This window comes from Lampris incognitus, chromosome 1 (genome assembly GCF_029633865.1).
Source record: "Lampris incognitus isolate fLamInc1 chromosome 1, fLamInc1.hap2, whole genome shotgun sequence".
Lineage (NCBI taxonomy): Eukaryota > Metazoa > Chordata > Actinopteri > Lampriformes > Lampridae > Lampris > Lampris incognitus.
In genome coordinates this window covers 53,069,140-53,141,228 of record NC_079211.1, presented here as the reverse complement: position 1 = coordinate 53,141,228, position 72,089 = coordinate 53,069,140, and the positions used below count along the sequence as shown (strand labels likewise).

Below are 72,089 nucleotides of genomic sequence, written 5' to 3'. Positions count from 1 at the left end.
AGGACCTTCCAGCTGTTCCATCGATAATGAAAATGCACCAAGCAGTAACACTAGGCCCTGGAGAGATGACCTACAGGGATGTCAGCTGCTTGTGCACAGTTAAACAGAACTTGAGGTGTGAGTCCTTAAATCCCAAACATTTCACATTCCTGCGGAAGGCGTCCACAGCTGCAGACCCCCATCAGAAACCTAAGAGGGCTTCCACAGCTGCAGAACACCATGAGAAGAGGGCGTCCACAGCTGCAGACCACCATGAGAAGAGGGCGTCCACATTGCAGACCACCATGAGAAGATGGCGTCCACAGCTGCAGAACACCATGAGAAGATGGCGTCCACAGCTGCAGACCACCATGAGAAGAGGGCGTCCACATTGCAGACCACCATGAGAAGATGGCGTCCACATTGCAGACCACCATGAGAAGATGGCGTCCACAGTTGCAGACCACCATGAGAGAAGAGGGCGTCCACAGCTGCAGACCACCATGAGAAGAGGGCGTCCACAGCTGCAGACCACCATGAGAAGATGGCGTTCACAGCTGCAGACTACCATGAGAAGAGGGCGTCCACAGCTGAAGACCACCCTCACAAGGCACATCAGGAGGCTCCCATAACCATGAAACACCTTCCACAGGCACTTCAATGGCAGAGTCAAGAGATGGTGGGAAAATGGTATGTGCTCAAGTATGAGAGTCAACTCTACCCTGGGATCATAATAGGCACATCTAGCACACATCTCCAGGTTAAATGTATGAAACCCATAGGAGCCAACAGATTCGTCTGGCCAGCCCGGGAGGCTATCCTGCCATACCTCTTCCAAGATGTCCTGTGCATAAACCCACCAGCGAGGCAGGTCATAAGCCGTTACATGGCAATCGACAAAGATGTTTGGGCCAAACTACAATCTGATTCTTAAAAAAGACAGGTAGAGTCATGATCATTAATTCATTGTAGTTATGTAAAAGGCATTTTATGCAAAATACCTGTTAAACACGATATATGCTCAGCTTGTATCTGTTGTCTTTCTTGTTTTTGCTTTTGCAGAAGATGCAGAGCCAATAGGATCAAGACACACATACAGAGTTAGAGGAGTGGGACATGAGCGCAGCGAGATGAGTGGGACACACACACGCACACGCACACGCACATGCACATGCACACACAAACGACTGAAGGAAGGGGACATTTTCGGTTCCATGTTTGGACAATGTTGACACTTCTAACACCTATTCAGTTACTTTTCTTCATTCTGTTCTGTCATAGTCAGCCATTGAGCACTTCTTAACAATTCTTTTTTACTTACATTTGATTGAGGGAGGTTCTGAGACATCCAGTTGTTCACATGGACGTAGACACTCAATCCTGTTACTCAGCTTTCATTCCTGTTACTCTGCGTTCATTCCTGTTACTCACTTGTTTTACTTGAAAAAATAAAGATTAAACATGTATTTTTTCAATTTGTCTTTGTCCATCATTTAAACACTTGTTGGATAGATCACATAAGCATTTTTTGATCAAATTCAGGTTGAGGTCTCCCCAAAAAAATAAATAACTGGCTTTGTATTTTGAAAATAAATGCATTTTACCTGCAAACTTCTGACTTTTTACCCAAAGCTATATATGTTTTGAATATTTATCAAATTATTTCATATACACACACAATTCCTTGAGGGAAAAAAAATTGATATATTTATAGTAAAAAAGAGTATTGGTAACAGAACTGAAAATATGTGGTTATCTTCCATTTCGATTACATATTTTGAATAGTTAAACATGTATGTTTTCAGATGCGATCCTGAAAAAAATTGAAAACTGAAGTTTTAATTTAGAAAAATCTCAACATGCAAAATCCACCGATTCGTAGGAATGGCCCAATGTATCAAACATGATTAATGCAACATCTGTCCATAGCTCAGAGGAATAAGGACAATTAAAGAATACATATAAACAGTTTCTTCCTCTGTGTTACAGACAGAATGAAAACTGCTGCTGACCATGCCGGAATACTGCTACTGACCATGCCAGAATACTGTTACTGACCATGCCAGGATACTGTTACTGACCATGCAAGAATATTGCTACTGAACATGCCAGAATACTGCTACTGACCATGACAGGATACTGCTACTGACCATGACAGGATACTGTTACTGATCATGCCAGAATACTGGCATGGTGACCATGCCAGAATACTGTTACTGACCATGACAGAATACTGCTACTGACCATGCCAGAATACTGCTACTGACCATGACAGAATACTGCTACTGACCATGCCAGAATACTGTTACTGACCGTGATAGAATACTGCTACTGACCATGACAGAATACTGCTACTGACCATGACAGAATACTGCTACTGACCATGACAGAATACTGTTACTGACCATGACAGAAAACTGTTACTGACCATACCAGAATACTGTTACTGACCATGACAGAATACTGTTACTGACCATGCCAGAATACTGTTGCTGACCACGACAGAATACTGTTACTGGCCATGCCAGAATACTGCTACTGACCATGACAGAATACTGCTACTGACCATGCCAGAATACTGTTACTGACATGACAGAATACTGTTACTGACCGTGATAGAATACTGCTACTGACCATGACAGAATACTGCTACTGACCATGACAGAATACTGCTACTGACCATGACAGAATACTGTTACTGACCATGACAGAAAACTGTTACTGACCATGCCAGAATACTGTTACTGACCATGACATAATACTGCTACTGACCATGCCAGGATACTGTTACTGACCATGCCAGAATACTGTTGCTGACCACGACAGAATACTGTTACTGGCCATGCCAGAATACTGTTACTGACCATGCCGGGATACTGTTGCTGACCATGCCAGAATACTGTTACTGACCATGACAGAATACTGTTACTGACCATGCCAGAATACTGTTACTGACCATGACAGAATACTGCTACTGACCATGCCAGAATACTGCTACTGACCATGACAGAATACTGTTACTGACCATGCCAGGATACTGTTACTGACCATGCCAGAATACTGTTACTGACCATGCCAGAATACTGTTACTGACCATGACAGAATACTGCTACTGACCATGACAGAATACTGTTACTGACCATGCCAGAATACTGTTACTGACAATGCCAGAATACTGTTACTGACCATGACAGAATTTTGAAAAATCTCAACATGCAAAATCCACCGATTCGTAGGAATGGCCCAATGTATCAAACATGATTAATGCAACATCTGTCCATAGCTCAGAGGAATAAGGACAATTAAAGAATACATACACTACCGTTCAAAAGTTTGGGATCACCCAAACAATTTCGTGTTTTCCATGAAAAGTCACACTTATTCACCACCATATGTTGTGAAATGAATAGAAAATGGAGTCAAGACATTGACAAGGTTAGAAATAATGATTTGTATTTGAAATAAGATTTTTTTTACATCAAACTTTGCTTTCGTCAAAGAATCCTCCATTTGCAGCAATTACAGCATTGCAGACCTTTGGCATTCTAGCTGTTAATTTGTTGAGGTAATCTGGAGAAATTGCACCCCACGCTTCCAGAAGCAGCTCCCACAAGTTGGATTGGTTGGATGGGCACTTCTTTGAGCAGATTGAGTTTCTGGAGCATCACATTTGTGGGGTCAATTAAACGCTCAAAATGGCCAGAAAAAGAGAACTTTCATCTGAAACTCGACAGTCTATTCTTGTTCTTAGAAATGAAGGCTATTCCATGCGAGAAATTGCTAAGAAATTGAAGATTTCCTACACCGGTGTGTACTACTCCCTTCAGAGGACAGCACAAACAGGCTCTAACAGGTACTATTTAATGAAGATGCCAGTTGGGGACCTGTGAGGCGTCTGTTTCTCAAACTAGAGACTCTAATGTACTTATCTTCTTGCTCAGTTGTGCAACGCGGCCTCCCACTTCTTTTTCTACTCTGGTTAGAGCCAGACTTTTTCTGGCCATTTTGAGCGTTTAATTGACCCCACAAATGTGATGCTCCAGAAACTCAATCTGCTCAAAGAAGTGCCCATCCAACCAATCCAACTTGTGGGAGCTGCTTCTGGAAGCGTGGGGTGCAATTTCTCCAGATTACCTCAACAAATTAACAGCTAGAATGCCAAAGGTCTGCAATGCTGTAATTGCTGCAAATGGAGGATTCTTTGACGAAAGCAAAGTTTGATGTAAAAAAAATCTTATTTCAAATACAAATCATTATTTCTAACCTTGTCAATGTATTGACTCTATTTTCTATTCATTTCACACAACATATGGTGGTGAATAAGTGTGACTTTTCATGGAAAACACAAAATTGTTTGGGTGATCCCAAACTTTTGAACGGTAGTGTATAAATACATATAAACAGTTTCTTCCTCTGTGTTACAGACACAATGAAAACTGCTACTGACCATGCCAGAATACTGCTACTGACCATGCCAGAATACTGTTACTGACCATGCCAGAATACTGTTACTGACCATGACAGAATACTGTTACTGACCATGCCAGAATACTGTTACTACTGACCATGCCAGAATACTGTTGCTGACCATGACAGAATACTGTTACTGACTGTGCCAGAATACTGTTACTGACCGTGCCAGAATACTGTTACTGACCATGCCAGAATACTGCTACTATTCTGGCATGGTCAGTAGCAGTATTATGTCATGGTCAGTAACAGTATTCTGTCATGGTCAGTAACAGTCATGTCAAACAGTAAACAGTTTCTTCCTCTGTGTTACAGACAGAATGACAGAATACTGTTACTGACCATGACAGAATACTGCTACTGACCATGCCAGAATACTGTTACTGACCATGCCAGAATACTGTTACTGACCATGCCAGAATACTGTTACTGACCATGCCAGAATACTGTTACTGACCATGACAGAATACTGTTACTGACCATGCCAGAATACTGTTACTACTGACCATGCCAGAATACTGTTGCTGACCATGACAGAATACTGTTACTGACTGTGCCAGAATACTGTTACTGACCGTGCCAGAATACTGTTACTGACCATGCCAGAATACTGCTACTATTCTGGCATGGTCAGTAGCAGTATTATGTCATGGTCAGTAACAGTATTCTGTCATGGTCAGTAACAGTCATGTCAAACAGTAAACAGTTTCTTCCTCTGTGTTACAGACAGAATGACAGAATACTGTTACTGACCATGACAGAATACTGCTACTGACCATGCCAGAATACTGTTACTGACCATGCCAGAATACTGTTACTGACCATGCCAGAATACTGTTACTGACCATGACAGAATACTGTTACTGACCATGACAGAATACTGTTACTGACCATGCCAGAATACTGCTACTGACCATGCCAGAATACTGCTACTGACCATGACAGAATACTGTTACTGACCATGCCAGAATACTGTTACTGACCATGACAGAATACTACTACTGACCATGACAGAATACTGTTGCTGAATACTGCTACTGAACATGACAGAATACTGTTACTGATCATGCCAGAATACTACTACTGACCATGACAGAATACTGTTACTGGCCATGCCAGAATACTGTTACTGACCATGCCAGAATACTGTTACTGACCATGACAGAATACTACTACTGACCATGACAGAATACTGTTGCTGAATACTGCTACTGAACATGACAGAATACTGTTGCTGACCATGACAGAATACTGTTACTGACCATGACATAATACTGCTACTGACCATGCCAGAATACTGTTACTGACCATGACAGAATACTGCTACTGACCATGCCAGAATACTGCTACTGACCATGCCAGAATACTGTTACTGACCATGACAGAATACTGTTACTGACCATGCCAGAATACTGTTACTGACCATGACAGAATACTGCTACTGACCATGACAGAATACTGTTGCTGAATACTGCTACTGAACATGACAGAATACTGTTGCTGACCACGACAGAATACTGTTACTGACCATGACAGAATACTGCTACTGACAATGCCAGAATACTGTTACTGACCATGACAGAATACTGCTACTGACCATGCCAGAATACTGCTACTGACCATGACAGAATACTGCTACTGACCATGACACGATACTGCTACTGACCATGACAGAATACTGCTACTAACCATGACAGGATACTGCTACTGACCATGACAGAATACTGCTACTAACCATGACAGGATACTGCTACTGACCATGACAGAATACTGCTACCGACCATGACAGAATACTGCTACTGACCATGCCAGAATACTGCTACTGACCATGACAGAATACTGCTACTGACCATGACATGATACTGCTACTGACCATGACAGAATACTGCTACTAACCATGACAGGATACTGCTACTGACCATGACAGAATACTGCTACTGATCATGACAGGATACTGCTACTGACCATGACACGATACTGCTACTGACCATGACACGATACTGCTACTGAGCACGGGCTGCCGTCTGAGGGCCCAAGAGGAGTAATGTATTTGGCGGGGGGAGTCGTGTCGAGCTCATGGGATGTTGTCGTTGGGGCGGAAGTGGCGTCGGAGTCGGAGAGTGAACTTGGATGAGGACACAAGAGCGATTCTAGTCAGTCTGGGGACGTAAGGTGTCTCGCTGGATGAGAGCTGAGACAAGAGATGACGGGATTTTCAAGGACCCATGGCAGGTCGGGACGTTCGTAGGGAGAAAACGTGGAGATGGACGATCGGTCAGGATAACTAGAAGTGGGGTGGTTCTCACTGATTGGACATTAATGCGTCAGCGATAGAGCCCTTAGGAGTAGGGTCTAGCAGGCATCTGCCTGTGACTTGCTTCCCACTCGGATTGAAAGCAAAGAAGAAGTGAGGGGTGAGTGGCGTGCCACTGTCAGGACAGGCCGAGTCGTTTCGGGATGTTGCAGGTGTGTGTGAAGCCAGAAGAATGACTAGATTCCGAGAAGGAGGACAGTAAATCTGTGTGTTTGACCTTTGAATGGGAGTTGCCAGAAAGAGTGTACCTTGATTATGTGAGGTACAGGGTGAGGCCACATGAGAGGGCCTCTCGGGCGGTTTTGCTGATGGACGTGTTGCAGCAGTATGTAAAGGAATCAGAAGATGTGGGCGATGTGGGGGAGGACAACTGCAGTGTGGAAGATTGTATAGTGGAGAAAGTGCAAGCGCTTGCACTTTCTCCACTTTCACTTTCACTGCAAGGGAAATCCTGATACGGGGCCAGCAGACTCCGAATAGAATTAAGGAAGAGGAAGTGAATAAGACCAGAGCAGAAAAGGGGTTGTTGTATCCTGAAGCTGCTGAAAGAGTGGAGAGAAACAAGGAGAATACGTGAGACAAGAACCTAAGGAGGACAAGTCAGTCAGGAGGCATGCTGAGTTTTGCTTTTGGCAGGACCAGGTGAAGGTTTTCGGCCATTAACTGTACTGCTGGAGCAGGAAGACAATCTGAGAGCGTTTACATAAGCGTGGCTGCAGCAAGGCAGTTTGTCGGTGTTGTGGGAGATGCTGGAGAGGTTGTGCTGCAGCTCCTGAGAGAGACTTTCAGTCCCTCAGAAACCTGAGGAATAACGAGTTTGGTTGAGAAGACTTTTTTTTAAGTAAATAGACATTCGGATCCAGTCGCCATTCCAGTTGGTGGCGGTAATGCACCAAATCGTTGTTTGCCAACCACCAGTAAAAGAAAAATAAAAAAGTGGAAGAACTGCCACCTGTGCATGCTTCTTCAAGTATAAATCACATCACCAAGTCCACAGAACAAATCTTTACATTTTAGACAGACCCCCTGACAAGTTCACGCCACTGACCAGGGAGTGAGACCAAAACACACAGACTGGCTCAGCTCTTCCCAAAACTGGGATTTTTTTAATACTATTTTCTTTCTCCATATTTTGGGGTGGTGTGTGTGTGTGTGTGTGTGTGTGTGTGTGTGTGTGTGTGTGTGTGTGTGTGTGTGTGTGTGTGTGTGTGTGTGTGTATGTGTGTGTGTATGTGTGTGTGTTGACATGCTGCACTCTGTCCTTGCAAAAGGAAAATGGTATTCTACGTGAATAAAAATATTATTCCACATGGCTGAGAGACAACACTAGAGAAGAAGAGACATGCATGCTAAGGTTAATACTCCTGCCTGTGCCCCTGAGCAAGGCAATGGAAAGAAGAAATGGAGTTGGTCCCTGGGCGCTGCAGCTGCAAACTGCTCCCATACAATAGGACGGTTACGTGCAGAGAATACACTCACTGTAACCAAAACACATGTACAATGCCAAGAATAAGACGGCTCTCTGTCTGGGGTAGTGTGTGTGTGTGTGGGGTATTGTGTGTGTGTGTGGGGTAGTGTGTGTGTGTGGGGTACTGTGTGTGTGGGGTAGTGTGTGTGTGGGGTAGTGTGTGTGTGGAGTAGTGTGTGTGTGTGGGGTAGTGTCTGTCTGTGTGGGGTAGTGTGTGTGTGGGGTAGTGTGTGTGTGTGTGGGGTACTGTGTGTGTGGGGTAGTGTGTGTGGGGTAGTGTGTGTGTGGGGTAGTGTGTGTGTGTGTGGGGTACTGTGTGTGGGGTAGTGTGTGTGTGGGGTAGTGTGTGTGTGTGTGTGGGTAGTGTGTGTGTGGGGTAGTGTGTGTGTGTGTGGGGTACTGTGTGTGTGGGGTACTGTGTGTGTGTGTGTGTGTGGGGTAGTGGTGAGTCCAGCATGTGTGTGAGTGGGCGGTGTGGCGGCCGTGTGTCTTAGGCGAGTGTGGGACAGCATCACACGGTCCCACAGTGGGAGTGTGTGTGCAGGACGGCCTCTGATAGGAGCCATGTGGAAGAGACGTTCTCCTGGCAGTGCTGCGCTGAGAGGAGGCCGGTAATCACACAGCAGCACTGGGCCACTGTCGTCATTCGTGTGAGTGTTTTCAGTGTCAACATTACTAATAATAACAATAATAATAATACTTATACTACTAATAATAATAATTATGATAATAATAATCTGATGTTTTGCATAACGGTGTTGTATGGAGCTGCTACTCTGACATGCTGAGGTCTTCTTTCCTTCTTCACCTGCACTACTCCGTCTCTGTGTGCAGTTTATACCCCTCTGTGTGCAGTTTATACCCCTCTGTGTGCAGTTTATACCCCTCTCTGTGCAGTTTATACCCCTCTGTATGCAGTTTATACCCCTCTGTGTGCAGATTATACCCCTCTGTGTGCAGTTTATACCCCTTTGTGTGCAGTTTATACCCCTCTCTGTGCAGTTTATACCCCTCTGTGTGCAGATTATACCCCTCTGTGTGCAGTTTATACCCCTCTGTGTGCAGTTTATACCCGTCTGTGTGCAGTTTATACCCCTCTGTGTGCAGTTTATACCCCTCTGTGTGCAGTTTATACCCCTCTGTGTGCAGATTATACCCCTCTGTGTGCAGTTTATACCCCTCTGTGTGCAGTTTATATCCCTCTGTGTGCAGTTTATACCCCTCTTTGCAATAAATTCAGTATTTGCATGAGAAGAGCATGCATGCTAAACTCTTAGAATCACATCAGACCCCGTTTAAGCAGGGTAACTGTTAAATGCACTAGTGTCCTGTAGGGAACGACTACACACAGCAGCAAAGCTTAAAAGTCAACATGAAGCTGCTTGTCTGGATGTACATGTTGATAAGATAACGAATAAAGAAATAAAGACTCGTCCATCTGGGTTCATCATGATCTTGATCTTTGTTTAGACAAGTTAGATGTGCAGCCGCTTAAATGTTGTGTATCTTGCTAACATCACCAACATGGTGGAAAATAGTGTCACTGCTTTGGTTCTGTTCATGTCTTCATTCCCAAAATAATCCTGGTTACCACACTCAGCCGTACACACCGCCGGAAACCGAGAGCAACCCAACACAACTGCCGTTTGTGTTCTTAGTCTGTGTCACTCCCTGTTACCATTTTATCAGCACCCAAGCTTTGGGTGACGTGCTAGCTGGTCAAACAAAACCAGTACAGGAAAATAAGTCAAATAAAACCAGGACAGAAATAAGACCAGCACAGAAAAAAAAGATGAAAAAAAAAGTTTTAAAATCTTACTGTGAATTTGTGCTTAAAAGTTAAATCCCGGATGTGTTACAGCCTTATCATACCTAAGCAGTTAAACAAACAGTGGAAAGTTGACTTACAGGCTATGGAGCAAGGCAGTCAAAGCACTGAGACATGAATTCAACTTTCATCTCAGACCAACACGTCCTCCACTCTGAGGATCAGCCCCCTGCAGACAGTACAGGGTTCCCCTCAGCAGACGGTAGAGGGTTCCCCTCAGCAAACAGTACAGGGTTCCCCTCAGCAGAAAGTACAGGGTTCCTCTCAGCAGACGGTACAGGGTTCCCCTCAGCAGAAAGTACAAGGTTCCCCTCAGCAGAAAGTACAAGGTTCCTCTCAGCAGATGGTACAGGGTTCCCTCAGCAGACAGTACAGGGTTCCCCTCAGCAGAAAGTACAAGGTTCCCCTCAGCAGACAGTACAGGGTTCCTCTCAGCAGACGGTACAGGGTTCCCCTCAGCAGACAGTACAGGGTTCCCCTCAGCAGAAAGTACAAGGTTCCCCTCAGCAGACAGTACAGGGTTCCCCTCAGCAGAAAGTACAGGGTTCCCTTAGCAGACGGTACAGGGTTCCCCTCAGCAGAAAGTACAAGGTTCCCCTCAGCAGACAGTACAGAGTTACCCTCAGCAGAAAGTACAGGGTTCCCTTAGCAGACGGTACAGGGTTCCCCTCAGCAGAAAGTACAAGGTTCCCCTCAGCAGACGGTACAGGGTTCCCCTCAGCAGGCACCACCGCCTCTAACACTCCTTTGTGCTCTGTCCATTAAAGCCTCAACACCTAGGCTGAGATGTGTGTGTGTGTGTGTGTGTGTGTGTGTGGTAGCCGTGCTTCTTCTTGTTGACCACTGTTACATGTTGTAGTATGTGTGTGTTTTTATTCGGATGTAGATGGAAATGTGCAGTTGATAGATGGATGTATTTGTTGTTGTGTTTTTACTGTGGTTTTGCGGTGCTTTCCTACAGCACACTGTGATGTCCGAGGCAAATTTCCCAGTGGGGTAATAAAGTCAGTCTTCATCTTAACTTTGTGACTGAGGCCGTAGAGAAAAGCCACTGATCCATAGTGACAGGTGGAGTCGGAGGAGGGCAGTATGATCTCGGCAGCATCCTGATGGTAAAATTATAGTTTACGAAGTAATAAAACGTAGTAGGAGTATATGAATAACAATAAAGTCCACTTACTTACTTACCCACTTCGCTGTTTTCCTCTCATGTGCACCAGCTGAGTGGAAAAGAAAAGCAAACCTTGCGGTGGCTGATGTGATGTCTTTTTACACATGATGCCATCATACAGCCGTCCACACGTGTGAGCCCGCGAGGCTCAACATGTTGTTAGTCCCCTCTTTCTCATCCATCCATCATCCAAACCACTTATCCTGCTCTCAGGGAGGCGGGGATGCTGGAGCCTATCCCTGCAGTCACTGGGCAGCAGGCGGGGAGACACCCTGGACAGGCCGCCAGGCCATCACAGGGCCCAAGCCATCACAGGACCCAGGCCATCACAGGGCCCAGGCCATTACAGGGCCCAGGCCATCACAGGCCGCCAGGCCATCACAGGACCCAGGCCATCATAGGGCCCAGGCCATCACAGGCCGCCAGGCCATCACAGGGCCCAGGCCATCACAGGCCGCCAGGCCATCAAAGGGCCCAGGCCATCACAGGCCGCCAGGCCATCACAGGGCCCAGGCCAACACAGGGCCCAGACCATCACAGGCCGCCAGGCCATCACAGGGCCCAGACCATCACAGGCCGCCAGGCCATCACAGGGCCCAGGCCATCACAAGGCCCAGGCCATCACAGGCTGCCAGGTCATCACAGGGCCCAGGCCATCACAGGGCCCAGGCCGTAACAATCAAAAATACATCTTGTCATACAGAATTAAAACAAACCCACTGAACAAGCAATAACAATAGACACAATTGGGGACAAGCAGTAAATCAGGAATCAAAGTACACATATATACGGATACTGGGCTTTTTTTTATTTTTCACATTTTATTTACATATTTTTTGTTTAATATTATCTCTTTTGGAAATGCAGGCTATATGGGAATAGCATTTAAAAAAGCGACATTTGAGTATGAAAGATCTTTCCAAAATAATTATTCTGCCCAAACTGATTTCCTCCATTTGGAGACCAGTCTTCATATGTTCACATGTTACAACTGGAACAGGCAGGTCGTTGTAGCAGTCAGAAAAGCTTCAGAAGGTGCTGCAGCTGCAACAGGAGGTGATGTGCAGCTCTGCAGGAGGTGATGTGCAGTGCTGCGGGAGGTGATGTGCAGCTCTGCAGGAAGCGATGTGCAGCTGCAACAGGAGGCAATGTGCAGCTGCAACAGGAGGTGATGTGCAGCGCTGCAGGAAGCTTTTCTGCTCCTGCACTTCCCCACACAGCACTACGTCTCCCTAAAATACGATCCATAACCAGAACTAATACAAAAGCAGGACAATATGTACCAAGTGCTAAAAAGAAATACTTTATATGATATTTTATGTATTTTGATCTACTATATTGTGCCCCACACTTATCAACACTGCCAATCAGTAATCACACTGTCAAGATTAGGCGTTATTTATTGAAACTGCTTGCATACAAAATAGAATGCACGAGTTCAATCAGAACATCTTCTTAGCAAAAAAAAAGAAAAGAAAAAAGAAAAACGTATGTACAAAGGGAAAAATGCTTAAAAGTGCAGTTGCATTCATCACATTTTTTTTCTTTACCTTTTTTTGACAGCCTGACTATAAAATCTACATAACCTCATCTTGTCTTTTGTGACTCTTTTTGTGACTCTTTGCTCTTGAAATGAATGACCAAAGAAATGTCATCCGGGACTGGCGTGCAGCAACAGAGAGTAATAGTTTGAGTTGTGTTGTTTCTTGTGTCAGTACGTAACATGTTGCATGCAAAGTTCATGAGCGAGGGATACAAAGTGCCGAGGTGAAAGTTGCAGGAGCGAGGCAGCAGCTGGAGCAGTGCCTGCCAGGTGTCGTCCATGCGGGACAGGCTGAGCTGCAGGACTGTGCAGGATGAGTCCTCAAACTGTTGAAGCTCTACTGCGTTCTTCATTCAACCTGTTCTCAACCATTTCTCACACTTTGTGATATCAGGAACCAGCAAAGGGAGCTGCACGTCAGCCAAAGGACAAATCCTGTCAGAGACAGCGACACACCACGGGTTTTAAAGAGGACAGAAGTCGGTGACTCCAGCTGCGGGTTACTGATGCATTGGTTCCTCTATAGTCGACAGACGAGGGGTAAAACGTGTGTAACTTTCGTGCAGCGTCCTCCTCAACATGACTTCCACCCTGACACAGTAAAATCTGTGTGACAGACTCAGGAATATCCAACAACAATACTGCCTGCAAGTCAACTCAGACTTCATCTACTTCTGCTGTAGTTTGTTGTAAAATGCTTTCTGAAAAACTGGAATAGCAGATCCTGACTGTCAGCAGAATTTGTATAAAACAAAAGGGAAACTTTTCATGATAAAAAGAGCACGCTATTCAACAACTCCTTCTTTCTGGTGAATCGGCACTGGAGATTTTTCCAACTGCTAATTGTCAAGCTCGGAGCTACAATTCCCGTATTTCTCCCTGCCATCTGAGAAGTCTGCAGACGATGCATGTGCTGCAGAAAATAGCCTGCCAGTCATGCCATGTACTGCAGAAAACAGCCTGCCAGTCATGCCATATGCTGCAGAAAACAGCCTGCCAGTCGTGCCATGTGCTGCAGAAAACAGCCTGCCAGTCGTGCCATGTGCTGCAGAAAACAGCCTGCCAGTCGTGCCATGTGCTGCAGAAAACAGCCTGCCAGTCATGCCATATGCTGCAGAAAACAGCCTGCCAGTCGTGCCATGTGCTGCAGAAAACAGCCTGCCAGTCATGCCATGTGCTGCAGAAAACAGCCTGCCAGTCGTGGCATGTGCTGCAGAAAACAGCCTGCCAGTCATGCCATGTGCTGCAGAAAACAGTCTGCCAGTCATGCCATGTGCTGCAGAAATCAGCCTGCCAGTCATGCCATGTGCTGCAGAAAACAGCCTGCCAGTCGTGGCATGTGCTGCAGAAAACAGCTTGCCAGTCATGCCATGTGCTGCAGAAAACAGCCTGCCAGTTGTGCCATGGCCAGCTGAGCAAGCGGAGGCCCTGATCTATCTCTGTTAACAAACAGACTATTAACAAGGCTCGAGTCAAATCTCTGAGTTAATGATTTGTGAATTTTTAATAAAATCCTCAAAATTAATAGTGTGATGTGGTCTGAGGTTATAATGTGGCTTAATATTGCAAAGAAACAAAGGGCCAAAACGGGTCTTTTCTTAAATGGGGACATTCTTAAATTTGGGGGGTGTCATGACCAGGATTTCTAGTTTCAAACTCGAAGATGTCCACTTCAGCTGAGGGCGTCCACCTAAACACCAAGTCTCTGCCTCTCATTCCACAGCCTGTCAGCAGATTCCATACTAAAAGCTTTACATTTAGATCAGTTCAGCCCCCCCCGCAGCAAAAGGAAAACATCCAAAGCAACGAACAGCCAAACACATTCAGTTCAGCTCCACATTTAGTTTTCGTACCAGCAGCAGAATGGACGACTAGTTCGGCTGAATGTGAAGTGCAACCAGAGTCTGGCTCTCAGGAGGCAGGATACAACACACCATCAGTCATGCTGGGGTAATACGTGACACGGGTTTTGTTGCAATCTGTTTTCTATAAGAGAAACTGGTTTCAGATATTCGACATAGTTCATCACATTGTCCTGCTGGGAAGCCCAAGGTCCACGGCACCGATGGTGTCAGCGGTGGACTGGCTAACCTGAAAAATAAACGCGTTGACCTGCAAGCAAGATTTGTTCTACGTGGCTCCACCGGGTACGACGCAGACCTGTGCCCTACTCCCATTTAGAAAATGACCATGTACAACCACCACCCTGTCGCGTACCTCTTATTCACTGCCAGTAAATCAGCTCCGAGATGTCTCTAAATGTAGACGTCTCCCATTTCCTTATGAAGGGGAATCGTTTGTGCTCAAAAAGATTTAACCCCCCCCCCCAACTATATCTGACTATAGGAAAGACATATTTCTGTTTTGGGGTGTTTTTTTCACCACTCTGTAACGTTTAGTTGTCCCAAACTGTTTTTATCACTTACAACCAGCACGTGCAACTTAAACCTACACAAGGGAAGCTTCATTAACACGCCATAAGTTTATTATCAAGAGCTCTAGCATTTAAACATATTAAACACAGAAAGAAAATATAAGGATAAGTGCACATTTGAAACAATAGTACAAATCTTTTCTTCTTAGACAATTAATGACATCATTATATACAGTATGCAACCCAACCCCCGCTTCTTTTTTCTATCGTTTAATGTGACCCCATCTTCTTTATACAATTACTGGAATGAGATGGACGGCTTCCACGTGATGCCACAATTCCTGCTGCGGCCGCAGCAGGAATTGTGGCATCACCTGGAAGCACGTGTTCCAACAAACTAGTGACAGAGACATTGATCCCACCGACAGTTTTGAAATAAAAATGTAAAGGGAGTTTCCAGGAACCCTCTCCATTATGACCTACATAACCATCCCTGTGCCATTTGCTTAAATCAACCAAACATGGAAAGACAAATTCATCGTCTACGTAGGTGGGCAAATTTACCACATTTTTTTATATCAGTTTTATTAGTTTTCCCGTCCCCATTTTTTTTTTTAGGAAAGTCTGATGATTTTCACACTGGTTTTATCCTACACGCCAATTCCCATCTTGGCTAGAAGGCCTGTAGAACCTGATAATGTAATAAATTCCCAATAATGGAATAACCCCGATAATGTAATAAAAATCTGCTCGAGTCCAATGAAAATGCAATAAAACCTGATAATGTAATAACTTCCTGATAATGTAATAAAGTGCATTGCCCAATAATGTAATAAACTTTTTACCAATAATGTAATAATGTGTTACATTAATGGGACGTTATTACATTATCAGGTTAGCCTTAATTTCCCTGGTCCTGATAATGTAATAATTCCCCAATATTGTAATAATTTAACAGCAGACCACCCATAAATGGATTCAAGTGGTGATGCTGTTTAAGCAACGCAAGCTCAAGAGGTCTAGCGCCACCGACAGGTCAAAGTTGGACGCGCATGAATGCTCTACTCTTCCTCAAAGCTACCTCCAAGCTACTTCCACACGTTTTTTTGCACTTTATTACATTATCAGGAAGTTATTACATTATCAGGTTTTATTGCATTTTCAATGGCCTCAAGTGCATTTTTTTATTACATTATCGGGGATTTATTACATTATCAGGTTCTACAAGGCCATACTGCCCACGCCATCCTCTCAAAGAGGTTGCCCACGTATTGTTGACTTAAACTAAAGGCCGGCGGTTTCTTACACTGAGAGGAAAACCATCAGTTGGTAACTGAACCATCCCAGCCGAACTCAGGTCTACAAAACTAACAAAGCAACTCAAAGAAAACATCCGCCGTGAACCTGTCGTCTCAACTCGGCGCCCAGGCCGACTGGATGTCTGGGCCAACCATAAGGATGGACACACAGCACAAGGTGAGAAGGACACACTGATCTCTGGCCGAGAAAAAGACCTGGCTCAAGCAAGTGCTGAAATTGTTTCCACTTCCTTTTTGTGTTTTGTTTGTTTTTAATCACACCAGCCGCTTCTCTGGAAGACAAAATCATCGTTTGGGATCGAGCTAAAGTGTATTTTGGAATCACAACATTCTGCAGCTCCAAAATCAATGGAACCGAGTGCCTGTGGAAACCAAATGGATGTGATTTGAAGGTGGCCCTATTAAAAGCGAGGGCTCATGTTCACCTGTTTACGACTCTGGCTCAGAACTAAATGGAGTCCACATGAGACAAGTTCAGTCCATCTCCCAGAAAACTAAGTGAATCCATTTCACACACAAATTGAACCAAGTCAGATGCGTGCATGTGCATGTGTGTTGACTGTACAATGAGAATAATTGATGGTCGTGACTTCTATCAGGTGCCTAAAGATGGCAGGGGCCTGGTGTGGGGAGATGACCCCTCCCGCACAACACAAATGGTTGACATCTTATCAGTTGCTTCAGGGGGTTAGAAACACAGGGCGTGGAAGCTGGGCGATGGGCCGGAGGAACTGACGGATGTCAACCTGGGAGGCAGCCATCTTTAGTCACCTGGCACCCTGTCGTCATCTCTTCTTCCCTGATTTAGACATCTAGTGATACAAGCCACGCGCTTAAAAAGGCACAAGTCACATAGACGTATGGATGGGTTTCTCTGGTCATTTGTAGCCGAATGAGTACTTTTACAAGATGCTGTCCAGCTTTGTGAGGAAACTGTTCATGTTCACCCTTTTTCGGGTCACAGGACTTGACAAGTAATTATTTTTAGCTTCAACATGCTCACAAAGCCGCTAGTTTGTTGAAAAGGGATGACTGTGGTCAGTTTTACTATCCCACTACCTGGCTTCGTGAATCCAGTGTATTAATGTGAACAACTGGAATGCATAAAAAATTCATTTAATTCAGAGGAAATCCTGTATTTATGCCCCCCTCCAAAAAAAATAAATCACAGAGGGTTATAGTCATTAGTGATTGTTTTGCATAAATACAAAATTTGGGGCTACAAACACTTGGAGAAACCCTGCCAAAGAGTTCTTTACACCACTGAACCTAAATCTGAACAGTCTCATATGTTTTAGTTCATCTGAATTCTCTATTTCAGCTGTCAATCAGTAAACACTCAACATTTTACATCAATTTATTTGAAATACTGCAATTTGTAACAAGTCGCTTTAAGACAGCTGACGATTTGAGACGGCCATGGACACGTCAGTAACGGCCCGTCCATGGATTTCGGGGTGGCCTTTTACTTTATCTTGGGGTGACGGTTAAGAGGTGTTTCTACAAAGAATATGTAAGAGGTCCTCACCTCGTTCAGCTGACTTGAGACCAACACTACGGAACACCCCGTCCTCTGGGCGAGAACTTGCACTCGCGTGTTGTCTCCATTAAGTCGACGTCCGATAAATAGCCGCAATAAAAAAGGACTCCTGTTCTGTATGCTGGTCAGATGAAAAAGAGAACTACTCGTGGATGTGATCGTCCAGTCCTCTTTTTCCTGGGTCTTGGCGTGCCTTAAGGGATGGAGTTCAAGTCAGAGAAGAATAGAGCAAGCCCTAAAGAGTGGCCCTCAGAGGAAAACATTTCCAAGACTGGTTTGTCATTCTCACTCGACTTTCCTTCCAAAAACCAACCAAACCAAATGTGGTGAGGGCAACAGGACACTCCCAAAAATATGATGCAGACAGGAGCTGAAATATTAGGTTCGATGACAGACGGGACCCTGTTTTTCACCTCACCTATATAGGTTGCAAACATCTGACAGAAGAGCTTGGCTCCAGAGAAAAGTGATCTTTCAGTCTGTGTGTACTTAAAAACAAAACAGGACATAACGTGTAGGAAAGAACTACGGAAATGGTAAATGTAAACTGCTAAATCCAGTCCAACGCATGTCGCGCACATACTCAAAAGTGTGCACTGTCTAGACAGTGGAAAGAAACGAGCACTGTTGGCTTCGGAGAGCCACCAGAAATTCCCTGGGGGGGGGGGGGTATCAAAAGATGGACACTGACAAATTCGGCTTAGAAGGACCGTGGTGTACACCGCTCTTGTCGGCAAAATCAAATTGGGGGGAAAAAAAGTGCGTCCAGGGTTCAAGCTATAACCAAACCGTCCAAACTGCCCCTCCAGTGACATCATCACCCCATTCAAATTTCCCCAAGAAAATGTCAACAGCAGTGACGTGTCCGGTCCTCGCCATCAATCCCGACTCCTGTCCAAACGGGATTTAAAAAGGGTTGTGGGGCAGCCAGGGAAGAGGCTACACAGCAGCGGCTCTTACAATCACCTGTAACTGGATAAAAATCGCTGTTAGGGGAACCGATTATCTGCTTGTTAGGCTTGAGATGGTTGAACTGTGACCTTGTGTGTTTTTCTTCTTACCACAGCATGCCTGCACAGGACAATGCAATGTAAAAAATAAAAAAAAATAAAATAAAATAAAATAAAAAGTGTCCATTTTGTATCAAAGAAAGAAATGAGTGCTAAGCTGCTGATACACAGGTCCTGCAGAACTAACTGACTGGTGAGGTAACTGCACGGGGGGGGGGGCAGTGGGGGTCTGAAGCCTTCAACAGCTCCGCTCCGTTCCATCCGACTTCTCCAGTAGCTTTTATCTAAAACATGTCGTTTCCTTCACTGGATGACTCCAGAGCAGAACAGCAGTTACCAAATGAGTGGAGAACGGACCGGGCCTGTACATACCTGACCGTCTTTGGCCAACAGTCACTATGGTAAAAAAAACCTCGACTGGCAGCAATGTGAGTGTATGCATGTCTAAGAGAAAGACAGAGAAAAGAAGAGATCAAGAGAAAGAACCAGACCCCTAAAACTGATAATGTTAAACTGGATTTCTGAACGTGTCTGTGCATATCAGTGTGTCTGCCTGCGTGAGTGTGTGTATGTGTGCGTGTCTGCGAAGTGTGTATCCCTCTGGCGGCGCATCTACGACACTCCGTTCACCAGAGGAGGAGTGTCCTGTTTGTCTTTCTTCACCCCTCGTTCTCGTACGGGTCGATGGTGGTGACGGGAAGGGGTGTCACCCCCCGCGCCGAAGCTCCCCTGGGACGAGGAGGAAGGCCCTGCTCCTACTCGGCCCCCCGAGGCGTGCTGCACGCTGCGCTCATTGTTGCCGTCCACACGGATCTAGGGAGGGTGGAAGAAAGAATGGATTTTTGCAAGTCAGGGGCAGCACGTAGGAGAGCTGGATCAGGGAAAACAGATTTAAATATAGCCGCAAGCGGCAATTAACGGGGTCCAAGCAGTATTGTAGCCCCCATCTGTCCGATCTGTGTCATATTTTGGTATATGTCTTCTATGTGCCACAAAGAATAAACCTGTCAAGTTTCACAAAGTTCGGCCATTCACACTAACAAATATTAGCTACTGAATTTGATTGGCTGTTTGGCGGCCATTTTGGTAATCCAGCCAATCCGCACTTCAGGCAATGTAGCCAAATCAGTTCAAGTATAAGTATACCAAATTTCAGAATTTTAGCTCAAGCGGTTTTTGAGATATTGACATGTGTCAGTTGTAGCACCCCCTATGGACGAAATTTCTCAAAATTTGGCGTGCCTCCAAAAAATGTTGTGGCGATGGTACATGACAAGTTTCGTTAAGTTTGGTCAATCACATCACTAGATATAGGCAATAGAATCACTATGGGCCACGCCTTAAATTTTGATTGACATGTAACTTCGAAATGGAATGACATATCAAAATTCTTTCCACAACTTTCTATCATCATTGTGTGGAGATGACGCACACCAAATGTCGTGTGAATCGGATGAAAAGCCTCAGACTAGTTCATTTTACTTTCACTTTCGGTTTTTTGAAAATGGCGGGAAAATTTGGCAGGTGGGAATGGCGTTAGATTCTGGAGCTTCCAAGGAATTAGAGGAAAAAATAATTTCTCAAAAATGCCATACAGAGCCTGAGATATGACCCACTGCCGAGACACTTTTAGGGAAGAATTTTGCAGAAACAACAACAATAATAATCCTTAGAAAAACAATAGGGTTCCGCAGCTGCCGCTGCTTGGACCCCTAAAAACCGCAGAGTTGAACCGGATCTGCTAGTGTACAGGATTTGCGCAACAGGTTTCGATGGGTGTATCAGCAAGCTGTCCAATTTTCTATTCATTAAAGTCCACTGAAGGGCAGCTGATGGCTTTTCATCTATGAGATCTAGACGACTACACAACTCCTGCATTGTTGAAGCCTGTTGACAACGGAGCAGCTGTCCCGTTCAAAGTGGTCGGCATTGTGCACGCTTATTATCCAATCCGCTAAAAACAGATGAAGTAAAAATGCTACGCGTGTCTGCAGGTGCCAAACGGCTCATATTATGGGATAAAGGAGCTAAAACAGGAAAGGCATGGTTGTGGCACGAGTTCTTTTCCAAAGAGTTTGTGTGTCTTACCTGTAGGGAGTCCTCCTGTGCTCTGGTTTTGGCGTCTCTGACGTGACGCGGTCGTGGGTCGCTCCACTGTGCCTCTTCACCTGAACCGGGACGAAGAACAAATTCCAAGTAGCAACACCCCCATTTTCTACAGCACTACATTTCTAAGCACTGGATCTAGATGTTGGAGTCGGTTATGGGGAGAAAACCGTCAACCCAAAACCTGTTCCGGAGAATCAAAAAGTGAATTGTATTCCATCCTGCCAAAGCATTTCTACTACTACTACTACTACTACTACTACTACTTTCAACTGCTCCCATTAGGGGGCGCCACAGCGGATCATCCGTTTCCATCTCTTCCTGTCTTCTGCATCTTCCTCTGTCACACCAGTCACCTGCACGTCCTCCCTCACCACATCTATAAACCTCCTCTTTGGCCTTCCTCTTCTCCTCTTCCCTGGCAGCTCCATATTCAGCATCCTTCTGAATAGGGGATGGGGGTCCACTACACCACCGCGGACCCTCATCCATCCATTATCTTAACCGCTTATCCTGCTCTCAGGGTCACAGGGATGCTGGAGCCTATCCCAGTAGTCACTGAGCGGCAGGCGGGGAGACACCCTGGACAGGCCGTCAAGCCAACACAGGGCCCACGCCCACATACACACACACACACACACACACACATTCATTCCTAGGGACAATTTAGTACGGCTGATTCACTCGTTCCTAATCCTGTCCTTCTTCGTCACTCCCAATGAAAATCTTATCATCTTCATCTCTGCCACCTCCAGCTCCACCTCCTGTCTTTTCATCAGTGCCACTGTCTCCAGACCATACAACATAGCTGGTCTCACAACCATCTTGTAAACCTTCCCTTTAACTCTTGCTGGTACCCTTCTGTCACAAATCACTGCTGACACTCTTCTCCACCCACTCCACCCTGCCTGCACTCTCTTCTTCACCTCTCTTCTGCACTCCCCGTTACTTTGGACAGTTGACCCCAAGTATTTAAACTCATCCACCTTCGTCACCTCTACTCCTTGCATCCTCGCCATTCCACTGTCCTCCCTCTCATTCACACATAGGTATTCCGTCTGCTCCTACTGACTTTCATTCCTCTTCTCTCCAGTGCATACCTCCACCTCTCCAGGCTCTCCTCAACCTGCACCCTACTCTCACTACAGATCACAATGTCATCTGCAAACATCATAGTCCACAGAGACTCCTGCCTGGTCTCAGCCATCAACCTGTCCATCACCACTGCAAATAAGAACGGGCTCAGAGCCGATCCTACTTCTCTGAAATGTGATGTAGGCCAAATAGTTTGAAAAAAGGGTAATTTTGTTTATTCAGTCTGTATCAGATTTGTCTTTTTTTCCTGAATGTGAATTCCTTCTCAGACCTCTGAAAAGAACTGGCCCAAACCTTAAATACAAATAAAATCCTGCAATGATTTCAATATTCAGTTGGATTCATGGGAGCTATAATTTGTTTAAGTGCATTTGGATTTCCAAAGTGATCTGACTTAGTTTAAGCCCATCTTATTTACTTTTCTTGCTCGACTGCATTTTACCAAGAACACAATCTTTGGACTCATTTGTTGAACGTTTCCTCAGCCTTAGCTGCCGAAGTGAAAAACATCCCAGCCCCACGTACCCGGCACAGAAAACCACCACAGTAAAACTAAAAAGGCAGGGGTATCCTGTTAAAATAACGAATAGGATGACAACTGCTGCACACCTTTGTATCCTCCCCCTCTTCCTCTCCCCCCTCGTCCTCGAGGCCCTCCCCCTCCTCCTCTCTTCCTGCCATCTCCCCGTCTGGGCAAGGTCCCGCCGCCTGTCGTCAGCTCTTCAGTAGGGGCCAGTGACCAGTCGCTGAGCTCATCTCTGTGGTCGGACTCTGTCTCCGATGCATTGGATGCCTCCGAGTTGTTACCTGGGCAACAGAACAGAGTCACACGTTAGCTGACCTACCAAATAAAACATCTTCCCCTTTAATTTGGTTGTTAACAGCTAACATGTTAGCATTGGCCAAACTGTCCACGGACAAGCTGTTGGAATTAGCACAAGACTGCAGTGATCTTACTAGATCCAAACACCCGAGGAACGGGGGGGGGGGGGGGGGCGTGCTGTTTGCTAACTTTTCACCTGATGCGGCTACAAACAACCACAAACTCAGGCAGCGGCGATGGTTGGAGCAACTGTTTCTTTTCACAACGAGAATACAAAGAGCTCCGAGTTAAAACGTGTGAATCACTGCCTAAACAGTAATGCTACGTCAGTCATGTAGTTAGTACCTGAGGCGAAAGCTGCACCTCCTCCTCTTCGTCCCCTGCCTCCTCTGCCTCCCCCTCCAGTGTAGGGCTTCCCTCCTCCCCCACTACCACCTCCACCGCCGCCCCTTGCCATCCCCAGCCCCATGCCGTTATCGAAGACGTAGGTTTTGTCCTTGGAGTTTCGGGACCCTGTTCCTCCTCCTCCTCCTCCTCCTCCGCCTCCTATCTGCCTCAACTGCTCGTCAATCTGAAGACGCTCCAGGCGAAGCTGATCTACCTCCTGGTGAGATAAAAAGTTTGAACATGACACAAAGACGTCACAGAGTCACGCCACATTGTCGCCTCACTCCTGAGATAAGCAGGGAAAAAACATCTCATGGAGGACAACCGCTAAAATACACAGGAGAAACAAACATTTCTGGTGAAACAAGTGCGATCCTTAGCAGAATCTGGGAGAATATTCAAAAGCGGCAGTAACGACACTAACCTTGAGATAGTTGAGGTGGTAGTCCAGCAGTACTTTAGCATTGGAGATGCTCTCCTTGGTCCCCACAAACACAAATGGCACCATCGCCTGTGTGAGAGGGAGAACAGGTCGACAGAAGAGATATTGAGGACCTTCTGTTCTGCATCTGACTTCTACAAAATGTTGGGAGTTTTGCTGAAAGAAGCCGACCAAGTGAGGATTAGTAGTTACTTCTAGTAATGCAATCAGGGTCCAATCTCAAAAAACAACAAAAAAAACGTTTGGCGACTTGCCGTTTGGCATCACCCAGCTCTTGCTAAATAATAACCCTTCATCACACATTTGGACTATTATTGCTAGCTTACAGCACTGATACATTTCCAGCTAGGTTGCTGAGGAACCGGCATCTTGCCCTGGCTGGCAGAGGGTGGACCAGTGACCCATCTGACTTTAATTAACTAACTCCCAGGGCCGGTGGGGAAAAGAGTGAGCTGACACTTGGCTAAGTAAGCTGACGTACTGGGTTCAAGGTTAAGACTAAAGATCAAACAAAACTTTCCAAATGACCTCGTCAACGGGCGCTGTGGGCTTTTTGTCATTTTCGGGCTCGATCCGAACCCGCACCACACCTGATTTATCCACCACTTCCTGGATCAGTTTCCCACTCTTGCCAATCACCTTCCCTACAGGGTACAAAGAAGACCAGTCATTGTCACAAACCAAAAACAACCCGTCTTCTTCCAGATGTCTGGACCACCTTACATCCATGTTGATGTACCTTTGCCTGTTTTCAACACCAATACACTCACAGTTGACAACAGACGTAAATAAGCTTGAAAAGGTACAGCAGAGCTTGTAAACAGTCTCTGCTCACCCCAAGTGAGTTTCTTACCCACTAAATTTCGGGGAACCTTGATGACATCTTCAGAAAATTCCAAAAAGCTCCTTGCTTTACGGACGGCCTCCTGGTCCTGAGAAAGAAAGAATAATAGAGAAAATAAGAACTATGCAGTCACGTCTTGTACACGCACTGCACTGGTCATTTGTTAAACTCAGGTCTGCTGGCAGACTCATGATCTACTTGTCTGGATCCTCACGCTTCCGTGACTGAACTCCACTTCCTCCACTGCACATGGTTGTGAGAGGTATGTGAGTGATTCTATGTGATGGAGAGGTAATCTGTCCAGGCTGTCACCCTGCCTTCCACCCAATGCATGCTGGGATGTATTCCAGGCCCCCATGATCCTGAACTGGATTAGGCATACATAACAGACGGATAGATGGATGATCTACTGACATAAGAGTATTGTGACAATATGTCACTATCTTGCTGTCTAAGATTTTTTTTTTTGTGGATCATTTCCCCTCCTTTTTTCTCCCGTTGTACCCGGCCAATTACCCCACTCTTCCGAGCCGTCCCGGTCGCTGCTCCACCCCCTCTGCTGATCCAGGGAGGGCTGCAGACTACAACATGCCGCCTCCCATACATGTGGAGTCACCAACCACTTCTTTTCACCTGACAGTGAGGAGTTTCACTAGGGAGACGTAGCGCATGGGAGGATCACGCTATCCCCCCCCCCCCAAAAAAAACAGGCACCTCAACCGGCCAGAGGAGGTGCTACTGCAGCAACCAGGACACATACCCACATCCGGCTTCCCACCTGCAGACATGGCCAATTGTTTCTGTAGGGACACGCGACAAAGCCGGAGGTAACACAGGGATTCTAACTGGCGATCCCCGTGTTGGTAGGCAACAGAATAGACCACTACGCTACGCAGACGCCCTTGCTGTCTAAGATTTATCTTAGGAGGATTTACGGTGAATAAAGTTTTGAAAGTTATCTTATTATGAATCAACGATTCCCCTCATAACTTGAGCATAAAACCTACGTGTCAGTTATACAGCGGATAAGGCAAACGCCAGTACTAACACTGGTACACAACTTTGACTATAAATTTGCATATCTGCCCACTCCCTTGAATTGATGCTGTAAACACAGATAACCAACAAACACACCTTGAAGTGAAACGCTTCAAAACAGCGAACTGAATGTGGGATTAGAAACACAGAAGCGCGCAAACAAACAATCCTCCATCTCCACTGCAAGGGAAAGTTTACCCATCTTACACCTTCTCTCTGCCTCTCTCTGACAGGGACGGCACATGATAAACACCTGCAGTTGTCCCCAACCGTTTCTGCATCTTGGTTTCCCTGCCGCCACAGCCTAGCGGAGTTTCTAATAACTCTAACGTACTGTTAAGACGCTGCCCCAGAAACATGTCCTCGTTCTCTAAGTTTCCCATGGTGCAAATGACGCCCTGACAACACATGATCTGATGTTGTACCTTGTCTTGTTGAAAATTTACACTCAAACCTGATGACCGCAACACACCCCAAAAGAGTTGGGACAGTTCTCCCATTCATCCACTGTGCAAGTCTTCAGCTGTGCAACTGTATGGGGCCTTCGTTGCCGTATTTTGCGCTTCATAATGCACCACTCATTCTCAGTCGGAGACAGGCCAGGACTGCAGGCAGGCCATCTAGCACCTGCACCCTCTGCTCACGCAGCCACGCACTTGTAATGCGGGCAGCATGTGGTTTGGCATTGTCCTGCTGGAAAATGCAGCGGCGTCTCTGGGAAGGACAGTGTCCGGATGGCAGCATATGCTGCTCCTAAATTTGCACACATCACTGCATTAATGGTACGCTCACAGATGTGCAAGTTACCCATGCCATGGTTCTGTTCCTCTTTGGCCTAGAGAACACTACTACTACTACTACCACTACTACTACTACTACTATTACTTTCGGCTGCTCCTGTTAGGGGTCGCTACAGTGGACCATCCATTTCCATCTCTTCCTGTCTTCTGCATCTTCCTCTGTCACACCAGCCACCTGCATGTCCTCCCTCACCACATCCATAAACCTCCTCTTTGACCTTCCTCTTCTCCTCTTCCCTAGCAGCTCCATATTCAGCATCCTTTTCCCAGTATACCCAGCATCTCTCCTCCACACATGTCCAAACCATCTCAATCTTGCCTCTCCTGCTTTGTCTCCAAACCGTCCAACCTGAGCTGTCCCGCTAATATACTCGTTCCTAATCCTGTCCTTCTTCATCACTCCCAATGAAAATCTTAGCATATTCAACTCTGCCGCCTCCAGCTCTGGCTCCTGTCTTATCTTTTCATCAGTGCCATTGTCTCCAAACCATATAACATAGCTGGTCTCACTACCATCTTGTAAACCTTCCCTTTAACTCTTGCTGGTACCCTTCTGTCACAAATCACTCCTGACACTCTTCTCCACCCACTCCACCCTGCCTGCACTCTCTTCTTCAACTCTCTTCTGCACTCCCCGTTACTTTGGACAGTTGACCCCAAGTATTTAAACTCATATGCCTTCGTCACCTCTACTCCTTGCATCCTGACCATTCCACTGTCCTCCCTCTCATTCACGCATAGGTATTCCGTCTTGCTCCTACTGACTTTCATTCCTCTTCTCTCCAGTGCATACCTCCACCTCTCTAGGCACTCCTTAACCTGCACCCTACTCTCACTACAGATCACGATGTCATCCGCAAACATCATAGTCCACAGAGACTCCTGCCTGATCTTGTCCGTCAACCTGTCCATCCCCATTGCAAACAAGAAAGGGCTCAGAGCCGATCCTTGATGTAATCCCACCTCCACCTTGAACCCATCTGTCATTCCAACCACACACATCACCACCGTCACACTTACCTCATACATATCCTGCACCACTCCTACATACTTTTCTGCAACTCCCGACTTCCTCATACAATACCACACCTCCTCTCTTGGCACTCTGTCGTATGCTTTCTCTAAATCCACAAAGACACAATGTAATTCCTTCTGGCCTTCTCTATACTTCTCCATCAACATTCTCAAAGCAAACATCACATCTTTCTGAAATGTTGGACCACAAAACACCATTCCACTGTGCTACTTTCCATTTCAGGTGAGACCAAGCCAGGGAGTCGGCAGCGTTTCTGGACAGTGTTGATGTACGGCTCCTACTTTGCATAGCAAAGCCATAACCGGCATCTTTGGATGCAGCAGTGAGTGGTGTACACTGACAAACGTTTACTAAAGTACTCCTGGGCCCGGGTCTTGATATCCATTACACACACAGGACGGTTTTTAAGACACTGACGTCTGAGGGATCAGAGATCATGCTAATTCAGTAGTGGCTTTCGGCCTTGTCCTCTACGCAGAGATTTGAACAGATTCCTTGAATCTTTTAGTTACATTGTGCACTGTAGAGGGTGAAACGCCCCAAATCCTACCGATTTGTCTTTGGGGAACCTTGTTCTCAAAGTGCTGGATTATTTGCTGATGAATCTGTTGGCAAACCTGCGAGCCTTGACCCATCCTTGTTCTCGAAGGACTAGGCCTTTTTTGGAGGCTCCTTATATACTATAACACGATTGCATCACCTGCTTCACATCTCCTGTTTCATACCACCTTGTTATTTCAATTTGCCACATCGCTATAAGTCCTAAATTGCCCGGTCCCAACTTTTCTTGGAACGTGTTGCAGGCATCAATTTCAGAATAAACATATCTTCAAAAGACAATGTAGTCAACAAGGTAAAACCGTTCTTGTTTGAATACAAGTCAATGTACAAATCACACCTTTTTGTTTTTATTAGCATTTTACATACAGTCCCAACTTCTTTGGACTTGGGGTTGCATCACACAGTTACTCATCAGTACTGGTCACACAAACAAAACCGCCTGTGACATTCCCAGCTTGGTCGTTCTAGTGTTAACACTAGTGTTAACACTAGAACGACCATTTTGGATTTTCAAAGTTTAATAACTTTGTGGGAAAAAAAAGAGATACAGACCTGCCGCTCCCTGAAGCCTCCTAAAATTGCATATATTTGCATAAAACGAGCTTTAGATGAACTGCACAAAAAAGTTATGATAAAGATCTACCTAAAACAACCGTGAGCGGTTGTAAATTGTGCGTGATTGTGTGCGTCATGTCAGTATTTATGACGTGGGTTGGTCGCGTCATTTCTTTTGTGAAGTTCATTGCTGTCCTAGAAACACACTAGCGCCCTCCAGTGCAGAGAAATAGTGTAAACTTGATTTGTGATTATTGCCAACATTTCTGGTTACAGACGCACCATGACTACCACCGAGGTGCTGCAGTATTTACAGGCGTTGGACAGCGGCCATTTTAAATTGTTTAAAAATAGTATTAAAGTTGTTAAAATGTTAATTTTGGTGTCAAGTTAGTTTCATAACAGACACACTAACATATGTAACGCATTAACATCTCAATTGGGTATTTCTCTTGACACAATATAGAGTTTAAAAACCGCGGTCATTTTGACGGCCCATGGTCGTTTTAGGTAGGAGTGATATCCAGGTCGTTCTGGTGTTAAAGTGGACGGGGTATAACTCCATATCTAGCTCCACAGCAGTAACTTCGATGGCATTACTGGCCTGTGAGTATATATCCAGTTACACACCAATTCACCCTACCTCTCCATAGATGTGGAAGGTGCAGGTTTCCTCATCCAGGTCTATAGTGGTGACACCGGGGACTTTACGAGCTTGCTGAATGTTGGCCCCGTGGGTCCCAATGGCTAGGCCCATCAAATCATCCCGAACAGCAAACTGCTCGTGGAACCTCGACGCTAGCTGTCTGGAACTCTGTGATGGCAGAGTGACAGCGAGGCCCACAGACAGACAGGGAGAACAACAGCAAGAGAGTTAATACACAAGAAAGGATAGCGAGAACAACACATGGAGTGTCAACATGAGCTGTGTGCAAAAAATCCTAGTGTGTATGTGTGTATGTGTGTGTGTGTGTGTGTGCGCGCGCGCGCATGTGTGTATACCTCCAGTTGTCTGCTCGCCTCTTCGTTTCTCAGAATAAGAGACAGTTTGGTGCGGAGGCTCCTGAAGTGCATGTCACTCATCATACTGGCCCGCTTTGTTGTTACCTCATCCACTGACTGTCAAATCAGATCCATGTTAATCAAAATCAGTCAACCACAATGCAGCACCACTCGGGCAATACTCACTTCTCCCTTTGGGGTTCACGGCTACGTAAAACATGAGCTTGGACAGGCTAAAGTGCATAAAAGAATGGATGCAAATATAGCTAAAGCCCTTCCTCATAGATTAGTAAAAAGAGAGAACCAACCAGGATGACCAGCTGTTTTTTGTCACTGTCGTAGGTGATACTGAAGGCTCCAACAGCCTTCTTGAAATCTTTATGCGTGGACTCCTTGGAGCACCTGCCAGCACAAGGAAATACGCACACCCGTTGATGATGCAGTACAAAGAGACTGTCTTAACATCTATTAAACTTGGCCAACAGCTTTTCATGAACATTGAGCAATGTGTGAATGTCTACAGAGGTCTGCTGTTAAAATCTACATACATCTGACGCAGTTGTGTTGGTCTACAACGAACTAAGTGTGAAGAAATGTGGCCAAATAACTACAACAGGTTCTCAGGTTAAAATAATTGGTTGATACGGTTTAAAATTTCAGTTAGCCACAGTAGCTCCTTAACCCCACCTAACTAGGTTGACATACATGCAATCCATACACAGGCCTGGACACAAACAAAACGACTTTCTCCCCAACAAAGACACCTCTTTTAAACCCACATCTGCCGTAGGTCCTCAGGTACGTCCATCCTGATTTTGAGGAACGTGTTTTTGGTGGAAGGCTTGCTGGGGTTGATTGGCCGTAACCTCTCCAGCGTCACTATCTCATTCAGAGTCGCGTCACACGCAGCATATTCTATAACATAAAACTAGAGGGAGGAAGAGGGAGACAGAGAGAAGAGAAGAGAGATCACATCTTCACCATTGGCCATGACGTCACAGTGTCACATACATTGCGGTCTGTGTCAGAGGTTGGTGCAAAAAAAAATCATCTAAGATTTTAAGAAATCAAAAACTAATTTGTTCTTTCATTTTGTGTTAATTTTTGCTTGCATTTTGAGAGAATCTAAACCATTTAATAAAGGGCAGGGAAAAAGTGCACAAGAAGAGGAACACAAAAGAAAAAGATGAAAAGATGAGAACAGACTAGATGAGAGAATAACCAGACTAGAGGCAACCGGAATGAGATAAAAGGAAGAGATGGAAGGAGGTACAGCAGATAATAGAAAATTTTCGACAGGTCACCGTAAATAAAATCACCATCTCCACCACGCAGTAGCCTGGAAGGGATTACGTGGCTGGTCCCGCGTGTCCGTGTGTAACTGTCCACGGCTAACCTCACAAAATACTGGACCTTATCTCATCTCATCATCAGCTGCTTCTCCGGGTCGGGCCGCGGTGGCAGCAAGCTAAGTAGGGCACTCCAGACGTCCCTCTCTCCAGCAACGCCCTCCAGCCCCTCCTGGGGGATCCCAAGGCGTTCCCAGGCCAGATCGGACATGTAGTCCCTCCAACGAGTTCTGGGTCTACCCCGGGGTCTCCTCCCAGTTGGACATGCCCGGGAAACCTCCAAAGGAAGGCGCCCAGGAGGCATCCTAATCAGATGCCCGAACCACCTCAACTGGCTCCATTCAATGCAAAGGAGCAGCGGCTCTACTCCGAGCTCCCTCCGGATGTCCGAGCTCCTCACCCTATCTCTAAGGCTAAGCCCAGACACCCTACGGAGGAAACTCATTTCAGCCGCTTGTATCTGCAATCTCACCCTTTCGGTCACTACCCAAAGTCCATGACCATAGTGAGGGTTGGAACGAAGACTGACTGGGAAATTGAGAGCTTTGCCTTCTGGCTCAGCTCTCTCTTCACCACAATGGTCCTACTCCTGGACCTATCAACATAAAATGTTTTGTGCAGAGTTATGACTGTATGATGAAGAACCCCTCATGGTTACGGTAATTAACACATTCAAAAAACGTTTGTTCTCACTACCACCACTCCCTCTCTTCATTCACTCTCTAGCTCACTTGACCAACGCTGCTCTCTGCTGCTGCCCAATCTGAATCAACCCTGCAAATGCATGACTCACATCTACAGTTGCTTGAGATTGGGCGGTGATAGTGTCAAAACCAAAACATTATATAGGGCTATCCAGGTATGAGTCTTGAAAGTAAACGAGAAGTTGATCGTATTTGCAAGCAAGCAAATTATTCACTTCTTATCTCAGCACAGCAGAACCGCAGGTAACACTGGATGAACCAAAAATAATTCGCCTTATTCACTTGATCGCCACGCAAAGTGCCATAGTCTCCAATGTTGAAACGCTGCTATAAAAATACAATTTCAAGAGTAGGATTAATTACACTCACAGCTGGAAATCATCTCAGTAGCTACAATAAAACATTTCCCCATGGCTGAGCTGTGTCTTCGGGAGTGGGGCGGAGTCGGCTTGTGTTCGTCACATGAATGTGTCTCTGGGTGTGTCGGAAAAAGCAGTGGTTCGGCCTGGATTCACCTTGTCACGAAAGTGGGGAGGCGTCTCCTTCGAGACTGCCGGCTGGAGAGATGCAGTTGGCGAACGCATACAGTACGAGGGTGGGTGTTTGAACTAAAATAGGGATTGATTGGCCACTAAATTGGGAGAAAAAAGGGAAAAATCAGAAATAAAAATTTAGGAAACACATTTGAAGTCTTTTCTTACCGTTGTTTTATTGCTTTAGAATGAATGAAGTCAACCAGCAGAGCAGCCATTTACCTTCATTCGTTTTGAAAGTTTGTGAACCCTTTAGAATTTTCTATATTTCTGCATAAATATGACCTAAAACATCATCAGATTTTCACACAAGTCCTAAAAGTAGATAAAGAGAACTCAATTAAACAAATGAGACAAAAATATTATACTTGGTTATTTATTTATTGAGGAAAATGATCCAATATTACATATATGTGGGGGCAAAAATACGTGAAACCTCTAGGATTAGCAGTTAATTTGAAGGTGAAATTAATAGTCAGGTTTTTTCAGTAAATGGGATGACAATCAGGTGTGAGTGGGCACCCTGTTTTATTCAAGAACAGGGATCTATCCAAGTCTGGTCTTCACAACATTTTTGTGAAAGTGTATCATGGCAAGAACAAAGGAGATTTCTGAGGACCTCAGAAAAAGCGTTGTTGATGCTCATCAGGCTGGAAAAGGTTACAAAACCATCTCTAAAGAATTTGGACTCCACCAATCCATAGTCAGACAGATTGTGTACAAATGGAAGAAATTCAAGACCATTGTTACCGTCCCCAGGAGTGGTCGACCATCAAAGATCACTCCAAGTGCAAGGCGTATAATGGCTGGCCAGGTCACAAAGGAACCCAGGGTAACTTCTAAGCACCTGAAGGCCTCTCTCACATTGGTTAACGTTAATGTTAATGAGTCCACCACCAGGAAAACACTGAACAACAATGATGTGCATGGCAGGGTTGCAAGAACAAAGCCACTGCTCTCCAAAAAGAACATTGCTGCCCGTCTGCAGTTTGCTAAAGATCACGTGGACAAGCCAGAAGGCTATTGGAAAAAATATTTCATGGACAGATGAGACCAAAATAGAACTTTTTGGTTTAAATGAGAAGTGTTATGTTTGGAGAAAGGAAAACACTGCATTCCAGCATAAGAACCTTATCCCATCTGTAAAACATGGTGGTGGTAGTATCATGGTTTGGGCCTGTTTTGCTGCATCTGGGCCAGGACGGCTTGCCTTCATTGATGGAACAATGAATTCTGAATTATACCAGCGAATTCTTAAGGAAAATGTCCGGACATCTGTCCGTGAACAGAATCTCACGAGAATGTGGGTCATGGAGCAAGACAATGACCCCATGCACACAAGTCATTTTGGAATGGCCAAGTCAAAGTCCTGACTTTAATCCAATCGAAATGTTGTGAAAGGACCTGAAGCAAGCAGTTCATGTGAGGAAACCCACCAACATCCCAGAGTTGAAGCTGTTCTGTACGGAGGAATGGGCTAAAATTCCTCCAAGCTGATGTGCAGGACTGATCCAACAGTTACCAGAAACGTTTAGTTGCAGTTATTGCTGCACAAAGGGGGGGGGGGGGATCCACACCAGATACTGAAAAAACCTGACTATTAATTTCACCTTCAAATTAACTGCTAATCCTAGAGGTTCACATACTTTTGCCACTCACATATATGTAATATTGGATAATTTTCCTCAATAAATAAATAACCAAGTATAATATTTTTGTCTCATTTGTTTAATTGGGTTCTCTATTTACTTTTAGGACTTGTGTGAAAATCTGATGATGTTTTAGGTCATATTTATGCAGAAATAAAAAATTCTATCTAAAGAGTTCACAAACTTTCAAGCACCACTGTATATTATGAAAACCGCAATGGTTAAACATGTTTGATGTCTTTTAATGAGGGCACTGAAATGACGATAGCTTGATCTCTGTCATTTTATGTCAGACTTGGTTGATTTTATGCGAGGGTCCGCCTAGGAGCCTGTGCATCCATAAACTGATAGGCATCCATTCCATTATCCAAACTGCTTATCCTGCTCTCAGGGTCGTGGGGATTCTGGAGCCTATCCTTGCAGTCATTGGGCGGCAGGCAGGGCGACACCCTGCACAGGCCGCCAGACCGTCACAGGCTGCCAGACCATCACGGGCCGCCAGATCATCACAGTTACTGATATGCAAAATGTTTTTATTGGGTAGATTTTTTAGCTTGAGCGCTACATATTAAGAACCTTTTATTTCTATATTTACCATTCAACTGACTTGGGCGCTGCACCAAAGTCTTACAATGGCAGAAAAAACTCAGTTTTTATGTATGTGTGTGTGTGTATTTCCCTTCTCCTGGTAGATGAAAAAAAAAAAAGGGTAATTTTTCACTAAGTTCAAACACCAGGGACGGAGAGATGCATGCGCCTGGAACATCATCAGATTTTCACACAAGTCCTCTAGTTCAGTTAGAGATGAACCATACTTCATATCTGGATCACAGTAAGAACATTGATACCAGCAGCGAGTGGTAAGGACCACTACCAGTTAGTGGTTAGGACTGGAAATTGACACCAGCCCTCATACAAACATGGCAAAGAAAAGCCGATTATTTTCTCTTAACCCTTAATGGATATAAGAGAAAGTCAATCTGTCCTGAAAATCATCCAGAGGTGTGACAAAACCTGACAGCTCTTCCTGTTTGACACTTGGCATCATGACAAAGTGCTGACTGCAGAGTCACTGTCTGCTATATAGAAATCCTGATGAGACAATATGTAAACCAGCCTATATTCTATATTACTGTATGAATGAGTTAATGCCCTGTGATGGACTGGTGGCCTGTCCAGGGTGTCTCCCCTCCTGCTGCCCAATGACTGCTGGGATAGGCTCCAGCATCCCATGACCCTGATTGGGATAAGCAGCTTGGATAATGGATGGATGAGTGAATGACTTGATTTTAAAGAATTGAAATGGTGTCGATAAAGCTCCAAATAAAGCCTGTGTGAATGTGAATGTGTACATACACCGGTGTGTTTTGTCTTTTGCTGAACTAATCAGTATCCATCCATTATCTTAACCGCTTATCCTGCCCTCAGGGTCGCGGTGATGCTGGAGCCTATTCCAGCAGTCATTGGGCGGCAGGCGGGGAGACACCCTGGACAGGCCGCCAGGCCAACCAGGCCCTGTGATGGCCTGGTGGGGCCTAATCAGTATTAAGTAATCAGTATTCATAAGTAAAAGTTAGGTCCCTGATCAAGACCAAGACCAAGAATACCAACAATATGGGACCAAGAATAAAGCCCTGAGGTACACCGCCAGCCATAGGTGTTCATATGTCCCTCCAAACTGCTGTAACAATTCATTCATTTAATCCTTGGGCGAAAGTGGTGCACATGGCTAACAGCTCTTATTTTTAGGTTGTTATTATGTGAACGAAGTCTTACCTCTCCTTTGACCATGCGGACCTTGGCCAGCCACCACCCACATGGTTCTTTGTCATTAGCCCTAGAATAGACCTGAAAAATACAAAAACACACACATAGACACTGTAAATGTCACACACAAGCATGCACACACAATGCCAGAAAGCTGCCAACAGGAAAAGGATTTAGTGGTAAACTGCAGATTAGCACTGGCTGAGGACAACCAAAAAGACACATCCAGAAAGAATAAAATACAGCATACTGATTGTGGATAATTTTTCATTAGTTTCAATCAACATAAAAAGTGGAATTTCCAAAAAAATTAACACTGACAGCTTTACGGATGACAAGCTTGTCACACAATATCCACTGAGCATTGACGAAATACTGTGTCACAGTTAGCAATAACCAAATGCAGTTATTTTCTTACTATCTGAACTACGTAAATTAAAAGAACACTGACCCCAGGCAACAGCAAAATAGTAATTGGAAAAATAGCAACTAAAATGAGAAAATTAAAACAGTGTTCTTTTGTACACTGTTTAGCTTGATGGTTCCAAAACAGACAATTTTAGCAGATAGGACACTCTCATCAAGAAAGGGGACAACTATAATCAGTAGTTTCGCTGGAATGAGAACCTGCAGATTCCCAGATCTTATGATACATAATGAGGGACTTAAGAATTGCTTGGGACCCTCAGTCCCTTATGCATCTGATGATGTATTTTGTGATCCATATATATTATATTGAGCATCTGATGATGTATTTTGTGATCCATATATATTATATTGACTATGCCTCCTTATTCAACCGTGTTTGTGAAAGTGCGGAATCAACCCTACCTCAACCTCATCACTCTCATTAATCTCCTTGTAGAAGCCTGCCGGAGGAGGGAAACGCACATCCTGGAACGGGATCTGACGCTCTGGCTGCCAACTGTAAAAACACACAGGCATTTAGAGAGGTGTTCGTATGCATGCGCACACGCACGCATGCACGCACACACACACACACACATACATACACATACAGAGAAGAGTTTACTCAAACTTGTTAAGCTTCTTAATCAAAGTTGTTAAAAATAATAGCAGCAAGAAAGTGTTTGCTGTGTATTACTCACTTGTTTTCAAATGCCACAGTGACCGATCCTTCATGGACATCCTTCACAAAAGCCTACATTATGAAAAGAATTCGGTTAACAGAAGGTGCAATACCAGGCTCTGTTTTGTCTATCAAAATAGTTAAAGGAGAAAATATATGTTGTATTTCATTCTACTGCCTAGGTGTATATTTTAAACTAGTCTCTCTTTGAAACCTACCATAAAGGTGATGTTACCACTGAACACACCCAAGCCTGAATACTGCTTTTCAGGGTTAAAAGTTTTGTCAATTTTTTTACAATAATTTTTAGCCTTTTATTTGTCATATTTATATCTATATAAATGTATTTTTGTACACCTTCTTACCTTCAGAGTTTCTGAAATAGATTGTGTCAAGTGTGTACAACTGAACGCTAATGTTAGCCAGTTTCTAACTTTGGCCATAAGTTACAGCAACTAACGTTCGCTAGCTAAAGCTAACGTTTGCCTTACCTAACATTAGCAAAATGATGTTAGCTAGCTCATAGCACCCTTTCATTTCCAAAGTTGACTAAATAGCTAGCTATTCAAACATTTGCTTTTCAACACACCTCTTCAGCAGATGAATAAATAAACAGTAAAAACGAATTCAGTAAATGGAACGCAGAAGAAAATTGAAAACAAAACCAAAAACAAAAACAACACAACATCAAGAACAGACAATTGCATATTTTGAATATGGTTATTTTTAATAGCCCAAATTTCTAATGCTGGCTAGTGAGCTAATAATGATGCTATGTTGGCGCTCACATTTTTTATTCCATAACTACAACTACTTATGCCTCAGAGTAGTTTGCTTTGCTTCAGCCGCTAACTTTTAGCAGCCCCTGCTGATATTTACTCATCACATGTTGCTTCAGGACAGCTGAAATGTTAGACTGCACATTTAAGGGTTAGCTTTTCTACAACACTGAACAGTATCAGAGTGAAGGCTGTGTGGCCATAAAGCAGGCCATCTTTTCCCTGAGTGATGTGGAAATTTATGAATATGGTATGAATTAAGCGTAGGATTCCACAACATCTAATATTAGAAAGCATTACAGCCACAGTCACGCTGTCTTGCTTTTTTGTTTTGTTTTGGACTTTGTTGTGGAAATATCTGAAACGCTCAATAGCTCCCATATGCTAAAATGATAATCGAACTCTATTCCAACAAAAAGATGAGTAAATACAGTGTAAATTCAGTCCAATTAACCAACTGCTAAATGCAGCCCACTGGTGATGCTGCTACCTGAACACCTTTAAAAGCCATGGAAAACCCAAGACAAGAACATCCACTCCATTCATCCATTATCCAAACCGCTTATCCTGCTCTCAGGGTCAAGGGGATGCTGGAGCCTATCCCAGCAGTCACTGGGCGGCAGGTGGGGAGACATCCTGGACAGGCCGCCAGGGCGTGCCCACACACACACACACACACACACACACACACACACACACAATTTAGTACGACAGATTCACGTGACCTACATGCCTTTGGACTGTGGGTGGAAACCCGAGCCCCCAGAGGAAACCCATGCAGACATGAGGAGAACATGCAAACTCCACACAGAGGTAAACCCGGGACGACCCCCAAGGTTGGACTACCCCGGGGCTCGAACACAGGACCTTCATGCTGTGAGGTAACCGCGCTAACCACTGCGCCACAGTGCCTCACATCCACTCCAATGCACAATCAATCTGGACAGAAAACGTTCTGAAAAACTCTGGAAATACAATGAGAATGAACAGGAACTTCAATTTGGAAAAAATTGTTAGAAGTGAATGTTTTGTCAAGCAAATGAATGACAATTTTAGTTCAATTTAATGACCTTATGACTGACTTATGGGTCAGTGCAACAGATATAACAGGGCAGCCTGTTTGCCAGCGACAGCCCCATAGACATTTAAGGGACTGTCTTGGGTGATGGGGTCGTTGAGACCACCTGACTCCTCAGGTGGGGGCTATGTAGCGATCGGAGAAGAAGGTCGCTGGACTGATGATGGCTATGTGCTGGAGAAGCACAAGGGTTTATGGGACTGTTACGTTCAATGTTCAAATTGTTGTTCTATTAATGTTGTGTTCATTGTTGTATCGTTTGTTTGGGGGTTTACTGGAACTGGGTAGATGACTATGTTACTGACTGACTGACTATAGGACCGTGATTAAGACTTGTAATGTTTAATAATGACCTTGTTAGGGGAAGCCACTGATTGGCAACCATGGGGAGGGGCAGAATAAAGGAGCACTCCTGGGGACATGAGAGTTGCGAATAAGAGATCTCTATCTCTCGTTCTTCCACGCCGGCTTGCCACATTGGTGTCAGAAGTGGGATAGAGTGAAAGAATGGAAAGGATGGTGTCCGCAGTGGTGTCGCGGTCTAAGCATCGGTTTTGTGTCGATGCAGTTACCCACATAGTCAGATCCGACTATGGCGCAGGGTCCGAAATTAACACTTGCCACCTGCCAAATGCGAGTAGATTTTCTGATTAACCCCCCCCCCATCTCTCTCACTCCTTAGCAACAGCAATAACATAGCAACAACAATAACAGAAATTAACCAACCAAAGTGCATTAGAACAATAACATAGCAACAACAATAACAGAAGTTAACCAATCAAAGTGTATCAGAATGTTGCTAGACGCTACTGGCGGGTAACATTACGCACACACTCGAGAGGAACAACGACAGCAGCACCCGTCAAACTCGGTACTAGCCTACTCTATTCTTTTAACTAATGTTAGTGAGTAACACCGGTTACGTGGCGATATTTAGAAGGGGCAAAACCACCATCAAAAAGACAACCATGCCCCGAAGAGGAGGAAGAAGCCACCATCACTACCAAACCGAAAAAAAAGAAAGTTTGGTGAAAAGTGGAGGTATGACGATAAAGGAGCTGCGAGAGGCTGGCTGGAGTAATATACACAGACCATGATAATGAGTTGCTCCATCTGCTGCCAGTATGCCAAAAACCGTAGCAATTCATTTGTCATTGGTAACAAGATAATGAAGGTAGAAAACACCAAGGAACATGAGACCTCCAGATGTCACATTACCTGTATGAATACCTCTCAGGCTCAATTGGATTCTGTCCTCGCAACATCCTCCGTAAAGGCGCTAATAGCCATGTCCGAGCAGACCAACATGAGAATGCAGAACATGTTTAGGACTGTGCATGCCGTTGGCAAGAAGGCCAGACCACTTTCCAACTTTGAATGGATGTGTGAGTAAGTGAATTTAGTTGTCATCTCAAAATATCCTTATACAGCGTAAACAAAGTGTTGGCTGTAGCTAACGTCAGCTAGCTAGCACTAGTATGTGACACCTAGCTTGCACTAATGTTAGCTGTCTGCTAGCTTCAACACCACGAAATAGGTTAAAACTGATTGGCGGTCCAATCTCAACTCAGACACACTCTCAAATCTACTGACGATGCAGCTGTCATCTCCCGAGATCAGGGAGTATGACCCAACCAGTTCTGTTGATCTGTGGCACCAAGACTCTGTCAGGAGCAGGAGGCCAGAATTCATGAACGGTGCAAAGACAGTGGCTACTGTAGAGTGAGAAGTAGTCTGGGACTAGGGATGGGCATGTGGAGCACTCGAGCAGTTATAATAACACTGCAAATAAAACATGAAATCATACTTGTAACATTTTATCGTTTAACCATTGACTAATTTTACATAAAACTATTTTTGCTTCAGATCTACTCTTGTCACATAAGCTTTTATTCAACACAATACCTTATTCTCTCATTGATATGTACTGAAAACGTATATATGGCATAAAAAAAGCTACTAATTATTTTGGCCAGTAAAAAATATGCTTGGCCGGTAGATTTTTTCATCTACCAGTCCCCTTGGCTTGTAAGCCAAAAAGTTAATTTTGGACCCTGTATGGCCGGATTCGATGAAGCAGCAATAATTGGCAACGCTGTCTTCGGGAGAGGGGCGGAGTTGGCTTGTGCTCATCACATGAATGCGTCTCTGTGTGTGTTGGAAAAGGCAGTGGTTCGGCCTGGATTCGCCTTGTCATGAAAGTGGCGAGGCATCTCCTTTGAGACTGCTGGCTGGTGAGATGCAGTTGGCGAACGCGTGCAGTATGAGGGTGGGTATTTGAATTAGAATAGGGCGCGATTGGCCACTAAGTTCGGAGAAAAAAGGAAAAATCAAAAATAAATGTAAAAAAAAATGGAGAGGGAGATCCAGAGACTGAAGCGGGACATCGAGCAGACCCTTTGGTACTTGGAAAACTTGGCATGGCAAAAGACAGAGCCTGCCAGAGACAGAGGTGTTCTAGCCCAACCTGATGGCTCAAGTGCACCACGGCCCCACCATTCCCTAGAGGCCAGGAGGACCAGCGCCGGGGAACAAACGCTTCCCTCCTCAGCTGATCACCCCCTGGAGGCCAGGATGACCAGCACCGGAAAGCAGCGTCCCGCCACCATCAATCGCTCCCTTGGAGGCCCAGAGGACCAGTACCCGGGAACGCATATTGCCCGCCGTCGCCAACAGCCCCCTAGTGAGCAGCAGAAATACAGTGCCTAGAACACCAGCCAAGCTGCCCAAGTACAATGGGATGGCACTGCTACAGCCATACTTCTCACAGGCCAATTGGCAACATGGCATAACGGGTGATGTAATGAAGAGACTGTCATTCACCTGGCTCTGGCATTAGCGGGAAAGGCCTTGCAGGTGCTTCTCGATCTAACCCCAGTGGAGCAGCAGGACCTCCAAGCCCTGACCTCCAGGCCTTAAGCCTTGGTGCCTTCGATTGCAGACATTCGACAACATACCCAGCACGGTTACCCACAGTTCGACACAGCCGTCAAAGAGGAGCTGGCCTGGCATGCTTTCCTGTGGGGGCTCATGCCGGAACGTCCGTGCCAACATGTTCCCCTCGCCATGCCCCAATCCCTCTGTGGGGCTCTCAGTGAAGCTGAACGGGCCAAGGTAGTACTGACCACGCGACTGCCGAGCACCGGCACCGAAGGCCAGAGCCACCCAGCCAACGGGAAACAACGGCGGAGTGGTCTAGGGAAGGGACTGTCACTCAAGTCTCCAGTCCCCATTTCATGGCCGATATATGCTGGTTGGCTGCATAGGTTGTACTAAGGGATTATATTTGGATTGCCAACTCGACGGTTGATCCTGCAGGGCCCTGGTAGACAAGGGCTCTACCATTTCTCTGGTGTGGCCTGGCGTCCTCTCGGGCACCACTGATTCACTCTCACTGGCATGGTTCCCAACCAACACCCAGCTGATGATGGTGACTGGGGAAAAGGCTGGAATGAGAGGGAGGAAGTCGCTGCGAGTCCAGGCCAGGGACCAGGAGGTGCTGCATGAGTTCTGGCTCGCCAACATCTGGGACCCGTGCATCATCGGCCTAGAACTGCTGACCTGCTGGGAGGCCCGTGTTATTGTGCAAGGGGCAACCATAACCCTCGGTACTAAGACTGTGGCACTCCAGTCTGGTCAGGAGAGAGATAGACTCAAAGACCGGTGAGCCAGATGCCAAGCAGCTGCTGCCCAGCAGGCACAGATCCCATGTGCTTCGTTGCCCTAGCAACCCAGACCACCATCCAAGCCGGTCACCAGCACACCCACCACCAGCAGCCCTACATCACCCTGACCTGCCTTGGCCCTGCCTGCTGAGTCTGCTGTCCTACCCTCCGCTGAGAAGAGTGAGGCCATACACGACTTGTGGCAACATAACAGTAACAGCCTTGACCCACAGCAATGCCATCAGTTGAGGCGTGTCCTCGACTTCACGGACAACTTCACTGCTAGACACGAGGACTGCAGGCAGCCTGGGCTGGTTCAGCATACCATCGAGATCAGCCCTGCCCAGCCCATCTATCTGTGGCCCCATCGGCTGACCCTTGCTAAACAATGGGTGGCAGAGGACAAAATTTGGGAGATGACTGCTGCTGGGGTGATTGAGCCCGCCGACAGTCCATGGGCGGCTCCAGCCGTCTGGGTGAGGAAGAAGGATAGTGGCTGGCAGTTCTGTGTGGACTATTGACGTTTTAATGATGTCACCAAAAAGGACTCTTACCCACTCCCTCGGATCGACGACGCCCTCGACCACATCACAGGGTCCAGCTGGTTCAAGCTCCCTCGACCTACGCAGTGGCTACTGGCAGGTGGAGCTGGCTCCCAACGCAAGACCGAAGACCACCTTCACCATCGGGCAGGGTCTGTGGCAGTTCCGCATCATGCCATTCGGGCTCTGTAATGCACCAGCTGCATTTGAGCGGCTGATGGAGAGGGTGTTAATGGATGTGCCCCGAAGCCGTTGCATTGTGTACCTCGATGACCTCCTGGTACATGCCAGCAACTTTGATGGAGCCCTGTCCAACCTGTGTGAGGTCCTCGCTGCCATCCGTTGGGCTGGGCTGCAGCTGAACCCTACCAAATGTCACTTGCTGAAGAGGGAGACTAAGTTCCTGGGCCACATAGTCAGTGAGCATCGTGTGGCTACTGACCCAGTAAGGTGGTTGCCATCAGAGATTGTCCAACCACTGCTAATGTCTACGAGCTGAGAAGTTTTCTGGGCCTGGTAACACTACCCCTGTTTCATCCGGGACTTCACCACTATCGCTAGTCCACTCCACCACTTGATTGACAAGGGCCGTTCATTTGACTGGGATGACGCCTGTGCTGCAGCCTTCACTTGACTCAAGGTGGCTCTCACAAAAGCCCCAGTCCTGGCCTACCCTGATGCCAAACAGTCCTTCATCGTGGACACTGATGTAACGTGGGGGTTGGCACTGTCCTCTCCCAGCAGGGAGGAAACGGAGAGCAACGGCATACATCAGTCACACCCTGAGTCAGGCAGAAAAGAACTACTGCGTACCTCGCGCGAGCTGCTGGCAGTGACTCTAGCGGTACAACACTTCCAGCCATATCCACAAGGCAGCCACTTCTTCATCCGCATCGATCACGCCTCACTTATCTGGCTCTTGAACTTTAAGCACCCTGAGGGTCAAGTGGCCTGATGGCTGGAGACCCTTCAAGGGTATGACTTCGAAATCCAGCATCAGGCGGGGCGATATCATCGCAATGCCGACGCACTTTTCCGGCACCCCTTTGCGGCATTGGAGTACCGCTACTGCCAATGGCAAGAGGAATGGGACCAATTGACGCCAACGGTGGTGGCCGTCCAGGCAGCCAACGAGGAGAGGTTGTCACCATGTTCCTCGCAGCAACTAAGGCAGCAGCAGGAGGCAGACGTGACCCTGGCACTGGTGAGGGGCTGGCTTGAGACAGTGCGGCGCCCCGAATGGACAGAGGGGTCAGCGCTGGGGCATGAGGTAAAGGCCTACCACTCACAGTGAGGCAACCTTGAGCTCCACCTTGAGTTGGTGTACCGGAGGTGGCAAGCTCCAGGACGAGGGAGTGATCTCTTGCAGCTACTGGTGCCCCATGTGCTCTGTCCCCAGGTTCTCCAGATGGTCCATGGTTTGGTGGGGGTGGGGCACTACGGGAATGCCAAGACCCTCCACCGCCACCAGGGTTGGTTCTACTGGCCTGGCTGTTGATGAGACGTGGAGCTCCACGTACACTGCTGCGACTCCTGCACCGCCCAGAAGGGACCAACCCAGCGTTCCAACTGCAGCAGTACTTGGTGGGGGCCCCAATGGAGCGGGTCAGGGTGGACATCCTTGGGCCTTTCCCCGTCACCAACTCTAGCAACTGCTACATCCTTGTGGCTAAGGATTAGTTTACAAAGTGGCCAGAGGTGTATGCAGTGCTGGATGAGAGCACCACCACAACAGCGGAGAGGCTGGTGGATCAGATGTTCGCCCGCTTCGGAGTTCTCGCCGAGCTCCACAGTGACTAGGGGTGGAACTTCTGAGTCCCAGGTCTTCAGTGAGGTCTGCCAGTGGCTGGGGGTGAAGACGAGGACGACATCACTTCATCCTCAAAGTGTCGGACTGGTGGAGCGGTTCAATCATACTCTGGCCACTCAACTTGCCATCCTCACCAGCCAACATCAATGGGACTGGGACCGCCACCTGCCCTTGGTCCTGTGGTCCTACCGGACTGCTGTTTATGAGTCCAGCCAGTGCACACCCACTGCCCTCATGTTTGGATGGGAACTCTAGACACTGGTGGACTTGGTGTTTGGGACCCCACCTGAGCCTGAGCTTACCGGGGGAAAAGACATAGACTACCTCTGGAGACTGAGGGATCGCCTGCAAATGGTCCATGACTACACCCACCAGATCCAGGCCAACTCCGGGGTATGGCAGAAGAGGGCCTATGACACCTGGTGCCTTGGGTAAGCCTTCAAACGAGGAAACAAGGTATGGGTGTATCGTCCAGTTCGCAAGAAGGGGGATTTCCCCCAAGCTTCGCAGCCACTGGCAAGGGTCCAGAGAGGTCGTGGACCGGCTGTCTGACGTGGTGTACTGGGTGCACATGCCTGGCCAGGGATGCATGGTGGTGCTGCACCAGGACAGACTCTCTCCATACCGCCCCCTCTCTCCGCCTGTTGTTGGGGCCAAGGATGAGAGTAGCACCCCATGTGCTGATCAGTGTGCTTCTCCTCCAGTTGCACTTCCTGTGAGCCCTGGGCAGCCTGTTCGCCAGCGATGGCCCCACGGACATTTGATGGACTCTGTCTTTGGTGATGGGGTCGTTGAGACCAACTGACCCCTTAGGTGGGGGCTATGTAGCGATCGGGGAAGAAGATCACTGGACTGATGATGGCTATGCGCTGGAGAAGCGCAAGGGATTATGGGACTGTTACGTTCAATGTTCACATTGTTATTTTATTAATGTTCAATAATAATCATTCCACTGTGAAGCCAAAACAACAGCCCTCCCCAGGTAATGACCTCTTCTTCCCATCATAAGATCCTGAAAGAGGCCATGATTAGATGCTCTTGAAATCTCCCCCAAGCCGGCAGGGAAATCCATTGTCAGAGCTGATGTCACTGCCTTGTCACAACACTTGCTTGCTCGGACACCAAATCCCCAATCAGCAATTTCAACACATAGTATGAATCGTGTACTCTCCTGCTATGAGAACCCACAGCCGACATCTCCTCGTCCTCTTTTCCCCCCAGCTACATTAATAGTTGGGGATTCCATAATCAGGAACATCAGTTTTCTCAACACAGCCACTCACTGTTTCCCTGGAGCCACAGTCCCTGATATCCTGTATAAGCTCTCGGGGTTGATCCGCTCACTCACGTCCTCCACGAATCGAGTGATCGTTCATGTGGGGACAAACGATGCAGCTCGTCCGAAGTCTGAACTAACCAAAAATGATTTTATTGACCTTTTCAGCTTTTTAAGTACTTGTGGAAAGTCTTTTTTTTTTTATTCCAGGTTGTATTCCGACACTGGCCAATGGAGCAGGGCATTTCAGCAGAATCCTCGGCCTGCGCACATGACTCATCTCCGCCTGCAGAGCTCACAACATAGGTTTTGTTGACAATTTTAATGTTTTGGGATCATTTCTTCTTCTTCAGAACTGACGGAGTCCACCCAAACAGGCTGGGTAGCCGGATGCTAGCTGCCAACCTGTAGCATATCGTACAGTCTTCTCCACGTGACTGGCTGTTTACATCCCACACTTCCCCTCCACTTCCACCAAAGGTAGCACCCCACAGTACTGTCCCTGTTTTATTTCGGATTGAGTTTAGATTTTTATCGCTCACTTTTAAGGCCTTAAAAAAATCTTGCTACTACTCACATTTCCAATGTATTGACCTGGTATTAGACCTCTCGATCCACAGATGGAGCCCTGCTGGTTATTCCCAGGTCTCGGTTTTTCACAAAGTGTGACTGGGCTTTTGCTGTTAGAGCCCCCACACTATGGACCTCTCTTCCTATTGAACTAAGAGAAGCCAAGTCTCTAGCTTCTTTTCAATCTCGTGTTAAAACTTTTCTTTTTGTGAACGCTTTTACAAATGTTTGATATGTTTTTATTTATACTGTTTTTATTTTGACTCTTATTTTTGTAACGGTTCTGATTAACAAATTGCATTCTCCCCTTTTGCCCTTATTTTATGGTTTTATTTGTTAGAGCTTTTTATTTTATTCTCAGGTTTCTTGTACGTGTGTCATTTTTAACAATTTTGTCCTGTTATGTGAAGAACTTTGTAAGCTTGTTCAGAAAAGTGCTATATAAGTTTATTATTAATACATGCGGAGTCGGATGACGTCAGAGCCGATCTGTGCATGACTTCTTCCCATACGAATGGAGAGAAAAGGCTCCGCTCAATTTTCACAATTTCACCAACAACTCCCCTACAAAAACACCCAAATAATTCTACAATAATTAATTCTTTCCAAATAGAGCTATTCAAGTCATCTGGTGAAAACTCATGTATTTTTTCATATCACTATATATATCACAGAAAAATATCGCAATGTGAGTTTTTTTCCGATATCGTGCATCTCTACCCCAGACCATCACACTTCCTCCTCCATGTTTGACAGTTTGTGTCACACACTGAGGAACCATCCTTTCGCCTACTCGACGGTGTAGAAAAACCTCTTTTTCTTATTTTGTCATCTTTGCAATGGCCTTCTTACTGCCACTCGACCTCTCACACCTGCCGTTCGAAGTCTTCTCTTCACAACTGAAACTGAGACTTGCTTACATGCTGGGAGCTGCCTATCACATGAGCTGCTGACTCTCAGAAACTTGTCCTTCTGCTGCTGTTGTGGCTTTGGGTCTGCCATACTTGACAGTTTCCTCCAGTTTCCACTGACAGCTTGACATTCTTCGCAATTTATCTAAACACTTTTAAGGGTTCCAATGGTCGTTCCGTCTTCTGCTGTTAATTGCCCTTTCCTTGCCATTATATCAATATCAATATGCTACTTTGTGCAGTGGAATATTGTCAAAATAATGCTTCAGAGGGTGTAATAACGTCCCAACACTGCTTTTATACAGACATAGTTTCTAAGTAAGCAACAAAAGTTGGGACACTTGTAGGAATTGTTTGAATCGACTTTCAAGGTTAATTTACTTACATTGTTGCAGCACAAATAAGTTGTTAACCCATTACTTGTTCCCTGAGAAGAAGGCCTTTTTATAACTCTGAAATTACATTACTTTTCAGTTTTTGGGAAGCTAAACTTTATCTTTTAAACCTCTGGCAGTTTATCGCTTTATACCATTTCGGGTTATACACTGGACATGAACCGCTTACATTTCAATAAAAACTGGAAAATGGGGGGTGCTCTAAAACTCTTGACCGGTAGTGTAGTATGTCCAAATCTCACGCGCACTCTAACTGAAGCCAGTTATGACGTGTATTTGGTTAAATAACTAGAAACAGGACAGTGACCAGGTCTGAGCTCAGACCTCCGTTTTCCAGAACGCCGACTGTTGTTAACACAGCACTTAAGGCAGTGTTTCTCAACCCAGTCCTCCAGGACCCCCTATCCTGCAGATTTTCATTGTAACCCTGCATAGGTAGCCCTGCTTGTACTTACTCAACCAGTCATCTCATAGCACTTAATTATGCAAGGTGTGCAAACTCAGACATTCATTGCTGATTGGTTGAATAACTACAAACAGGTACCTATTCAGGGTTGCAAAGAAAATCTGCAGGATAGGGGTTCCTTGAGGACTGGGTTGAGGAACACTGACTTAAGGGATCACTCTAATGCTGCCTGGCTAGATGGGTAAATAATCGCTGGTACAGGATCAACTCCCACAACAGCGGAGTCCTATACCTGTCAAAGAACTGACGGCCAAACCTGTGGACTCCTAACCGTCCTCACTACCCGCGCACTACACTGACGGAGCGGAGTGTGATGGGAGACGAGAGGAATAGCAGGATCCATCCCTAGCAGACCAACTCTCACATGACCACTACCCTCCTACATATCATACCTGCTGCTGCTGCTGTATGTACGTACACCCCCTTGAGCCCAAACACAGGCACACACCTCACGCAGCCAAATCTCAGTATAGTACATCCACGTTGTGTTCTGAATCCCAACGACGACACATTTCCCCCTTTCAGGACAAAGACGAGTAACCAAGTCGAGACGCCAGCGACGGCAACGTGTGGGGGCTTGAAGCTACGCTTCAGATCCGAATGCAAAACGAAACGACTACAACTGACTGGCGTAAACACGGCGTCCCAGCGACGACCGAGGTTGAACGAAAACACATAACGCCCCAACAACTGCGAAGTCGGCGGGGGCTAACGTGTGTAACGTTAGCCCCCGCCGAGGTGGAGGTATGTCACGTCTGGGTTTGTTTACAAGATTTCCGTCCACTGGTGGCTCGGAAGAGGCAAGGCCCAAAAGGGGGCTTAACCCTGTTTCGGCGAGTAGCTACGTAGCGCTTAGCCGACGGCACTACGACGACTCGCCGAGCCCGACGGTTAAACGGGTAAACGCTTCGGGGGGGGGGGGGTCCGGTCCGGACGGGCAAAGCCAAACACAGTAGCCGGAGATTTACCTTGTAGAAGGCGCCGCTAGCTCCCCTCACCTCCACGACCAGTTCGTCCATGACGGCAGTTGAGCTCAGCTCGCCAGCTAGCTAACTATCGTCGGGCGTCCGTGAGCAGCTAGCTAGCTAGCTAGCCGGCTAGCGCTATGCTAGCCCAGGGAACGGGTTTTGCACAGTGGGATTCCTCCGCTAGCCAAAGGTAGCCGGCCGCCAGACAGACAGACTCGACAACAGGCCACGGAAATCGCGAATGCGTGCGATACCGTTCGGCCCCCACGGACCAGAATTTGGGTTTATTTTCTGCTGGGTCTGTAGTTCCGCCTCTCTCTCTTGCGACGCGTCAACGGCGAGGCGCGCAGCTCGCACCGCTAGCCCGTAGCAGAAGGTGCGCTAGCGCGTTGTGTGATTACTGATGCATCGGCTACCGCTGGGCGCATCCTCCAGGTTCTGACCCGCTCCGTCTGACGTCACCGCCTTCTTCCTCGTTAACTTCCAACCTGCTCCGAGGCGTCAGAGCGGATTGCTGCTCTCCACAGGTAAGGCGCAGGAATGCCCCCCTTCCCCCCCCGCCGCCTCGCTTAACCATTTAGATGTGTGCTTTAAACAGCCGCCGCCTCGCGCTTCTGCGTTTCTTCTTCTCTTCTTCTGAGCACGACTCTTGACGATTTGCTCGGCCCTCCTTTCGAGGCAACCTCTCGACTCCTTCGCAACCTATTGGCCCCGCCACCATTCTGTGTGGACACAGCGCCGGGACACAAACCTTTATCACGGTTCGGTCAAACCGTGTTGGCGACACCCTCTTACGGTCTTTCTGCCATCATCTGCAGAACATATGCAGAACATCTGCTGGGAGAACGCACGGAGGAGCACCGGGCAGGCCACGCCTCGCAGGGCTTCAGCACCTGGGACAGCAACCACTTCCTTACCGAGGACGCATAGGTGAGCTTGTTCAACACCTTTAACGTTTCATACTTTAGCTGCTGAAGTTTTGTGGATTGGTCGTATCTGCTTTTCCCTTAAGACGTCAATAAAAACGCAAATGGATGCAACCCGAATACACTTGTACATTTAACGCAGTGTTTCTCAACCCAGTCTTCAAGGAACCTCTATCCTGCAGATTTTCTTTGCAACCCTGAATAGGTGCCTGTTTGTAGTTATTCAACCAATCAGCAATGAATTTTGTCAGACGTTGCACACCTTGCATAATTAAGTGCTGCGAGGTGATTGGTCGAGTAAGTACAAGCAGGGCTACCTATGCAGGGTTACAATGAAAATCTGCAGGATAGGGGTTCCTTGAGGACTGGGTTGAGAAACACTGATGTAACGAGTCTTTCGTTTTTGTCCGCTCTTAGCGCTGCAAACACTACATGGCATGATGTTGTGTGCCAGGAGTCACCGAGCATCAAGCACTACACCAGTGTGGGAACATCCTTGGAGAACGGGGTGTGTGTCGTGCTCCGTCAGCAGTGTTTCATACGCGAGCCGGATATCGAGTCAGATACCTTCATGTGCAAACCTACTTGCTGATGATGAGAACTTGCATTTGATTCTTTTGGTTGGTTTACTGAAAATATAGCTTGCTCTTCGCCAGTTTTACCATGTTTAAGAGGCCGTATATACAATTAGCTTGCAGAAGAGGCTAGCTGCCTGCTTGCTGCTGACCTCAGCCAGAGACAGCAGCTCAAAGGCTGTGGTTGGATTTAGATGGAGGTGTAAAAACCAGGTCCAAAAAGTAAAAATCCAAACCATGTATTTGCTCCACTCATGCACCACACCAGCAGATTCTAGTCAACACCACTCCTCAACTAGGTAGGGAAACTAGCTAATGACATCAGCTGGTTTAGTAACATGGTTGGAACAAATACACGGTTTGGACATTTACTTTCTGGACCTGGATTTTACACCTCTGGATTTAGATAACAGCAAAACTGCAAAAGAAATCATCAGCCATGTGACGGTGACTATGAACCAAACTTTATTTGATGAGCACATCTGACTTGAGGCCTCTAAAGGTCTTGTACTGTATGTCGGTGCCCAACTGGCATGTGGGATTGGTCAGGAGGACTGACTGTCCGGCTATACATTGGAAGACGCATCAATGGGTTAACGGCTTGCCACGAATGTACTTCCTCTGTACACAGTATCTCACTCCCTCCACCTGTGTGCGTCATCCAGAGACGTGGCCAGAGGCCTGACGCTCCCTGTTCCGGCCAAGTACTTCAGTTCAGGAGGACGATAGACTTGAATCCCTTTCCCCCTCTCCCTGCTGTTTGTCACACTGAGTCGGCAGCTTGTCAAGGAGAAGTTAATGTGAGTGAACAGGGTCAGCCAACAACGAGGTTTTCAGGAACAGCGCAGCACACAAAATAGGTTTAAACAACCCGCAACAGTATACCAGGTCTCTCATGAATCATAAATGCGCCCTCTCGTCATAGATCGATGTGATATCTTGGAACTATTTTGTTTGCTGACGACCGTCCGTGTCTCATTACTAAACTATGTACCAGCTATTACCCATCCATCCACTATCCAATCCGCTTATCCTGCTCTCAGTGTCGCGGGATGCTGGAGCCTATCCCAGCAGTCACTGGGCGACAGGCGGGGAGACACCCTGGACAGGCCGCCAGGCCATCACACAGGGCCCCCACACACACACACACACATTCACACCTAGGGACAATTTAGTATGGCCGATCACCTGACCTACATGTGTTTGGACTGTGGGAGGAAACTGGAGCCCCCGGAGGAAACCCACGCAGACACGGGGAGAACATGCAAACTCCACACAGAGGAGGACCGCCAGGGTTGGACTACCCCGGGGCTCAAACCCAGAACCTTCTTGCTGTGAGGCGACCGCCCACCAGCTACTACACATCAAACTAAATAGTTCCATGACACGCCTTCAGTCAGTGCCGGAAAAGAGCACGGGAAACACATGGCAGACATCCTGTTCTGCCCTGTATGTTAAAGCCAATTTCTACGTCTCGTCGTTTGCTTTAAGTGTTCTTGTTGGCTGACCCTGTTCGATGTTGTTCATCTGTCCACCGGCTCACTGCGACCAGCAGCCAGACCTCTGAACACGGGACCCATGGAACAGGCTTGTGTACAAGGACCCTCATTATCCCTTTAATGGACATCTACATCCTCCACACTGAAAAAGGTGACAAATGCAGGGGCAACACACCCCCAAGAGGGATACGGTGGACAACACAAGTGTGGTCTTACAGGTAGTGTCCAGCCTCCCAACCCCATGTTAACCATGTCTTTCTGGAAAGCTTCGTCTGCAGGCTAGGCCCCATCAGTGTGACACACTTATGTCTGCTGATTTGTGATCTGGTTTACTTTGTGTGTGTCGAGACCTGGCTGCTTTAAGTGTCAAGTTAACTGTACAGTGTATTCTCCATCAGTAATGCCCTCAGGGTCACTCAGACTGGGCCATTCTGCCCCCCCCCCCATCTAATATCTGCAGTCTTTGGCAGACTTTTTGTTGTTGTTGGTTTCCTCCCCTTTTCTCCCCAGTTGTACTTGGCCGATTACTCCACTCTTCCGAGCCGTCCCAGTCTCTGCCCCACCCCCTCTGCTGATCCGGGGAGGGCTGCAGACTACCACATGTCTCCTCCCATACATGTGGAGTCACCAGCCGCTTCTTTTCACCTGACAGTGAGGAGTTTCACCAGGGGGATGTAGCGCGTGGGAGGATCATGCTATTATCCCCAGTGCACCCCCCCAACAGGCACCCCGATTGACCAGAGGAGGCGCTAGTGCAGCCACCAGGACACATACCCACATCTTGCTTCCCACCCGCAGACACAGCCAATTGTGTCAGTAGGGACGCCCGACCAAGTCGGAGGTAACACGGGGATTCAAACCGGTGGTCCCCGTGTTGGTAGGCAACGGAACAGACTGCCACGCTACCTGGACGCCTCTTTGGCTGACTTTCTGTTTAATATTAGAAATAAAGGAACTAGTCAGATAGAGGACTCTTGCTGTTTTACTTCTGGTCTCGAACTATCAGTATTCAGAGCACCCTTCTGTTCCAGCAGCTAAAAGATACATGATGTGGGCGACAAATGAAGTTTCACAGCCGAAGACAGTCACAGAGACCGACAGATTAATACTGAGTGTGCCTCTGTCTATGAGTAAGGCCACCTACCATGAGAAAGAAACAGGACACAGACACAGACAGACAGACAGACAGACAGACAGACACACACACACACACACACACACACACACACAGACACAGAAAAAACTCAAAGAAAAAAAGAAAAGTCAGACAGACAGGAAGAGAAAAAAAAAGAAAGAGAAAGAAACGATACAGAAGATGAGAAGGAAGGAAGGAAGGATGGATAGATGGATGGATAGATAGAGAGATAGACAGGTGGATGGATGGATGGATAGGTGGGTGGATGGGTGGGTGGATGATAGATAGATGGATAGATGGATAGATACCGGTGTCTCTCAATGTACTTCTATTGTAACAGAGTCAGTTCTTGGAGAACAGAGCAGTATGGGTGAGGGCATTAATAAGAAAGGCAGCATGAGCTCGTTTACAGTCTTCACGAGAGTTCCCATTATGAGATTGTGACAAGTACAAACATACAACCAAAGGCAAACATGTCTGATCAAAGTCAAAGTGAAATACATCCTAACAAATAAACAAACAAAGGAACAAAGCATAAAGATACAAGTTTTATATGAACATCCTCATCACATGGTAACAATAATAACATTAATGATAACGATGATAATAAATTAAAGTGTAATCAGGAAATCCGTTTAAGAGCTCGTGTGGGTTGTTAAAGCTTGATCACAAATGAACAGCAGAGGGCAGCAGTCATATGAAATGAAGATAATTGTGGAGGGACCGTGGGCAAACGTGTATTTTTAACTTCCAGAGATAGCTAAGCTAATGTGCATTTTCAATAAACAGTAAAGGTAATGCTGCGTCAAGTGTGACAAAAAATAACGTTTTTCCATTTTTTGGTAGTAAAAATGATTTATTCATGTGTCGACTGTATAACTAACTACACAACCATTACACTCAAAGGATTATATTAGAAATACATCTGTCTCTTTATTGAGTTGTGTTTAATCCTTGTATTTTACCAATTATACTATTGGAAATTGCATTTTAAGTATTTGGTGTGAGATAAACCGTACAGGCTTTCCCCCAACCACGTCTACACCATCCACTTTTTCAATACTTCCAAATGAATGACTGATATTATCTCTACTTGTCCTGTCATTTATTTATTTACTTGGACCCCCCCCCCTTTTCTCCCCAATTGTATCCGGCCAATTACCCCACTCTTCTGAGCCATCCCGGTCTCTGCTCCACCCCCTCTGCTGATCCGGGGAGGGCTGCAGACTACCACATGTCTCCTCCCATACATATGGAGTCGCCAGCCGCTTCTCTTCACCTGACAGTGAGGAGTTTCACCAGGGGGACGTAGCACGTGGGAGGATCACGCTATTCCTCCCCAGTTCCCCCTCCCCCCCCTGAACAGACGCCCCGACCGACCAGAGGAGGCGCTAGTGCAGCGACCAGGACACATACCCACACCCGGCTTCCCACCCGCAGACACGGCCGATTGTGTCAGTAGGGACGCCCGACCAAGCCGGAGGCAACACAGGGATTCGAACCGGCGATCCCTGTGTTGGTAGGCAACGGAATAGACCGCTATGCTACCCGGACGCCTTTGTCCTCCCATTTAGACATTAAATCTACGAACTAGACAAGAGAACATAAGCATATCTACCAAGAGAAAGCATGAAGGACTCGCTGTTTTCAGACAGACAAATTGTGGTGTATTGGATCGAGCACTCGGTGCTCGATTGTGTTGGACTGTCACCATTACTGAGTTCTGTAATACACTGGTCGAGCCTAGTAGTGTGTGACGTCTCCGTCAGTAAAGATCAGACTTATGCCGCATCCTCGTCTCCGTGTACTTATATATATAATCGTGATTAAGTTAGTAACCCACGAATAGTAACACTACAATAGTGTACATAAGAGAAGTCCCAACACAAATGGCTTCAGGTGTCACGTTACTTCACAATCACCTGTTGTTTGGCTTTGCCTTGTTCACTGGTTGGTGCTAGATCCAACGGGGCGTAGGCACGGAAATAGCCGTGATTGGTTGTTGGTTTAAACTCTTTTTGATTTCCATTGTTAGCAAGTTTAACCGGTTATTTTCTTGCCTGGTGCGGGATTCGATCCTGGTGTACTGCACCACAAGGCGACGTCACTAACCGCTCGGCTAATGTGTCTGACCCGTTAGCTAGGGACTAACGTGTCTTATTAGTAGTTTACACAAGCGTTAACGTTAGCTATCGTTACAGTACGATCTGGCAATGTTAAGGTCAGTTGTGAGCTAGCTAGCTAGCTAAATGTTCCAGGGCGCATCGTTTGTTTCAAGTCAGCGCGCTTCGAGGTTCCGCGCCGTCTATTGGCCGACGCAGCAGCCAATCACGGCTACTTCCGTGCCTCCACCCCGCTGGATCTAGCATCCACCTTGTTTACTCGCCTCTCTGGGCTGCCTCGCAGGAAGTTCAAACCCTGCCCCTACGTCACGCACTGGGTCACAACATGAGACTAAGAAGACTTTTGAACGGTATGTCACGACTTAGTGATTTAAAATCCCTGTGGCGGCTGCTGTAGCATCCTGGTCATGTTGCTACCGTAATGAGCACTGACCAAATGGTGGCGTGATACAAACATGAGAACAATCAACCAGGGATGCTCCAAAAATAATGCTGCACAAGACGTTTCAAGCAACTGTTCAAGTTTCTGAATGTAAGTCGTGTATATATATACATATATATATATATATGTATATATATATATAATTGTCTACCCTGCTTTGTTTTGATTTTATGCTGTCTGATACAGCGCTGCTTGCTTTTTTACTGTGTTCTGTAAGGTGTCCTTGAGTGCTCTGAAAGGCACCCACAAATAAAATGTATTATTATTATTGTTATTATTATTATTATACAGTATTCTTCTGTATCAGCCTGGAACTAAGAGGTTACACTGACAACAGTTCAGAGGTTTGTTGACTGTGGACCAAAATGCAATTCTGGACCACGTGGGCAGTGGCTTCTGGTTTAATAATTCACTGCTCTGACGTCATCCCTTGATTTAAGAAGGAAACGGTTGCCATAGCAGTATCAGAACTTCACAATCCACAGTGAAAGCAGCTATACTTGAGTTCGGAACGCTGCAGGAAAAACCCCAACCTGGACTTTAATGGCATCACTGTGATGCAGTGATGGTGCTGTTGGCTTTCTCTTTGTGTAAACGTTTATGTGGACAGAATAAACCAAGAGTCTCAAAATTGTGTATAGATAACTGTTTTACATCATCCCTTCTTCCTTGGCTGAGACTACATGCTGCGATATCAATAGTAAATTAAAAAAAAACCCACCCATGAGGTATTAATGAAGCTTTTATATATCATTGCTAAGTAGCTTAAAAGTGCTTTATTAGGTACTATTACTTTAAGTAGTTATAAAATACATGAAACATCCATTATCCAAGCTGCTTATCCTGCTCTCAGGGATGCTGCAGCCTATCCCAGCAGTCATTGGGTGGCAGATGGGGAGACACCCTGGACAGGCTGCCTGTCCATCACAGGGCTGGCACACAAATTCACACCTAGGGACAATTTAGTATGCCCGATTCACCTGATCTACATGTTTTTGGACTGTGGGAGGAAACCGGAGCACCCGGAGGAAACCCACGCAGACATGGGGAGAACATGCAAACTCTACACAGAGGACGACCCGGGACGACCCCCAAGGTTGGACTACCCCGGGGCTCGAACCCAGGACCTTCTTGCTGTGAGGCGACTGCGCTAACCACTGTGCCACCGTGCCGCCAAGCAATGCAATTTAATTCTGGCGGCACGGTGGCACAGTGCTTATGTCTTCTAATAACTGAACTCATTTTTTCTATGGGAAGTTATGAGTAAGTGTTGGTATATACACTCATATATACCTTGTAGTACCTTATAAAGCTCTTTTAAGTTGAATAGCGATCATTTACAAATACTTTCTAACATGTTATCTACAATAATAATAATAATGATAAATTAAGAGATTTTTTTAAAATCCTTTACTTTGTTGAGTTACTCTACATAACATGTTAATGAAACATTAATGCATCGTACAGTATGACATCACAGTATCTAAAGAGATTGAGAGAGAACTGGCTGACTGTCAAGTTGTCTACAGAGGTGTCCCCGTCCCTCTGCGTCTTACTGAACTCCACACACGAAGGACAAACTGCTCTGTGAGAAGGTTGGCATGGTGAAGCTATATTTACACAGGGACTAGACAAAAAAAGAGGCATCTTGCAATGACAGCATTTCCTCAACGGTCTTGTGGAAGAGAGTACTTCTGCATTTCACTGCTTTGTATCTGACATGCTTTCTAAGAACCTGTACAAGTTCTTTATTCAAGGGGCTTCACCCTCAAGTTCCTCTCCAGGGATGTTTAGTCTGATGTGGACTTATGTATTAATGCATCCTGAAGCCAGGACTGAGCCAATGTTTTGTTGTCAGAATTTCTTTTCATATTATTGTTTCAGCCAGCCCACTACATATGCGTGTCTTGTTTTTGTCCTTATTACATAAAATCCTTCCTTTCCACAGTGCCTGTCTCTACAGCATCCTACGACATAGCCCGGCTGTCTGGCCCCCCTCATAGTGACGTTTATATACGCTCACGTGACCTCGCAGCCATCATAGATTAGCAGCGCAACTCGTAATTTCTCATGTCACCTTTTTTTCTTCAAGACCGACCGCTTCATTCATCTTACACGACTGAAAATGTCCTTTTGGAGGCTGTCTGCATGCATGGCTACATGAACACAATGCTTCAAGTCTTCAAGTTGCGATCCCAAAGATTGCTGCTGTTTTTGTTACTGACACCTATGGAAATAACCTGGTAACAGGAATGGTGTCTGAGCACTCAAAACCCAGAGAGCTGTTTTCAAACAAGGCTGCCAGTGCTGTCGCACCAGCACCTTCCCTGATGTCAACAACAACAACAGAAAGAAAACACAGATAAAGCTAGGTTGTACCTATTGATGAAATATTTGTTGGTAAATGTCTTCTGTGAGCTTGTTCTGCCATGCCTGTTAGCCACGACGACTCTGCTTCTGCGTCCAACTCCCTTTCCTGTTCTTGCTACAGATCACAATGTCATCTGTGAACATCATAGTTTACGGAGACTCCTATCGCCAGCTGTCCTATGATGACGACATGACACGCTATATCTCCTGCTCTCCTATGCTGATGACATAACACGCTATATCTCCTATGCTGACGATATGACACGCTATATCTCCTGCTCTCCTATGCTGACGACATGACATGCTATATCTCCTATGCAGACGATATGACACGCTATATCTCCTGCTCTCCTATGATGACGACATGACACGCTATATCTCCTACTCTCCTATGCTGACGACATAACTAGCTATATTCCCTGCATCTCTCTTTTTAGGTAAGTCTTACCCAATAGTTAGCAACTGAATGAGCAAATCCAAAAGCACAGATGATTTAGATGCTTATGGATTAGCCACTGTCTAAAGTACACCAGCAACTAAAAACTATCAAAAAGCATATTTGTTGGCATATAAATCTGCAAAGTTTTAATTATAAATATGCTTAATTTTTAATTTTCTCTTGTCGGATTCAACATGTTGGCTGATTTTTAAGGAAATGGCAATATAATGAATCTTCAAGAATCATCAACTTGTAAAAAAATAAAACATAAATAAAACAAACACCATAACTAAGGTAAATAAACTAAAGCTTGAAAATCAGTGTCCTGAAGTGAAGATAAAAAAAATTCTCTTCCATTGCCTGGAAATATTGCCAGTGATCATGGCTCTGATGACGGCCAAGCCAAGGCTTACTGTACCCACTGCCCATGCTTAAGTGTTATAACCGTGACCCTCAAACAGGTCATACTGTACATCTTTGTCTTCTGCATCTCCAAATGACAAGAGTATTAGCATAATTAGATGAGTACTGGTCTCACAGAGAGAGATTAATATCTCCATTTGGGTTTTTTGGGTGAATAAGTGGAAGAATTCCTGGACTGTACTGTACTGTGTATACAGGATGCTAACACACGTAGCCCTCCTACTCTTCCCACTAAAACAAGAGCCTTTAGCATACCCTCTCCAGTCCCAAATTCTCCATTCTCATGTGTGCCATCATCCTTATCTTTCCCTTTGCCACTTCTTCCTCTCCCTCCTTACAAGACACTGCTAGTGGTTTCTGTTGGTTCTGTGAGTTTAACCCCCTCATTCCTTGTTCAAACTCTTCCTCCACATTCTTAGCAAAAAAAACCCCCAAAACAAAACGTCGTTCTGCACCTTAAAGACTTGTGTTTTAACTCCCCTCTCCCACCACATATCTCCCCCCTAACTCTCCTCCCCTCTCCCTGAACAGTTCTTTCTTCCCAGCCTCCTACCCGCCCTCGTTTACTCAGCAAGGACAATTACTCTTTGTTTCCGCCTCCTGCGTGAGTCTCACTCTGCCGTCCTCTCTCTCCACATCTCTGTAGAGCAGGGACTTCTGAGCCTTGAGACGGCAGGCGAGGGACATGAAGATGGAGTCAACGTTCTGACTCTCTCTGGGGTCCTTGGCCGATGTCTCAAAAAGTAGCATGTTGTGGGCATCGGCAAATTTCAGTGCCATGTTCGAAGGGACCTGAGAGAAGAAAAACATCCAGTTTTCAATTAAAAATTCTAAATTGAGTTATCCAAACTAAACAGGGTTCTAGCATATTCTATTCTACTTTATTCTCTTTTGGCATTTACAAGAGTAGATATACCTGTATTTGGTCGACGAGGTCACACTTGTTGCCCACGAGGACACGAGGCACCAATGCTGAGACCCGATGGCCATTACACTCCTGAAGACATAACAGAACTCTTAACCAAGAAAAACAAAACATCCCAGTTTTGTGGAGTGTGTAATTGTGAAACCAAACTTTGAAAATGAAAAATATCAGTTCAGTCATTCTGTGGCATCACATCACATATCCCTGTGAAAGACAAAACCACACAACCCTCTTCTGATTAGTTAATCTAGTAAAGTGCAGCATTGCCCACAGTGCAAAATCCGAGGGGAAGTTCAGGGGTTCCTTGCCACAATGAAAGCGTAACTAAACCCTAGACCCCTGAGCCTTAATAAGTGGCCCGAGCCAAATGTTTGGCCCGTGTCAATCATTGGCACCTGTCATAAAATGTGAAATAGGCGCCTGGGTAGTGTGGCGGTCTATTCTGTTGCCTACCAACACGGGGCTCGCCGGTTCAAATCCCCGTGTTACCTCCGGCTTGGTCGGGTGTCCCTACAGACACAATTGGCTGTGTCTGTGGGTGGGAAGCCGGATGTGGGTATGTGTCCTGGTCACTGCACTAGCGCCTCCTCTGGTCGGTCGGGGTGCCTTTTCGGGGGGGAGGGGGAACTGGGGGGAATAGCGTAACCCTCCTGGTGAAACTCCTCACTGTCAGGTGAAAAGAAGCGGCTGGCGATGCCACATGTATCGGAGGAGGCATGTGGTAGTCTGCAGCCCTCCTCAGATCGGTAGAGGGGGTGGAGCAGCAACCGGGATGGCTTGGAAGAGTGGAGAAATTGGCTGGCTATAATTAGGGGGAGAAAAAAGGGGGGAAATTTAAAATAATAATAATAATAATAATATGTGAAATAAAGTGTGCAACATGTGCTATAAAGTGTGTGCTGCTCTACTTTATGTTGACCTCACCCCCCCACTGTACACTTGACCTATGCCGCAAAGTGCACATAGACATAAGATGTACTCCGTGCTCTCTACAGTCCTTGACTAGACAGAGCCATCCCCCAGCTAAATCACAGATAATCAATACCTGTCCTAAACCAAGAACATGGCCTGTGCGAAGAAGCAGAATGTTGACCAGGAAAACTGTCAATTCAAATCTGACCGGACTGATGCAGTTTTGTTTTATTTTACCAGACTACACCAATGCCAAACCGACATGCCTGATCTGCATGCAGACGGTAGCTGTCTGCAAAGCAGATAATCTCAAGCAGCACTTCAACACAATGCATGCTGCCAGTTTTAATGCCAACTACCCTACAAAATATCACCACAAACAACAAATAGCAAATATGATAACATCGTACAAGCACTCCGTTTCTACTGTCTGTAAATCACCATCGGCACAAGGGAGTGCAACAGCTGCATCTGCATGTTTCATGGAACCGTGCTGAAGCTAAGAAGCCTATCACTGATGCTGAGCTGATGACGTGTGCAACTGATATGGTTGGTGAAATTTTAAGTCATGATGAGAAAAACAAGAAAACTGTTGTGGGGCTATTAAAGCAGGTGCCATTGTCAGCTAACATGGCAACAAGTAGAGTGGACTTTTTAGCAGAGGAGTGTTTTTCCAAACTGCTCACCAATTTGAAGAAAGCAGAAGCCATATCACTAGCCATAGACTCGTCCTGTGACCGAACCGATATACTAGAACAGCTATCTTTGTTCACGAGATGTTTTGATGGGAAGACCTTTCAGGAAGAACTACTTTGTTTGCTTCTTCTGCCTGGGTGCACAACTGGGGAAATCCTCTTTAATGAATTAACACAGTTCTTTGAGAAGAATGTCTTGGATGTGAGCAAAATTGTGTCCACTGTCACCCGTTAGGGGTCACCACAGCAGATCATCCATTTCCATCTCTTCCCATCCTCTGCGTCTTCCTCTGTCACACCAACCACTTATACATATTTCCTCCCTCACCACACCCATAGACCTCCTCTTTGGCTTTCCTTTTCCTGTTGACTGGCAGCTCCATCTTCAGCATCCTTCTCCAAATATACCCAGCACCCCCCCACCCCACATGTCCAAACAGTCTCAATCTCAAGACGTAATCCCACCTCCACCTTGAACCCATCTGTCACTCCTTTCGCACACCTCACCACTCTCACACTGCCCTCATACATATCCTGCACCAATCCTACATACTTCTCTGCCACTCCCAGCTTCCTCATACAATATCACACCTCCTCTCTTGGCACCCTGTCGTATGCTTTCTCTAAATCCACAAAGACACAATGGTAACTCCTTCGAACCTTCTCTATACTTCTCCACCCACACTCTCAAAGCAAACATTGCATCTGTAGTGCTCTTTCATGACATGAAACCATATTGCTGCTCGCTGATCATCACTGTTCTTAACCTTGCTTCCACTACTCTTTCCCATAACATCATGCTGTGGTTGAGCAACTTTATACCTCTGTAGTTATTATAGCTCTGCACATCACCCTGTACATACACACCAACACACTGGAGCTACTAGCTTAGCCAGGTTTGTTTTCAGTCCGGTGGCTAGGCTAGCTGGTCACTTATATTGAGGATTTTTAAGCATTTAGCACTTTTACAACATTTTTATGCCAATCTTATCACATGAACGCACTTTCCCTAACTCACATATAACCTCATCCACTGTATCGCTTTTTCAGCCTGACGTTTAGCTGCATGCAGAGATCATGCCTCAAACTCTGTATCTATAATGTGTCCCTCTAGCTCCCCCTCTGACAGAATACAGCCTTATATTTCTTTAACTGAGCCTGGTCCTCTCCCAGTTCATGCTATCTCTGTTATAATTAACAACAGACCACCAAAACACGTCAAACACTGTCAGTCTGCTGTTAATACAAATAACCTTTCTCAGATCTCCATCGAGATCAGTCTCAATCAAGCCTTTCACTCCAACACTGTTTGCGTTGTGTAACGAAGGATCTCTGCTAAACAAAACTTTTATTCTTATCAATCTCATTTTATCTAACAATCTGGATTTCTTACTTTTAACTGAGACCTGGCTTAAAACAGGGGACTGCTGCTGTCTAATAGAGCTCTGTTCGCCCAATTACCAGACTCTCAATCTCCCTAGGCTCACTGGTCATGGTGGGGGTGTTGCAGTTGTTTTTAAGAATAATTTTATTTGTAATCGGATTACATGAGGTACTTTCAATACCTTTGAATTACTCTTTTAAAATTGATTGTGAAATCCCAGTATGTTGCTTGGTTGTCTACCGACCACCCAAACCTAACAATTCCTTTTTTAAATGAACCCTCTGAACTGTTACCTTCAGTGGGTCTCAATTATGATAGAGTTATACACTCACTGGCCACTTTATTAGGTACACCTTGCTAGTACCGGGTTGGACCCCCTTTTGCCTTCAGAACTGCCTTAATCCTTCGTGGCATAGATTCAACAAGGTACTGGAAACATTCCTCAGAGAGTTTGGTCCATATTGACATGATAGCATCACGCAGTTGCTGCAGATTTGTCGGCTGCACATCCATGATGCGAATCTCCCGGTCCACCACATCCCAAAGGTGCTCTATTGGATTGAAATCTGGTGACTGGGGAGGCCATTTGAGTACAGTGAACTCATTGTCATGTTCAAGAAACCAGTCTGAGATGATTCGAGCTTTATGACATGGCGCGTTATCCTGCTGGAAGTAGCCATCAGAAGATGGGAACACTGTGGTCATAAAGGGATGGACATGGTCAGCAACAATACTCAGGTAGGCTGTGGCGTTGACACGATGCTCAATTGGTACTAAGGGGCCCAAAGTATGCCAAGAAAATATCCCCCACACCATTACACCACTACCACCAGCCTGAACCGTTGATACAAGGCAGGATGGATCCATGCTTTCATGTTGTTGACGCCAAATTCTGACCCTACCATCCGAATGTCGAAGCAGAAATCGAGACTCATCAGACCAGGCAACGTTTTTCCAATCTTCTATTGTCCAATTTTGGTGAGCCTGTGCGAATTGTAGCCTCAGTTTCCTGTTCTTAGCTGACAGGAGTGGCACCCGGTGTGGTCTTCTGCCGCTGTAGCCCATCTGCCTCAAGGTTCGACGTGTTGTGCGTTCAGAGATGCTCTTCTGCATACCTCGGTTGTAATGAGTGGTTATTTGAGTTAGTGTTGCCTTTCTATCAGCTCGAACCAGTCTGGCCATTCTCCTCTGACCTCTGGCATCAACAAGGCATTTTCGCCCACAGAACTGCCGCTCACTGGATATTTTCTCTTTTTCGGACCATTCTCTGTAAACCCTAGAGATGGTTGTGCGTGAAAATCCCAGTAGATCAGCAGTTTCTGAAATACTCAGACCAGCCCGTCTGGCACCAACAACCATGCCACGTTCAAAGTCACTTAAATCACCTTTCTTCCCCATTCTGATGCTCGGTTTGAACTGCAGCAGATCGTCTTGACCATGTCTACATGCCTAAATGCATTGAGTTGCTGCCATGTGATTGGCTGATTAGAAGTTTGCATTAACGAGCAGTTGGACAGGTGTGCCTAATAAAGTGGCCGGTGAGTGTAGAGTTATTATGGCTGGTGATTTTAATGTGCACATTGACAACCTCTCAGATTCTCTTGCAACCAACTTTTTAAATATTGCCAACTCTTTTAACCTTGTTCAACATATATTCAGCTCTACACATGACCATGGTCACACTCTTGACCTCTGACCTAGAATTCTCTTTCCATGTTTGATTTTGTCTCTGAGCACAATTATTTTTGACACCATGCTTCAGTCTTCTGGTCAACTGCAGAAGTGGACAGTACACACTCGCTTCTTCAATGCCAACTTTGCAGCTAATTTTTCATCCTGTTTCTTATATGCCCCCCCCCCCACCACCTGACTCCTCCAATGTTAATGATCTTGTAACCTGGTTCAATGTTCAGTGTGCTTCTGCGCTAGATACCAGTGGCGGCTGGTGCTAAAAAAATTTTTTTTTGGGGGGGGTGCACAATTTACCTTGGCGCAGCACACCTGACAGCTGCTTTAATGTCCACACAGTCACAGAGTTATTCGGAAGGACAATGTAGCCTATAGATTTTATCAGGGTTTGTAGACGGTGGATGATTGACAGTTGAGACGAGGCGTTGTGGTGGGTGTGAATATGATTGACAGCCACGAGAATTGTCCAATCACATTAGATCAAAAAACATTAAAACAATACCAATTTGCTGCCAATAAAAGTGGGAGTGTCTGGGGCACACAGAACTGCGCTCCCTGGAGAATCTGAAGAAACCAATCACACAGCAGCCTCAGGTCACCTGCTCGCCACAAGTTTGAGGGCTTACATAAGGTATTGTTTGGCCAGCGCCCCTCACCCAGGAAGTATATGTATTCAGACCGGAAGTATATGTATTCAGACAGGAAATATATGTATTCAGACAGGAACCAACCAAATACCATTTGAACCAATATTTAATGCTGCTGACAGGCGCTCACAGATTGAAAACACTTTTATTTAATTATTATTTGCATTATACAACTAAATTATATTTAACATGTTTAAGTAGATTTTCATCTCTTGATATTTGTAGGGGGTGGCGCCCCAGGGCCCTGTACTGGCCAGCTGCCACTGCTAGATACCACAGCTCCCTATACTACCAGGTCGTTTTCGTCAACTAACTCCTGCCCCTGGATTAACGACAGCATTCATCATCTGAAAATGGAAGCCAGAAGAGTGGAGCGTAGGTGAAAGAAATCCAATCTCAGGGTCAATCTCCTCTGTCTGAAAGAACCGCTGTCCATGCTCAACCAAAACATGAAAGAGGAGAGAGTTGCCTCCTTTGCAGGCCTAATTAGGGACAATAAACACAATCCAAAGTTCCTGTTTAAAGCCATTGACCGGCTTGTAAACCCTGTCCACCCTGCTGTATCTGCATCCTCCCCAGTAGACCATGAAAATGTATGTCTTTCTTTGTTGACAAAATCAATAACATTCATTCTAATTTTAACATTGCTAATATTTCCTCTGATTCATCAGTTTACTTTCCTACTCTCCTGTCTGATTTCTCCCCAATCTCTTTACAAAATCTCATAGACACTGTATCCCATATGTATGTGTCTCTTGTCCTTGGGATGTAATTGGCCCCAAATTCCTTATAGAGGTCCTGCCTACCATGGGCCCTAGTCTGCTCTCCATTATTAATCTTTTTCTCACCTTTGGATGTGTTCCTGATGGTTTTAAGATGGCGAGTGTCCAACCTATTAAATAAAAAAACCCAAAAGAAACCTCCCCTTGATCCAACCCTACTGAATAATTACAGACCTATTTCAAAACTACCATTAATTTCCAAAATTCTTGAAAAGAAGAAGAAAGCCACTTTTTGTCATTGTACCTTAAAATGAATCATATTCTTACAATGAAATTTGTTCTCTGCATTTAATCCATCCTATTGTATAGGAACAGAGGACAGCTGCAGCGCCTAGTGACCAACTCCAGTTCTTCTTTCCATTGCCTTGGTCAGGGGAACAGGCAGGAGTATTAACCCTAATATGTATGTCTTTTTGATGGTGGGGGGAAACCAGAGCACCCGGAGGAAACCCACACAGACACAGGGAGAACATGCAAACTCCACACAGAAAGGACCTGGGACAGCCTGGGGTTCAAAACCAGGACCTTCTTGCTGTGAGGCAACAGTGCTAACCACTGGGCCACTGTGCTCAGTTGCACAGCAGCTCCTTGAGGACATTGAAGGACATAATATTTTCAATAAATTCCAATCTGGCTTTCACCACCAACATAGTAGAGAAACAACATTACTGCAGTGTTGTCAAACAAGCTGTCATTGCCATGAAAGCTGACAAGAGTAAACATTCTATCCTGGTCCTGCTTGACCTAACTGCTGCCTTTGATTCTATTGATCACTCCATATTGGTTCAATGTTTAAATAGGTGGGTTGGTATCTCGGGCTCTGCTCTCATCTGGCTCTCATCCCATCTGTTTTACGGGAAGTTTCAGGTTGCCATAGACAACTTTGTGTCCCAAACTGCCCCTATACTCTGTGGCGTTCCGCAGAGTTCAGTCCTTGGTCCTATCCTTTTCACAATCTACACATTATGTCTAGGCAATCCGGTTGGCCAGTTCAATTGCATCTCTCACCACCGTTATGCTGATGACATGCATTTGTATTTATCAGTAAAGCCATATGATAGGGGTAATATTGGTACCTATCACGACTGCCTGGCTGCTGTTAAAGAATGGATGTCACTCAATTTCTTTCAGCTCAATTCAGACAAAACTGAGGTTCTCCTTTTTGGTCCTAAGAAGTGAAAACCTATATCAGCCCTCTGGCCATCAATGTTAAATCCTCCTCAAGAAATCCTAGCCTGTCAGCACATTTCCATCTCAAGCCTTCATCCCCCTAACCTTCTGCACATCCTTCCCAGCTCAGTCTCTCTGTCTAGCCAATCAGTAGAAATCCTTTTTTCCTTACTTAGTTTACAACCTCTCTTTTCCTTTGCCATCGCCACCTCTCTCTTCACCTACGCCATAACTCTTTGTACTCCTGTCTACTTTCTTCATCTCTCTGACTATCCCACTTCTTCTTCACCAACCTCTTCCTCTGTATACTTTCCTGTACGTCCTCATTCCACCACCAAGTTTCCTCATCTTCCTTCTTCTGTCCAGATGACACACCAAGTACTTTCCTAGCTGTCTCCCTCAACATTTTTGCAGTGGCTGCTCAGCCATCCAGCAACTCTTCGCTACCACCCAGTGCCCATCTTAGCTCCTCCCTGAACTCCACACAACAATCTTCCTTCTTTAACTTCCACCATTTGAGCCTTGGCTGTGCCTTCACTCTCTTCCTCCCCTTGATCTCCAAAGTCATCATACAGACCACCATCAGATGCTGCCTAGCTACGTTCTCCCCTGACACCACCTTGCAGTCTCCAATCTCTTTCAAATTGCACCTGCTGCATAAGATATAGTCCGCCTGTGTGCATCTTCCTCCACTCTTGTACGTCACCCTGTGTTCCTCCCTCCTCTTGAAATATGTATTCACCACAACTATCTCCACCCTTTTCGTAAAATCCCCCACCATCTGTCCTTCCACATTCCTCTCCTTGACACCTACCCATCACCCCTCATCACCTCCATTCCTTTCACCAACATGCCCCTTAAAGTCCACTCCAATCACCACTCTCTCCTCCTTGGGTACACTCTCCACCACGTCATCCAATTCACTCCATCTGAAACCCAACTTGTGGGGTATAAGTGCTGACAACCTTCATCATCACACCTTCAATGTCCAGCTTCATACTCATCAGTCTGTCTGACACACTCTTCACCTCCAACACACTCTTGAAATACTCTTCCTCCAGGATTACCCCTACCCCATTTCTCCTCCCATCCGCACCGTGGTAGAAGAGTTTGAACCCACCTCCGATGCTCCTGGCCTTACTCCCCTTCCACCTGGTCTCTTGTACACACACAGTATGCCTACCTTCCTTCTCTCCATCATATCAGCCAGCTCTCTCCCTTTACCAGTCATAGTGCCAACATTCAAAGTTCCGACCTGCCTCCACACTCCTACCCTTCCTCCTCTCCCGCTGCCTCTGGACATGCCTTCCCCCTCTATTTCTCCTTCACCAAAGCATAGTTTCCACTGGCACCCTGCTGGCCAACAATACTGATGGTGGTCGTTAGTAACCCGATAATAACATTAATACATGAATGAAATGAAATAAAAATTATTAAGTAAAAAATAAATTAAAATTTATAGCTAAATCAATAATAAATAAATTAACAAAATAACATTAATAAATGCAGATAATAAGATTAGATTAGATTGTTTTATTAATAACATTAACAATCTGTTGGATTAAGGTGTACCAGCTCATCCATCAGCCTTGACAGATGGACAGACAGAGCCAGAATTAACAACTGTCAATAGTACTGTCAATGCCGGTTCATCCAACAGATCCATTATTCATGTAATTAACTGCGGGTTTTTTTTTAATCCTGCTATGCTTAAACCATAGAGCACAATAACCATGATTTTAAACTATAAATGGTTTTTAACCTGTAGATGTCATCAATCTCACTAAAATGGTCTAGAGTTTAGTTATTCTTTAAGGTAGCAGAAGAGTTTGCCCCTTTTGCCCCAAAGTGGGGCTGCTCCAGTGGAGCTGCTCGGTAGCTAACTACAGATGACAAGTTACACTGTTCCCGCTACAAGCTTGGTTGGTCAGCCCACAGGGAATACAAAGGATACTCCATAGGGCCACCCCAGGCGAAGAGACGTTTTCAATATTGTTTTGGCAGGATGTCAACCAAGTTACCAACCTGTATCCACGTTTGTAGGTTGCGAAAGGAGGATATCTTGGTGACATCATAAACAAAAACCACAGCATGGACGTTGCGGTAGTAGTGTTCCACCATGGATTTGCGGAAGCGCTCCTGACCAGCGGTGTCCCATACCTGCACCTGTGGGTAATGGAGACAAAGGAAAGAACGTCTTTCAACAAGCAAATGACAGGAAGAATGCACGGAAACAGCGGCAGGTGTGCAACAGTCTACAGCTTTTCAGGGATGGATTTGAAAGGAAAAATGTGTAACACATGGACTAGTGAAAGGGCTGTATTCATCTATGGCAGTGTTTCTCAACCCAGTCCTCAAGGAACCCCTATCCTGCATATTTTCTTTGCAACCCCGAATAGGTACCTGTTTGTAGTTTTCAACCAATCAGCAATGAATTTTGTCAGATGTTGCACACCTTGCATAATTAAGTGCTACGAGATGATTGGTCGAGTAAGTACAAGCAGGGCTACCTATGCAGGGTTACAATGAAAATCTGCAGGATAGCGGTTCCTTGAGGACTGGGTTGAGAAACACTGATCTATGGCCTGTGGTTTAAAGAAGGCCCATTGCTATGTTTTCTTACCGTTGTTTTATGAATGAAAAGTCAATCAGCAGAGCAGCCATTCGCCTTCATTCATTTTAGATGATGAAAACTGTGACAGTTAAACACATTTGAGGTCTTTCAATAAGGGCTTTGATTGATCGATCGATTCTTTATTTACGCATATGAAACATTAAAAAAAGATACAACATATATTTGGCAACCGACTGTGAAGGAGAATTGCCTAAAATTCCTCAAGGGACTTGAAAAGTGATATTCTCCAGGCAGCATACTACTACAGGAAACAATCACAGCAACACCATATGCACACTTTGTCTCTGTATTTTGCTCTATCTGGAATTATTGATCGATACATACACAGTTCAGCACAGCACCCGGCAACAATGCACCCCATACACACCCACGTTACAGCAGTACATGTCATAATAAGTCACAAGACAGACACACACACATCAAGAACACTCATTCATGATACTTGCAAGTATGCACAAACACTGTCATTAACAGACTGGGAACATGCACTCACGTGAGATAGCTTAGCTTTCACAAGACAAGAAACATGAAGGATACATACACACGCCTACAGACACACAGCACCTTACATACACCACGCACTATTATTATTACTGCTTTGTTTTGTTGTTATTTTATTGCTGTTGTTGCTGCAGTGTCGAGGAGCCAAACCATAAGAATTTTCCTCTCTTGTACTGAGAGACGGAACAACAAAGGATCTGGAATCTGGAATCTTGCTCTTCCAGAGTCCTGTTGCACATGTCCAGAGCGGTGGGCTCTTTCAATTTCAATGGGCTTTGGATCAATTTTCAGTTCAAAAACTCACTGGCCTTCTGTTCAGTATCTGACCAGGACTCATAGACACTGTCCTGTATCAGACTGCCAATAATTACATTGTTTTGTTGACTCTGACTTTCTAAATAATCCATTTTGGATAGGATGTCTGTGCTTTCAGAGCTCATACACTGAGAGGACAAAGACTGCAGTTGTGATTCAAACGAACCAACTGTCTTCTCCATCTCTCTCAAGTCCCCGATTTGGGCTTGAGCGAATTGAAGGCTAGATTTGACCTCCTGAACCTCTTCCATGATTCCATCAGTTCTGGTAGTTGCACATTCCAGGGTCATCTTGGTGAAGGACATGAAGCTCGCCTCTTGTCTATTAAGCATTTCCACATAGAATAACTTCTGCTGCTCATATCTCTCATGGTTTCCATAGAGACATAGCCCTCATCATTACTGGTTTTTGTTTTTTAATTACTGCTACAGGACATGTTTACCTGCTGTTGAAGTTGCGATGGGTGGATTTTCAACAGTGAAGAGATCCGCTGCAGCCTTTTCGGAGGCTCGTAGCTATTTTCCTTGGTCCCTGTCCGCGGATACCCGTGGTTGACGCTTGACATCCAGCCAACATCACAGGTGTTGTCCGGGCTTGTAGCCCTGTTGGCACGCTCATCTTAGCATGCAATTAAACCGACCGGCATCACCGGGTTTACTTCTGTTGCACTTTGTTTGCAGGTTGGCCAGCGAGGACCGGTTTTTAATCGTTTGTATGGCATGAAGTATGGGCAGGCTAGTCTTGTCCAGCTTCTGGCTGGTGCAGCATTCACTTCACATCCGGTGATAATTCTGAAAGTATGACAGCCTGATCGCTGTCATTTCATGTCAGACTTGGTCGATTTCATGCGAGGGTCTGCCAAGGAGGCTGCACATCCACAGACCGACAGTCGTTTTTATCAGGTAGAATTTTTAGCTTGAGAGCTGCATATTAAAAATGTTTCTTCTTTTAGACTTAAGTACTACTTTTGACACAGTCGATCACAGCAACCTCTTACATTGCTTAGAGACTTGGGTTGGCATCAAGGGCTCGGCTCTTTGTTTATGATGTTGTTACCTCATCAATACAACTTTTTCTGTCGTTCTAGGTAATTCTACTTCCTCGATGGCTCAGTTGAGTTGTGGTGTCCCTCAAGACTCAGTTCTTGCCCCTCTTCTGTTTTCTATATATATGCTGCCCCTTGGCCATGTCATTCAATATCACAATGTATTTTACTATCCTGATGCTGATGACAATCAGTTATAC

General features: G+C 45.8%; 2 protein-coding genes across 2 annotated transcripts; both read right to left on the bottom strand.

The window, feature by feature from the left end:
• Positions 1 to 18,734: 18,734 nt before the first annotated feature.
• Positions 18,735 to 49,686, bottom strand: fmr1 (fragile X messenger ribonucleoprotein 1). The gene is made up of 15 exons (XM_056284721.1): positions 49,258 to 49,686; positions 36,817 to 36,869; positions 36,539 to 36,632; positions 35,717 to 35,788; positions 30,485 to 30,633; positions 30,014 to 30,107; positions 29,706 to 29,822; positions 29,347 to 29,517; positions 24,723 to 24,801; positions 24,398 to 24,513; positions 23,852 to 23,938; positions 23,386 to 23,644; positions 22,827 to 23,024; positions 21,105 to 21,184; positions 18,735 to 19,829 (listed from the first exon to the last, which is right to left on the bottom strand). The coding sequence occupies exons 1-15, from the start codon at positions 49,306 to 49,308 to the stop codon at positions 19,629 to 19,631; spliced, it is 1,821 nt and encodes a 606-aa protein (XP_056140696.1). The 5' UTR covers positions 49,309 to 49,686; the 3' UTR covers positions 18,735 to 19,628.
• Positions 49,687 to 59,732: 10,046 nt separating this feature from the next.
• On the bottom strand, positions 59,733 to 71,176 carry rab33a (RAB33A, member RAS oncogene family). Its single transcript, XM_056277929.1, has 4 exons — positions 71,015 to 71,176; positions 69,419 to 69,559; positions 60,106 to 60,186; positions 59,733 to 59,981 (listed from the first exon to the last, which is right to left on the bottom strand). Exons 1-4 carry the CDS (start codon positions 71,174 to 71,176, stop codon positions 59,757 to 59,759), a joined length of 609 nt encoding a protein of 202 aa, XP_056133904.1. The 3' UTR covers positions 59,733 to 59,756.
• Positions 71,177 to 72,089: the final 913 nt, after the last annotated feature.

Bases quoted from the DNA above. Each gene is read 5' to 3' on its own strand.
- fmr1 (XM_056284721.1), bottom strand. From the start codon at position 49,308: ATGGACGAACTGGTCGTGGAGGTGAGGGGAGCTAGCGGCGCCTTCTAC. The intron at 36,633-36,816 runs GTGAGTAATACA...GTGTTTTTACAG, and splicing joins ACTGTGGCATTTGAAAACAA to TTGGCAGCCAGAGCGTCAGA. The intron at 35,789-36,538 runs GTAGGGTTGATT...TGTATTTTTCAG, and splicing joins ATGAGAGTGATGAGGTTGAG to GTCTATTCTAGGGCTAATGA.
- rab33a (XM_056277929.1), bottom strand. From the start codon at position 71,176: ATGCTTAATAGACAAGAGGCGAGCTTCATGTCCTTCACCAAGATGACC. The intron at 60,187-69,418 runs GTTGGTAACTTG...TTATGTCTTCAG, and splicing joins ACCTACAAACGTGGATACAG to GAGTGTAATGGCCATCGGGT. The intron at 59,982-60,105 runs GTATATCTACTC...TTCTTCTCTCAG, and splicing joins ACCTCGTCGACCAAATACAG to GTCCCTTCGAACATGGCACT.